Below are 72,089 nucleotides of genomic sequence, written 5' to 3' on the forward strand. Positions count from 1 at the left end.
GAGAGAAATAACAAAGGTTAAAGTAGAGTTAAATGAATGGGAGAACAAAACAACAATTGATTTTATCAATAAAACCAAAAGTTGGTTCTTTGAGAGGAGCAATAAAATTGATGGGCCACTAGCAAGACTGACAAAGAAAAAAAATAGAACATGAAAATTAAAAAATCAGAAATGACAGGGGCTTGTTACAACAGACCCTGAAGAAATAGAAGAAATCATGAGAGGATACTATGAATGCCAACAAACTAGACAAACTATATGCCAACAAACTAGACAAACTACATGCCAACAAACTAGACAACTTAGATGAAATGGATAAATTCCTGGAAACACACAAACAAGCTGCACTGACTCAGGAAGAAATAAAGGGTCTCAACAAATCAATCACAAGTAAAGAAATTCAATCAGTCATCAAAAATCTTCCTACAAAGAAAAGCCCAGGGCCAGATGGCTCCAAAAGGAAATTTTATCAAATATTCCAGAAAGAACTAACACCAATCCTGCTCAAAATTTTCCAATAAATTGAAAAAAGCAACACTACCTAACTTACTTTATGAAATCAACATCACTTTAATACCAAAACCAGCTAAAAGGAAAACTACAGGCCAATCTCCATAATGAACATAGATGCAAAAATCCTCAACAAAATACTGGCAAATAAAATCCAACAGCACATTAAAAGAATTATACAAAATGATGAAGTGCAGTTTATGCCAGGAATGCAAGGATGGCTCAACACAAGAAAATCTATTAATGAAATACAGGGCATTAACAAATGAAAGGTAAAAATCACATGATCATCTTGATTGATACTGAAAAAGCATTTGAGAAAATTCAACATCCTTTCTTGATGAAAACATTTCAAAGGATAGGAATAGAAGGAACTTCTTCAACATGATAAAGGGAATATATGCAAAACCTACAGTAACATCATCCTCAATGGGGAAAGACTTAAAGCTTTCCCTGTAAGAGTAGGAACCAGACAAGGATGCCCACTGTCACCATTGACATTCAATATTGTGCTGGAAATCCTAGCCAGAGCAATCAGACAAGAAAAATAAATAAAAGGCATCCAAATTGGAAAGGAAGTAAAACTCTCACTGTTTACAGATAACATGATACTGTATGTTGAAAATCCCAAAAAAGTATACAGCAAAGCTGCTAGGGCTAATAACTAAGTACAGCAAAATGGTGGGGTCCAAGATCAACACCCCAAAATCAGTAGTGTTTATATACAGAAGTGATGAGCAATCTGAGGAGGTATGAAGAAAAAATTCCATTTACAACAACAACCAAAAGTATCAAATATTTAGGAATAAATTGTTTTCCAATTTGGATACCTTTTATTTATTTTTCTTGTCTAGTTGCTCTGGCAAGGACTTCCAGCACAAAAGACCTATACACAGAAAACTTTAAGAAATTGCTAAAAGAAATCATTGAAGACCTAAATAAATGGAGGGGCGTACTGTGTTCATGGATTGGAAGACTAAATATAGCTAAGATGTAATTCTATCCAAATTGTTTTATAGATTCAATGCAATACCAGTTAAAATCCTAACAACTTACTTTGTAGAAATAGAAAACAAATAATCAAATTTATTTGGAAGGACAGGGTGCCCTGAATAGCTAAAAATATCTTGAGAAAGAAAAATGAAGAGGAAGGTCTCACACTACCTGACCTTAAAGCATACTACAAAGGTACAGTGATCAAAACAGCAGGGTACTTGCATTAGACATACTGACAAATGGAATCAAATTGCGTGTTCAGAAATAGACCTTCTCATCTATGGACAATTGATCTTTGTTAAGGTGGTCAAGCCAATCCACCTGGGACAGGTCCATATACAAAAGAATGACAGAGGATCCATATCTTACACCTTATTCAAAATTTGACTCAAAGTGGATCGAAGACCTAAACATTAGAGTTAATGCCATAAAATTTTTAGGAGAATATGTAAGGAAGTGTCATATAAGTCTTGTAATAGGAGGTGGTTTCCTAAACCTTACTCCCAAGGCATGAGCATTGGAAAAATAATAGATAAATGGGATATACACAAAATTAAACACTTGTGAATCAAAGAAGTTTGTCAAGAAAGTAAAAAAGCAGCCTAGGCAATGGGAGAAAATATTTAAAAACCACATATCAGATAAGGGTTTAGTATCTATAATGTATGAAGAGTTTATTTAACTCAATGACAAAAAGACAAACAAGACAATTAAAAAATTGGCAAAAGACATGAAGAGACAGTTTTCAGGAGAGGAAATACAAACAGCTAAAAGCCCGTAAAAAGATGTTCAACTCCACTGGCTATTAGGGAAATGCAAATCAAAACCACAATGAGATATCATCTCACACCCATCAGAATGGCCATTATCAATAAAACAGAAAGCAACAAGTGCTGGAGAGGATGTGGAGAAAGAGGCACACTTACCCACTGTTGGTAGGAATGTAAATGATTTAACCACACTGGAAGGCAGTTTGGCAGTTCCTCAGGAAGTTAGATATAGAATTGCCCTATGATCCAGCAATCCCATTACTAGGTATATATTCAGAGGAACTGAAGATAAAGACACAAATGAACATTTTTCACACTGATGTTTATAGTAGCATTATTTATGATTGCCAAGAGATGGAAACATCCCAACTGTCTGTCAATGGACAAATGAATAAACAAGCTGTGGTATAGGCATACAATGGAATATTACACAGCTGTAAGACAGAATAAAGTCATGCAGCATGTAACAGCATGGAAGAACCTTGAGGACATTATGCTGAGTGAAATTAGCCAGAAATAAAAGGACAAATACTGTATGGTCTCACTCATTTGAACTAACATTAATGAGTGAACTTGGAGAATTTAAGCTAAGAACACAAGTTATCGGGAGATAGAAAGAGGGTTGATTTGGGGCATTTGGTAATTAAGAAATTCAGATTGTGTAATAGAACTGATTGTAAAAATTCAGAAATGGATAGCACAATATTACCTCATGGTAGCACAATAATATATATACACTGAGTGAAGATAAATGTGAGGGAGAAAGGCTGGGGGCACATATTAAACCAGAAGGAAAGATAGTATGAAGACTGGGATAGCATGATTTAAGAATGCCTAGAGTGGACAATGATGGTGATTAAATGCATAACTATACATTTTCATGAGGGAGAACAAATGAATGTCAACATTGCAAAGGATTGAAAATGGATGGCAACATGAAAAGGTACAATCAATGCAAGCTAGGTTCTATAGTCAACAGGAACTTTGTAATATGTTTCTACTGAATATAATAAGATATTATGCTAAAACTAAATGTCAAAAAGCAGGGGGCATAGCAGAGGGGTATAGTTTCTGTGTGGAAGAAAAGGAAATGTCTTTATATAGATTATAATGGTGAAAGGATTGCTATTTACTTAGGTTAGATTACATGATGTATGAATAAAATTGTGTAAAAGTGAACTGAGAGAAAATGCAGAGAAAGAGATGTAACTATTCACTGCTAGTAGGGAAGCTGAGAGGTGCAGCCCGTCCAGAGGGCAGTGTGGTGGTTACACCATCATTCGCTGTTCTACTTCTCCATCAGTGCATCCTTTAGTCACTTGCATTCATTGGGCATCATATAGACAGCCCAAAGTCCACAGTCCATCAGCATTCTCAATTTGAGATAATTCCATTGTTCCCGAAAGACAAAAAACCCATAAGCACACCTTCACCAAATAGGAAATCAAAACCTCCTCTTAATTCTTGTCCCTCACCCCATTATTTATCTCTCTGCTGTTCCCGTGGTAGTGCTGATGGTTTCCTTTCAAACATAGCTCATAGCATGCAAGAGCAGTTTTCCCCTGTACCCTGGACCTAAACACTGATTATAAGAATCATATCTTTGAAGTAGTTCTTACAAGAACTCATTCATATCTAGTGTGAGTCAGTGGGACATATAGGTCTATACAACTACTTTCAATCTTGTTCATCTTCAATATGGTAATATTACTTCTAGACCCACTAGAGAATCACCTTTACGCCTATCTATTCCCTTACATTGGAGTCCAACCTCATTAGGTAACAGTTCACCCATCTCTAGCTTCTATGTTTCTCTGAGTCCCCTGTATTCTGTATTATAAGCCTATGATTATACCTTTATGCTGGTCATAAAAGTGAAATCATACAATATCTGTCCTTTTGTGTCTGGCTGATTTCACTCAGCATTCTGTCCACAAGGCTCATCCATCTTGTCATGTGCTTCAGGATATCATTTTCTCTTACTGCTGCATAATATTCCATTGTATCTATATGCCACATTTTGTTGATCCACTCATCTGTTGATGGGAATTTGATTTGTTTCCATCTTTTGGTGATTGTGAATAATGTTGCTATGAACATTGGTGTGCAAATGTCTGTGTCATTGCTTTCAGCTCTTCTGGGTATATACTAAGTAGTGCTGATGCTGGGTCAAGGGCAGCTCAATATTTAGTTTCGTAAGGAACTACCAAACAGTCTTGCATAGTGCTGCACCATTGTACATTCCCACCAGCAGTGTGTAAGTGTCCCAGTTTCTCCATATCCCCTCCAGCATTTATAGTTTCCTGATTGTTTAATAGCAGCCATTCTTATAGGTGTGAGGTGGTATCTCATTATAGTCTTGATCTGCATTTCCCTTACAGCCAGTGAAAATGAACATCTCTTCATGTGCTTATGAGCCATCTATATTTGCTCCTCAGAAAAATGCCTATTCATATCTTTAGCCCATTTTATAACTGGATTGTTTGTTCTTTTGTTGTTGAATTGCATGATTTCTTTGTATATGCAGGAAATCAAACCTTTGTCTGATATGTGATTTCCACATTTTTTCTCCCATAGAGTTGGCTGCCTCTTCACCTTTTTGATAAAGTCTTTTGAGGTACTGAAGCATTTGATTTTGAGGAGTTCTCATTTATCTATTTTTTTCTTTTGTTGCTTGTGCTTTGGGTATAAAGTTTAAGAAGCTACCTCCTATTACTAGGTCTTGAAGATGTTTCCCTACATTTTCTTCTAGAAGCTTTATGGTGCTAGTTCTTATATTTAGGTGTTTTAACCACTTTGAGTTAATTTTTGTGTAGGGTGGAAGATAGGGGTCCTCTTTCATTCTCTTGGCTATTGATATCCAGCTCTTCCATGCCCAATTATTGAAAAGACTATTTTGCCCCAGTTCAGAGAATTTAGGGGCCTTGTCAAAAATCAGTTGACCATAGATTTGGTGATCTATTTCTGCACTCTCAATTCAATTCCATTGGTCCATGCTTCTGTCTTTATGCCAGTACCATGCTGCTTTGACCACTGTGGCTTTATAATAGATTTTAAAGTCAGGGAGTGTTAATCCTCCCACTTCATTCTTCTTTTTAGAATTCTTTTAGCTATTTGCAGTCTCTTTCCCTTCCTGATGAATTTGGTAGTTAGCTTTTCCAATTGTTCAAAGTAGGTTGTTGGAAATTTGATTGGTACTGTGTTGAATCTGTAGGTCAATCTGGGGAAAATTGACATCTTAACTATATTTAGCCTTCCTATCCATGAGCAGGGAATGTCTTCCCACCTATTTAGATCTCCTTTGATTTCTTTTAGCAATGTTATGTAGTTTTCTGTGTACAAGTTCTTTACATCCCTAGTTAAGTTCCTTCCTAAGTATTTGACTCTTTTAGTTGCTATTTTAAATGGATTTTTTTCCTTAACTGACTCCTCAGCTAAGTCATTGCTTGTGTATAGAAATGTTAATGATTTTTGCACATTAATTTTATATCCTGCCACCTTGCTGAATTTGTTGATTAGCTCAGGTAACTTTGCTGTAGATTTCTCAGACTCTTCCAAGTATAGTATCATATCATCTGCAAATAATGAGAGTTTTACTTCTTCCTTTCCAATTTGGATGCCTTTTATTTCTTTGTCCTGCCTGATTGCTCTAGCTGGAATTTCTAGCACAGTGTTGAATAATAAGTGATGGCAGTGGGCATCCTTGTCTTGTACCTGATCTTAAGGGAAAAGCTTTCACTCTCTCTTCATTGAGTACAATGTTGGCTATCAGTTTTTCATATATTCCCTTTATCATATTGAGGTAGTTATCTTTGATTCCTATCTTTTGGAGTGTTTTTTTTTTTTTACCAGAAAAGGATGCTGAATTTTATCAAATGTTTTTTCAGCATCAATCGAGATGTTCATGTGATTTTTCCCTTTTGATTTGTTAATGTGCTGTATTACATTAATTGATTTTCTTGTGTTGAACCATCCTTGTATTCCTGGTATAAACCCCACAAGTTCATGGTGTACCATTCTTTTAATGGGTCATTGGATTCTATTTGCTAATAGTTTATTGAGAACTTTTGCATCTATGTTCATTAGGGATATTGGATTGTTGTTTTCCTTTCTTATAGCATCTTTACTTGGTTTTGGTATTAAAGTGATATTAGCTTCATAAAACGAGTTAGGTAGAGTGCAGGAGCTTTCCCTAGCTCCAGCCTGGGGTCTTCCTCGCAGCGAGACAGGGGAACTCGGTAGCCGACCGGTCCCGGGGGCTCGAAGGTCTGGAGGGCGCGCGAGACGAAGAACGAGTCGCGGGAACTGATGGGGCTGGCAAGGCGTCGCGCACCAGAACATTTATTAGAGGAAGTACAGAGCTTTATATAGTGGTGAGGCGGAAATGGGGGGGGGGCAGGGGAGGCGCGCTGCATGATTGGTGAGGAGGCTAAGGGTGGCAGCGAGGGATTGGGTGAGGTGAGAGCAGAAAGGTCCAATGGAATAGCTTGAAGATGTTGCTAGGCAGAGAGCGAGAGGACGAAGGTTGGGCCAATCGGAGAGTGAGAAGACAGTGGTGCGATGTGAGGTCAGAAGTTGCTAGGTGGAGGGCCTGAGAGATGAGGCCGATATTATATCCGGCAATTCCTCCCTTTTTTATTTTAAAGGAGGGATAAGGTTAGAGGAGAAATGGAGAAGAGAGGGCACGCTGCTAGGTATTGAGCAACCAGAGGACCAGGCGGGTAGCAGGCTCCCTTGGAGTCTCGTGAAGGGCAGTACCGACCCATACTCATGGACTTCCCCTGGGGACCTTTGCTGGCCAGGCGATTAGGTCCCAGGGTGGGCAACACTGGATAACCAGACCTGAGCTCGGTGGTGCTCCTCCAGGCAGCCTCCTTGCCATTTTTTATCTCGGGGTCGTCAGCTGCATTCTCCTCATTACACTTTTTCTTTACTTCAAATCGGCCACGAAAATGGGCAACCGCCTAACGGTACGCCAGGCGCCGCAAGTTCGAGCTCTGGCTGCCCTCTTAGACTCTCACAAATGTAAAGTTCCGGTTCGCCAGCTCCAAGCTTACTGGGACCTTCTCTTGCCCTTTAATCCGTGGCTTAATACATGCCACCTATGGGACCCCGTGACCTACGATCAACTAATCGATCGGGTCACCAACGCCATGGAGCATGAGAACAAATGTTTTCCCCCCGGACTCCTACCCACCTTAATTACTATTTGGTCTTGCCTTCAGGGCTCTCTGCCTCCAACTTGCACCTCCCTCTGAGAAGCGCTGCTCCAAGAGCAGTCGCCCCTAGATAATCCTGAATCAGACGCAGAGTCCCTGTTCAAGCAGTTAAACAATGCTCTTGAACTGGACCCCCCAAAAGTAAGCAATCTCGAGGCTGCACAAGATGGCGAACTTCCGCCTTCTTCTTCAGCCAAAAACAGGAACCTCTTCTACCCCACCCTCCCGCCATCTGGCGAGCCTCTTCCTCTTTCTTCAACAAACAAAGACAGGAAGTGCGCTCCCCCCTCCCACTCTGAAGAAAGCCCCCAGCGGCCATTTTGTGCCTCTGCCCCGCCTTTTCCGCCATTTTGTCCTCCCACTTCTTCCTCCAACCCCGCTGACGGAAATCCCCAGCAGCCATTTTGCAACCCCAGCTCGCCCGCTAGCTCTGCCCTGCCCCATCTGCCATCTTGTAATGGCACCACGCCCATTAACCCAGCCCCTTGGCCGTCCGCTACGCCGGCAGTGCTCTCGGCCGACCCCTGGCACCCCCCCCGGCAATTCTGCCTGCAATATAGGCCCCAAGCCCCTCTCTCACACTAACCCCTTTGTGCACATGCTGCTTCCTCTCCAGCAGCCAGTTTCTTGTTTCCCCTTAAACATCCAGGCCACTCCCCAACGCTCTCTCCCATGGTACCCCTTTGATGCCAGTGAATTCAAATGGCTTCACAAAGCCGTAAAGGAGGACGGCCTCACCAGCCCATATGCCACCCACCTCATAGAAGAGCTATCCCAACAGTTATGTACCCCCTTCAACTGGATCTTGCTAGCGTGAGCCATTCTCACCCCCGGTCAATACGTTGACTGGCGGGCCCATTTCCACTCGGAAATAGAAAAACAAATCATAGCCAACCACGCCGCCGGAATTACCATCCTGGCAGATGCCTACCTGGGGACAGGCCCTTACGCCCTCCCTGCTCAATACACGCAGGCCCTGGCAGGCTTCTGGCTCCAATTAAGAGAATTAGCTCTGCGAGCTTTCCGTACATGCTCTGCTGCTAAGCCTGAGAAATTTACCAAACTCACTCAAAATAGAGAGGAGGATTTCGCCTCCTTCGTCTCCCGGGTCACTGACGCCTGCGAGCGCAAACTAAGTGACGAGCAAGCTCAAAAAGCACTAGCCAAAGAGCTCATTTTTGAAGGAGCCCTCCCAGCTTTTAAACAAGCAATCATCCCTATAAAAGAAAAAGGAATAGACAGCTGGATCCTAGCGTGTACCAACATCGATGCTAGCGCTTCCTCCCTAGCCCAGGCCATCACCACCGCCATGTCTCTCACCTCAGGCTGTTTCAGGTGTGGTGAGACCGGCCATTTTACCAAAGAGTGCCCAGATGCTGACCCCCCTTCACACAGGTCCCAGTGCAAACCTACGCCCTGCCCTCGTTGCAACAAGGGCTACCACTGGGCCCGGGACTGCCGCTCCTCCTCTCGGCAGTCGCCTTTAAACTCCAGGGGGGCATGCCTCAGCCCCGCCCCCAAGAGGCGCAGGCCCAAACCAAGCAGGGCCCCAAGCCATAATGTGGGCAGTTCCCATTACACCTCACCAACCCACCTGCGTGCTTAAAATAAATCAGCAGTGGTATACAGGCACTATTGACTCTGGCGCTGAAATATCGTGCCTACCGGCGCGCCTAATGATTCAGTGGAAGGTGGAGGAGGGCCCCTCCATCATCAGAGCCACGGGCTCCGCCCCCTCTCTATGCGCCGCTCGCTCCTTAAAATGGGAAGATAATGAAGGCCGTTCAGGCACCTTTCGGCCTCTCTTCCTACCTACTATTGACCAGATCCTATGGGGCTGAGACATCCTAGCAGCCACGGGGGCAATTATCACCACGCGGCCCCCCCAATAATTTGTGCCACTGCTCGCTTAATACCTCTGGCACCCACTCCTCTCCAATGGGACACAGAGGAGCCCATCTGGGTGGAGCAGTGGCCTTTACCCTCCCATAAATTAGAAATACTTAAAACCCTCGTCTTAGAGCAGTTAAAAGCTGGTCACATTGAGCCTTCCACTAGCCCCTAATTAAAATTCAAATACAAAAGGAGAAGACTAACAGCCCTCGAGCACCCCCTAGCGACCTTGTCACAGCTACTTTCATACATCTAAATCTCCTCACATTCGATCAAGAGGGCCTATCTCCCCTACATAAACACTGGGGACCCTCTCACAGGCCCACGCCAGCCCTGCTGGTTCACTGGCGCGACCCGACCACTAACACATGGGAAGGGCCAGCCCCCCTCCTCGCCCAAGGGCGCGGGTTTGCTTGTATCTTTCCAGAAAATGAGCCGCAGCCAATCTGGATCCCCGTCAGAACCACCACGGCGACCGAGCAGGCGCCTTCGCCGCAGAATGAGAAACCTAGCCCACCAGACTGCCCGGATGTCCCTGGGAGACACACCTCAGCAGGACCAGCGAAGCAACATTGCCACACCTAAACAGCTTCTCTGCCTCTATGCGAGAGCCCGTCCTACTCTCCCCCAAGTCTCCCCCACCCTCATTCAAATCCTTATTGCCATGCTCACCCTTGCCTCCACAGGTCAAGCCATGGAGCTCTGGGCCACCATCCAAAACCCCCCTGGTGTTCTATTTCTCACTCCCGATAGCCCCTTCTTTCCCCAATTTCACCATTCATCCTGTACTCTCAACCACCCTTCTCTCTGAGTTAGCAGCAAAATTCTCCTCACTCTTTCAACTTTCAAACCTAATTTTCTATAGTATTCTACTCTTTCTTCTAATTTTACTCATCCTAATTATTGTGTGTTTAGCCCGGCATGCTTCCGCCGACCGGCAAAAAACCCAACTACTCGCTCTTGCTACCTTACAGCTAATGAGGGATACCACCTGCCTGGAGGAGCGCCGCCGAGCTCAGGTCTGGTTATCCAGTGTTGCCCACCCTGGGACCTAATCACCCAGCCAGCGAAGGTCCCCAGGGGAAGTCTGTGAGTATGGGTCAGTGCTGCCCTTCGCGAGACTCCAAGGGAGCCTGCTACCCGCCTGGTCCTCTGGTCGCTCAATACCTAGCAGCGTGCCCTCTCTTCTCCATTTCTCCTCTAACCTTATCCCTCCTTTAAAATAAAAAAGGGAGGAATTGCCGGATATAATATCGGCCTCATCTCTCAGGCCCTCCACCTAGCAACTTCTGACCTCACATCGCACCACTGTCTTCTCACTCTCCGATTGGCCCAACTTTCATCCTCTCGCTCTCTGCCTAGCAACATCTTCAAGCTATTCCATTGGACCTTTCTGCTCTCACCTCACCCAATCCCTCGCTGCCACCCTTAGCCTCCTCACCAATCATGCAGCGCGCCTCCCCTGCCCCCCCCCATTTCCGCCTCGCCACTATATAAAGTTCTGTACTTCCTCTAATAAACGTTCTGGTGCGCGATGCCTTGCCAGCCCCATCAGTTCCCGCGACTCGTTCTTCATCTCGCACGCCCTCCAGACCTTCGAGCCCCCGGGACCGGTCGGCTACCGAGTTCCCCTGTCTCGCTGCGAGGAAGACCCCAGGCTGGAGCTAGGGAAAGCTCCTGCAGTAGAGTTCTTTTTTCCTCATTTTTTTGGAAAAGTTTGAGCAGGATTGGTATTAATTCTTTATGGAATGCTTGATAAAATTTCCCTGTGAAGCCATCTGGCCCTGGGCTTTTCTTTGTAGGAAGATTTTTAAATGACTGATTGAATCTCTTTACTTGTGATTGGTTTTTTGAGGTCTTCTGTTTCTTTCTGAGTCAGTGTAGTTTGTTTGTGTATCTCTGGGAATTTGTCCATTTCCTCTAAGTTGTCTAGTTTGTTGGCATATAGTTGTTCATAGTATCTTCTTATGATTTCTTTTATTTCTTCAGGGTCTGTGATAACACAGGTTACCACACCGAAGGGTGTGTTATTTCTGATTTTGTATATTTGCATCCTCTATCTTTTGTTCTTTGTCAGTCTTGCTAGTGGTCCATCAATTTTACTGATTTTCTCCAAGAATCAACTTTGATTGTATTGATTCTTTCTATCGTTATTTTGTTCATCCATTCAGTTATCTCTGCTTTAATCTTTCTTATTTCTCTTCTTCTATTTGCTTTGGGGTTAGCTTGCTGTTCTTTCTCAAGTTCCTCCAGGTTTGCTGTTAAGTCCTTGATTTTTGCTCTTTCTTGTTTTTTAATTTAGGCATTTAAGGCAATAAATTTCCCTCTCAACACAGCCTTTGCCACATCCCATAAGTGATGTGATAATTATACCTAAGAGTCACCTTCAGTGAACTTCTTCTTTTGCTTAGATCTGCCGTCTCTCTGTAAGCCAGCTTGACAGATGAACTCACTGTCTTCCCCACTACATAGGACATGACTCTCAGGGGTGTAAATCTCTTTCGCAAGGTGGGACCTGACTCCTGGGGATGATCTGGGACCAGCATCTTAGGAATGAGAAAGCTTTCTTGACTGAAAGGGGGAACAGAAAAATGAGACAAAATAAAGTCTCAGTGGCTGAGAGATTCAAACAGACTCGAGAAGCTATCATGGAGGTTAATCTTATGCACTATATAGATATCCATTTCTAGTTTATCATGCATTGGATGGCTAGAGGGATGAACCTGAAACTGTTGAACTGTGTTACAGTCACCTTGACTTTTTAAGAAGATTGTATAATTACATAGCTTTTACAGTGTGATTGTGAAAGTCTTATGTTTTTGATACTCCTTTTATCCAGGGTATGGACAGATGAGTAAAAGAAATAAATAAGGATAACAAATAAATACATATTAGGGGGAGATAAAGGGAAAATTTTGAGTAGATTGAAGTACTGTGGGTTAATGAGAGGGAGGGGTAAGGGATGTATGGGTTCTTTTTTTTCCTTTTATTTCTTTTTCTGGAATGATACAAATGTTCTAAAAATTATCAAGGTAAAGAATACACAGCTATGGATGATATTGTGAGCTATTGATTGTATAATATGTTTGGACTGTGTATATGTGGATATTTCTCAATAAAAAATATATTTTAAAAAAGATCTCACTGTTCTCAAGCACACTTCAGAAAACTGGGCTAAACACTGTCTGCAAACCACCTTGCAATGTGATTTAACGAATCCTGTTGTCTTCATTATTCTTCCATGCTGGCTGGGAGTTGGGATGCATAAGCTTAGATAAAATAGACATCATGTCAAAAACTGTTAAAAGAAACAATGGGGACATTATATATTAAAAAAAAGTATCAACTCATCAAGAAGATGTAACAATTGTAAACATATGCACTTCACACAAAAGTCCCAAAATATGTGAAGCACACAATGACAGAATTGCAGGGAGAAATAGTTTTACAATCATAGTTGGAAACTCCAGTAAAACACTTTCAATAATGAGTGGAATATCTAGACAGAAAATCAATATAGAAATAGAGACTTCAAAAATACTATAAATTTTTTTAAAAGATTTTGATTTGTCACAACAGTTTAAAAAAATTAAAAAGCACTATAAATCAAGTAGACCTAGTAAGCATGCATAGAACATTCCACCCAACACATCAGCATAAACATTCTTCCCACATACACATGGATCATTCGTCAGTATAGACCATATTTTAGGCTGCAAAGTAAGTCTCAGTGAAATTTCATACAAAGCATTTTCTCTGACTACAATGGAATGAAACTAGAAATGAATAACAGAAGGAAAGCTAGAAAAATCACAAATACACAGAAATTAAGCAACATACCATTAAACAAACATTGGGTCTAAAAATAAATCACGAGGGAAATTGTAAAATATTAGATATAAATGAAAATGAAATACAACATGTCAAAACTTGTGTGACACATTGAAGGTAGTGTTCAGGGAAAAACTATAGCTGCAAGTGCCAACATTTTAAAAAGAAAGATCTCAAATCAGTAACCTAAACTTACACATAGGGAACTATCAAAAGAGGAACAAACTAAATGCAAAGCAAGCAGAAGGAAAGAGGTTATAAAGATTAGATTTGATGTATATGAAATAAAGAAAGAAAAACATTAAAGAGAATCAACAAAACCAGGTTCTTTGAAAAGATCAATAAAACTGGAAAAATTTTAGCTAGAACTGAGAGAGGAAAAAAGAGGATGCAAATAACTAAAATCCAAAATAAAAGGTGGGACATTGCTACTAACTTTACAGAAATCAAAAATTTTAAAAGAATGTTATGTACAATTGCAACTCCATCAAAATAGATAATCTAGATGAAATGGGCAAATTCTTAGAAACACACAAATCATATAACCTGAGACAAGAAGAAATAGAAAATCTTGACAGCCCCATAACAAATAAAGAGAGTGAATCGATTATAAAAAAAAACCTCTCAACAAAGAAAACCACAGGACCAGATGGCTTCAGTAAACCTTGTCAAAATCTCCCTCGAAACAAAAAAGGCCAATATTACCCTGACACCAAAGTCAGATAAAGATAATACATAAAAAAGAGAAATACAGACCAATATCCCTTATTAATACTGATGCAAATCAAATCGAGCAATGATGAAGTGGGCTTTATTCCGTTTTTAAGGCAGTTTCAACATTTGAACATCAATGAATTTAATCCATTATATCAATAGGCTAAAAAAGAGAAATCATGTGCCTTTGGTGTCATACCTAAGAATCCACTACCAATTCAAAGGCCATTAAGATTTTGCCTCAAGTTTCTTCTATGAGTTTTATGGTTTTAGGTCTTATACTTAGGTCATTGGTCCATTTTAAGTTAATTTTTATACATAGGTGTGCGGGGCGGGGCGTCCAACTTCATTATTATGCATGTGTAAGTTTGGGCTTCCAAGCACATTTGTAGAAAAGACAACACTTTCCTTTCCAATGGATTTGGCACACTGGTCAGAAATCAATCATCTCTAGGTGTATGGATTTATTTCTGTACTATTAATGATATTCCTTTAATATACACGTCTATCCTAATGCCAGTATTACACTGTTTGAATTACTATAGATTTGTAGTAAGTTTTGAAATTGGGATGTGCAATTCCTCAAAGTTTATTCTTCCTTTTCAAGATTTTTTGGCTATTTCAGGGCCCTTGAAATTCCATATGAGTTTGAGGACTAGCTTTTCCATTTCCAAAAAAAAAAAAAAGATGCCCGAATTTTCATAGTCTTTGCACTATAACTGTTGATGGCTTTGGATAATATTGACATCATAAGAATATTAGGGCTTACAATCTATGAATGTGGAATGTTCTATTAATTTAGGTCTTTAATTTCTATGACTAATATTTTATAGTTTTTAGTGTAAAAGGTTTTTACCTACTTGGTTAAACTTATTTCTAGGTATTTTATTATTTTTGATGCTACTGTAATTGGAATTGTTTTGTTAATTTTCTTTCCAGATTGTTTGTTATTGTATATAGAAATACATCTGGCTTTATGTGTATCAATACCTTGCAACTTTGCTTAATCTGTTTATTAGCTCTACCAGCTTTCTTGTGGATTGTTTGGATTTTTTTTTATATGTAGGATCTTGTCATCTCCAAATAGAATTGTTTTACTTCTTCATTTCCAGTGTGTGCATCTTTTATTTCTTTTTTTTGCCCAATTACTCTGGCTGGTATGTCCAGTACAATATTGGAGAGCAGGGGTAGAATCAGGCATGCCCTGATCTTGTTCCTGACATTACAGGGAAAGTTTTCAGTCACTTTTGTGTGCAGTGTTAGCTGTGGGTTTTTCATAAATGCTGGTGATGGTTAATTTTATGGGTCAATTTGGCAAGGTTATGGTGTCAGCTGTTTGGTCAGACACTGCTCTAGATGTTGTTATGGAGGTGCTTTACAGATGTGATTCGCATCTACAATCAGTTGGCTTTAAGTAAAGGAGATTATCCTCAGTGATGTGGGCAGAACTCATTCAGCCAGTTGGAAGCTTTATAACCAAAAAAGTGAGGATTCCAGAAGAAGAAATTTTACCTGGAGGCTAACTATGTACCCCTTCTTTGCCTGGGCCACCAATTCCTGTTTCTTTGTAAGTTTTGAAATCTTTTGTTGAAATCTGGACATTCTGATATTTTAGCACATTATCTCTGGAGTTTAGACTTTGTGGTGTCTGTTCCTTAAGTTTGTATCCAGATAGTGTTATGACAAATCTTTCCTCAAATGCTTGAAGAAGAAAATAAAGAAAACACCTCTTCCAGTCTTTTCAGATTGGCCTGTGCAAGCTGTCTTCATCAAGGCTTATCCATACAATGAGTTTGGAGAACAGACCAAGGCATAGAGGTCTCCCAGGTCCTTTCTGGGCATGCATCTTTTCTTGATCATTCATGTATGGCCCTAGGAATTCCTTCATTTGCATGGATTCAAATGCCCTCTCTTCCTTTGGAAAGTTTCCTCACAGTCCCAGGCACTGCACTCTATGTCCTACAACTAGCAGCCCCTTGACTCAGGCAGCAGGACTTACTTCTGTCCTACAACATTCTTTAGGAGAGCTCAGTGAATTGCCTTCTACATGCAGGGCCAGTTCTCAGATAGTGAGTCCTTCAGGCCATTTCCAGACATATTGTGCCAGACATACATGCCTTGGTATGTGTACAAGCATTAGTCTGCTCCTTCTGTAGTTGAGACCTGGAATCTGCACTGGGAACACAGGCTGGTTCTGTGCTGAGTTGCTGATGGGTGGGGGTGGGGGGAGTGTCAGCTTTTTCCTTGATTTGACATTTTTTCCTCGATTTGACATTTACCCTATTACTGCAGGGATTTAACTGTTTTCTGGAGCTTTTAGAAAAATGTTTTGCCAGTTATATTGGTTGTTTAAAATTTCTGTGGAGTGATGGAGCCCTGAAGAATGATCTCACTCTGTTCTCTTAATCTCTTAGTACATGTTTTTGCCAATTATGTATTTTGAGTACATATTACCAATTATATTCAAATCTTACTCTTAATCTTATTTTTAAATTGGAGAAGTTTTAATATTTCTTTCCTGAGATCTGCAAAACTCCTGAGGAGGAAGTATCCTCTGGAGATTTGCTGTAGCCCTATGGGTCTTTTGTTCAGTTCTTTAACTTGCTGTGGTCACTTATCTGGATATCTCTGCACTTTGTGTATCTTTTTCCTAGAACCTGCTCTTCTCATCTTTACCTGGTTACTCCCACTCACAGATAAATTTGAATGTTTGTTAAACTAATAAGCACTAAAAAGCATTACTTCTTAGAGGAAAGGAGTCAATTTATGTTTAGCATTTTAGAGTTATATTCATAATCTTCAAGTAGGTACCAGAATTTGCTACAACTCAGTGCCAAAACATACACTTAAAAATACCCTACTTAAACTTCAGTTCTAATCTCTAAGCGTGTGTTTACACAGAGGCATAACAGCATGAGAAATCAGTTAATACATCTACTCAAGTGCTACTTTTTAAACTAAGGCCAAAGGAAGTAGAAGGGGTTTTTGTTCCTAATCCTTTTTCAACACTTACGAGGATTAACTAACCTGACATTTAGATAGGAGTCAAAAAACACATGATGCATATTTGAATTGTTTCCAGTCTTTTGCTGTGACAATTACACTGTATGAACAATCATTAACATGTGTCATTTCACCTTTTGTGCAGTTTTCTTGCTATTTTCTCCTACTTGAAAGATGATGATTCATTGAAAATTTTCTGTCTTTGGTATTTAGAAAGTAAGACATTCTGCAGAGGAGATTGGGCTTCACAGAAAAATCTATGCCAGTTTGGTTTATGAATGGATCTTTAGATAGAAGTGAATTAATTTTCTCCCCCCATTTAGAATTATACATGCATATTGGACATACAAAGTCCAATATATAAGACTTTTTATAGTCTTTTTTGTAAAATTGATTGACGTATAATTCATATATCTTACAATTCATCCATTTAAAGTGTATGATTCAATGTGTGTTTCTATATTTACAGTTGTAATATACATCTTACCATAGTCAATGTTAGAACATTTTTATCACTCTTGAACAAACCCTCTACCCTTTAGATGTCACTCCCCATCTCTCCTACCTCCAAGAAACCACTATCTTATTTCCTTTTTCTGTTAATTTTTCCTATTCTGGATATATTAAAAATTAGAATTGTATAAAGTATAGGCTTTTTTGACTGACTTCTTTCACTTGGCACGATGTCTTCAGATTGAATCCATGTTACGGCATGTGTTAGTACTTGTTTTCACCTTTTGGATATTGTGAATAATGCCATGAATACTTGCACACAAATTTTTGTGAAGACATATGTTTTCCATTCTCTTGTGTATATAACTAGAGGAGGAATTTCTGGACCATATGATAACTCTATTTTTTACCACTGGAGGACCTGACAAACTGTTTTCCAAACTGGCTGCACCATTTTACATTCCCACCAGCAATGTAAGAAAGTTCTAACTTCTATGCATCCTGGCCAGTGCTTGTCATTTGTCTTTCTGATTATAGCCATCCTAGTGGGTGTACAGTGGTGTGTCACTGTAGTTCTGGTTTGCATTTCATTGATAACTAATGATGTTGAGTGTCTTTTCATGTTTATTGAGGATTTGTATCTTCTTTGGAAGAATTTCTGTCCAGTTCCTTTGCCATTTTTCAACTGGATTGTCTATTATTGGGATATTCTAGATACAAGTCCCTTATCAGACATAAGATTCAAAACTTTTTTCTCTTGTTCTGTGGATCTATTTTTCACTTTTTAGATAATGTTCTTTGAAGCACAAATTTTTAAATTTTGGTGAAGTCCAGTTTATCTACTTTTTATTTTGTTGCTTGTGCTTTATCTAAAAATGTATTGTCAAATCCAAGGTCTTGAAGATTTGCCCCTATGTTTCCTTCTAAGAGTTTGTTATAACCATCAAAATTTTTGTGTGCAGCATCCATGTTAATTTGGCTAAGCCATTTACCTCAACACTGATCTTCGGGCTAGTTAATAACCAGCTTTCTGGCCCTGGGACAATACAGTCTTCCAGAACCCCAACTTGCAACTGCAGCCACTATCCACACTGCCCACACACCTCACTCAAAACCCACAGATAATCCCAATGATAAGCAAATCATCCTCTCCACCCTCAGGTTCCAGTCCCTTTCCTTTCTCATGCATATTTCTTTTAACTAACCAATCCTCGATTCTCATTGGAAATCTACTAACCTCTACTCTCTGGATCACAATAGTGACACAACTAAATCACCTGAGCTGGCTGCACTCATGGCACCTCCTCCCTTTTTGGGACCTCTAAATAACACACTATGCTTTCTCATGTATTATGGCCTCATTTCCCATTGTATCACATCTAATTTCTACCAGATGAAAATTTAAAATCCAGCTGTGGTGATTTGGAGCTTTATGTAACCCAGAAAAACATGTTCCTAAACTTAATATATTCTTGTGGGTCTGAATCCACTGTAGGTAGAACCTTGTGATGAGGTTCCTTCAGTTAAGGTGGGGCCCACCGCAATCAGGATGGGTCTTCATCCTGTTACTGGAGCCCTTTATAAGCAGAATGAAATTCAGATTCAGAGAGAGAAACATTAATGGGATTTGGAAGAGAAAGGAAAAACCAAGAGGCTGCCATGTCCATAAGGACCCCAGGACCAAGGATCACCAGCAACCATTCTTAGAACACTACAGTCATGGGGAGAAAGCATCACCTTGATGATGCCTCAATTCCTTACCTCACAGCCATGAGCCATTAAATTGCCATTGTTAACCCTCCCCATTTCATGGTATTTTCTTGTGCAGTCAAGGAAAACTAAAAAAAAAAAAAAAAAGAGCAACTACTAATTCCAAAATTTTATAGTTTTAACCATAAAATCATAGACCTATAGTTAGGCCTAGGATCCATTTTGAGATAATTTTTGTTCATCTTTTGAGGGGATGATCCAATTTAATTTGCTGCCACAGAACTCTTATTGAAAAGACTATTATTTCCTCCATTGGATTGCCTTGTGAAAAGGTATTTGACCATAGATGTATGGTTTTATATTTCTGGGTTCTCAATGTTTTCCCATTGATTTAGAGCTTCCATTTCTTCAATAATGTTTGATAGTTTTCAGAGTAAACTTTTCAATTCCTTTGTTAAAATTACCCCTAAGTATTTTCTTCTTTTTGGTTCTTTTTGGTGTAAGTGGAACTGTTTCCTTAATTTCATTATCAGATTGTTCATCGCTGATGTATAGAAACACAACCAATTTTTTTGCAGGATATAAAATATCCTGCATTCTTCCTAAGCACTCATGATTTCTAATAGTTTTAAGTGGATTCCTAAAGCTTTTCTATATACAGATTATGCATAAATTCTATACAAAGATTATGTAATCTCTGAAGAAATAGTTTTTTTTTTACTTTGGAATTCTAATTTTAATATTGTTTCTGCAATAAATAACATTAAAAAATCTCACAGAGATTTTAACATTACAGGGTCAAATCATATCAGCAGAGATATTTTTCTACTCCTTTATCTCACTTTCAACTCATATTGTTTTGTCTCATCTCTGTATTCTTGTAAGCCACCTAAAATATTATCTGAGTCAATGTGGTATATAAATAAGTAAATAAAAGTGATCTAACTTTTGCCAGTTTTGAAGAAATAGTTTTGCTTCTTCCTTTCCAAAGGAGTTAGCTTTTATTTCCTCTTCTTGCATAATTGTCCTGGCAAGAACTTCCAGTTCGAGGTTGACTAGAAGTGGCAAGAGCAGCTATCCTTGTTTTTCCTGATTTAAGGGAAAGCATGCAGTCTTTTACCATTAGATATAATGCTAGCTGTGGGTTTTGGTAGATGTTTTTTTTATCAAGATGAGAAAGTTTCTTTCTATTCCTAGTTTGTTGGGTATTTTTATCATTAAAGGAGCAAGATTTTGTCAAATGCTTTTTCGGTATCAATTGAAATGATTATGGGCTTTTCACCTTTGTTCTATTGATATAGTGTATTGTATTGATTGTTTTTCTTTAGTTGAACCATCTTTGTATTCCTGAGACACATCTCACTTTGTCAGGGAAAATAATCCTTTCCTTTTAATATGGTGTCAAATTTCATTTGCTACCATTTTGTTGATGATTTTTGCATATATATTTTCATAAAGAATATTGGTCTGTAGTTTTCTTTACTTGTGACTTATTTATATGACTTTGGTATAAGGGTGATGCTGGCATCATAGAATGAGTTAGGAAATGTTTCTTCCTTTTCTATGTTTTGAAAAGAGTTTGTGACTGCTTGATGTTATTCTTCGAATGTCTAGGAAGAATTTTGGTAGAATTCGCCAGAGAAGGTAGTTGGCCAGTCCTGTGCTGTAATTTCTAGGGAGAATTTTGTTACTGATTCACTCTCTTTACTTCTTATAGATCTATTGAGATTTTCTGTTTCTTGTTGATTTGCTTTAAGTAAGTTGCATAATAAAAAATCTCAACAGACATTTGCAAGTTTTTTATTGTCAGTAATTGTATTTTTAATCTGCAGAATTTGGCCTTTTTTTTTTGGCAATCTATCTCTTTATTGATTTTCTCTAATTGATGTAACAATGTCATCATACCTTCCCTTACTTTTCAAATCATGGTTTGTTTTAGTTCTTTTAACATATTTATAATGACTTCTTTTAAGTCTTAGTTAAATCTGACGTTTATTCACTCTCACAGGCAATTTCTGCTGCCTATTTTTTTTTCCCAAAACTTTGGGTCATGTCTTCTTACTTATTTTTTGGTAGTCTCATAACGTTTTCATTGAGAACTGGACATTTTTCTTATTCCCATCTGTTAAACTGTAAAGCTCCACTCGTTGCTGGCTGATTAATCTATAGTTTTCAACAATTCTCTTGGGTATAAATTGCTCTATGGACTAATCCAACAAAATCTAGGCTCCTTTGAAGGGATAGTTCCTAAGATCAGTGTTTGAGATGTGTGTTTGACCCCTCTCTCTCTTTTTCTCTCCTGCAAACTAACCAGCCTACCAACTAGCCTTTATTTTCAAATAATCTACCAGTATTTTTTCAATTGTCTTTTTTTTTTTTACCATAACTTCCACTGCTTTTGAGAGTGCTTCGTTTTAAACCTCCACACCTGTTGCTAATGAAATCAAAAGATTTAGGAGCTCTCTTTTATACCTGCTTCTCTCCCCTCTCCCTACCCCCTAGCAAAAAAATCTCTGAGGCATGCTCTAAAGTCAGGGATCAGGACAATAGTAGGCTTCTTTCTGAGTGACGCCCCCACTTTAGGACCCGAGTGTTAAGTGGAATGGGGAGTAGGGGACAGTAGCCTCAGGTGTTCTCAACTTGCCTGTCCCAGTGTGGAAGTAAACAACATGAACCATCACTCTGCTAACATCTATTAGTTTGCTGGTGGAGCATCACAGCATCAAAAGGCATGGGCTCTGGGACCAGACAGCAGCCTGGGGTTGACTCTGACTGCCATTCTCTAACTTGGCTTGGATAAATGTATTCTATTTTCCATTGCTGCATCACAGATTTCCACAAAATTTAGTGGCTTAAAATAGCACACACTTATTATCTCATCACTTCTGTTATTGATAATATATCTGGGCATGGCTTAATTGGATTCTCTGCTTGGGGTCTCATAGGAATGTGCTGTCACCTGAGGTTCAGGGTCTGCTTTCAGGCTCACATGTTGGTCAGCAGCATTAGGACTGGGTGCTTTAGTGTTTTTTGGTTCACAACTAGATGCTGTCTATAGTTCTTAGAGGCTGCCTGCAGTTCCTTACCACATGGGGTTCTCTAGCATGCCCGTTGACTTATGCAAGCCAGTAAATGAGTCTGCTAGTAAGACAGTATTTTCTATAATGTGATAGAATCACAAGTGTGACAACCCATCCAATTTGCCATATTCTATGGTTTAGAAGCAGTTCACAGTTCTGCCCACACTCAAAGAGAGGGGATCACACAAAGATGTGAATACCAGGAGGCAGGGATCCTGGTAGCCACCTTAGAGCCTGTCTACCACAATATGTTGCTTAAAGTCTCTGAACCTCAGTTTATTCATCTAGGAAAAATGAGGATAATAATAGTACCTACCCTTAGGGTTATTGTGGATTAAAGCACACAAAACTTTTACTATAACTCCTGACTTGCAGTAGCTCTTCAATGAATAGGTACTGTTATTGTTATTGTTATTGTTGTTATCAGGTCTCCTCACAACACAGGAAACATCATCTCTGCCAGTTTTTCAGGATTCATTTATTGATTTGCTTGTGCTTCCCAGTGGGCTTTAACCAGGTGATCTGAGAGTGCTCCTTGACTGCTTCACAGCCCAGTGAATGTGTGGCTGTGGGAGATGGATGGAATGTGTTCTAGTTTGCAAGCCACCAGAATGTGATATACCAGAAACAGAATGGCTTTTAAAAAAGGGAATTTATTAAGTTTCAAGTTTACAGTTCAAGGACCATGAAAATGTCCAAATTAAAGCAAGTCTATAAAAATGTCCAAATTAAGGCACCAACAAGAGGTTACCTTCATTCAAGAAAGGCTGATCATGTTCAGGGTTCCTCTTTAAACTGGAAAGGCACATGGCAAACATGGCAATGCCTGCCAGCTTTCTCTCCAGGCTGCTTATTTCATGAAGCTCTCCTGGGGGTGTATTTCCTCTTCATCTCCAAAGGTCTTTGGCTGTGTAGGGTCTGTGGCTCTCTTCTCTCCTGGTTCTGAAGCTTTTTCCAAAATGTTTCTTCTTTTAAAGGATGCCAGGAAACTAATCAAGACCCACCTGGAATGGGTGGAGTCACATCTCCCTTTAATCAAAGGCTAATACCCACAATTGCGCATGTCACATCTCCATGGAGATAATCTAATCAAGTTTCCAATCTGCAGTACTGAATAGGGATTAGATGCATCTGCTGCCTTCACAAGAGGGATCAGGATTAAAACATGGCTTTGCTAGGGTACATAATTATTTCAAACTGGCACAGGGTATTTAATGAACTATTTGTATCCCCATGACTAGATAGGGATGTGGGGGAGAGGAGAAAAAACTTCCCTCCCTCCCTTTTTTATAAGAGAGAGCTCAGAATTAATGCATTCCTGCATTTGAAGAGGACAAGTCAGCTATAGTAATACGTATTTATCTAACATACTCAACTATCTGATACTCAACTATCTGACCCAATGCCAGATCATCAATAAAACTGAGCATATACTTATGGCATCAGCACAGTGGATTAAAAAAGGAAATCGATATGTTGATAAAAAGAACTGAAGTGGTCATTGTGGGAAAAATCTGAGCTTTGTTGACCATCCTTGTACAAATAATTGCAGCTAATAGTCTTTTCGTTTTCAATCATGTATGGAGATAGAGGTAGGAAAACCACAACTTTTTCATCAATTATGAGCACTAAAGACCCTAATGTGATTTGAATACAGCTGAGGAGCTACAGTTGAAAATATCTCAATAAGCAAATATGTGATAAGAGTTGCTAAAGTGTATGCATTTCATTTATGGTGAGTCCCTATAGCTTTCACTCAGCCTTTACTTGTATTTTGTACATTTTTTGGAATAGCCTTGTTGATTTTGTTTCTCAGGTTAAATACAACAACTTGAAGGCAATGAGAGGAGGAGTTTCTAGATGTGTTCCTCTGACAACAATCAGCTTTGATAGTGGAGAGCTTGTGAGTGATGAGGAGGTATCTCTCAAAAGTAGATCATTTTGGGGCCATTTATGGTAGGCGGGCAAACTACTCCACCTACTTCTATAAGGTCATAGAATAATATAAAAGAAGGGATAATTCTTATTGAGAAACTCAGTTTGATCACAGACAAGTGTGCTATTTACACGATTCTTTTCAAGACAGAAAGAAAACATTTTTATCATTTATAGGGTGCTGCTTTAGATTTTACAGGAAATAGATTTACAGATAGTATCTTATTCCTAAAAAAATCCAGGTTAATGTACGTTAGAATGATGAAGTCCATTTGGTGAGGGGAAGGGTCATATCAGGATTCCTACAGAACAAAAGATGATAGCAGCCATCTAGAAATGTGCCCTTGATTATTCTTCTTTCTAATCTCTCTGTGCTTTCTTCTCTGCTTCTGAAATCCTTGCTCCTCTGCATGCCTTAGTATCAAACCCATCACCAAGCTATCAGTTTCATTTGTGGCTGTCTTCTCCTCTGAGCAGTTCATGGAAAACTCCACTGAGGAAAAAGTATTGCCTTTTCCAGAAAACAGTCACTCTCGGGGGGGGGGGGGTGTCCTAAACAATGAAGTTTTGTGACTCTGAAGTCCTTCTTTTTTCCTCTGTATCTTTCATCACTTATCTCTTTGTATTCTTCACCTTATCAATGACACACAATCAAAATTTGCTTCTTCTTTAAGCTTCATTTTCAGCTATTAAAAATTGAAAAACTTATAAATTATGTTTCTTTTCTTCCTATTGGGATGCCACTTTTCGATATCTGGCATATTCCTTGTGGTTGGTGATAGGAAGAAATTTTCCGGTAAGTGGACTCATCTGTGGAAGGTTGTAACATTTTTCCATTTAGTTTCTGGCTGAGGCCTTTCATAATAGAATTGTTTCTTGAACTACTGCTTCAGTATTGTTTTCCCCCATTGACTAAAGATATGGCAAACACACACACATACTCACATATAAACACAATTTACTTATTCCACAAAACATATATTGGAGGTCTCTTTTCCTTTACTTCTACATTTGAACAAATTCACTTTCAAATAATCACAACATTCCTGTGGCTTTTATTTTTTCCTACACAGGAATCAAATGGATTAAATTTTTATTTTCTTTTTGAAGTTTGTACTTCAAAAGCATGACAGATCTTAACTAAGAAAGAATTTTAAGGCCAGTGAAATACAGAGCAGGCAGAGAAGACTAATAGAGAATATTCCTTTATTATTGGAAACTCGAAGCTAGTTATTTGATCTTTATAATTATATCCTGCCTGATTTCCAAAAAAGGTTTGAGATGGGACATACAATAAAGCAGGCAGGCAGGAGAGAGGGGGGAAGAGAGGACAGGAGCTCTGCAAGCCTGTGAGGAGAGCAGGCAGTAGAAATACAGCTGTGGCCATTTACTGGCATCCTTTGGGTTATAAAGACCCAACGGTTTCTGCCCTGAGTCATTCTGCCAAGGTACTTCACTTCTAGAAATCAATACAATGAACTCCAGCCTGGAAAGCCCAACCCAATGATGGTCTTATCTTGTTACCTGTAGAATAATAAGTTTTTTTGCCTTAGCGCCAAAGCCCTTGAATTTGTATTGTTGTATGTAATTTGCGTTCCATCCTTCCTTTTAGCTCATTACTTTGTTTTATCCTTTTTATAAAAGTTGCACCAATAAGACTGTTCACATAGAACTTGACTATCATAAACACCATTTGGCTGGATGGTCTTCCTGTCCATCAGGGAAAGGAAGGAAAGTTAGATGCATTAGTAGTTGTTGACACATTACATTATTCTGTTACTTGACAATAGGTCTCCCATGCCTCCTCCGACAGGGATCAGTAATTTCACTGGTACCTGTTGCAGAAGATCATCTTCTTGAAGGCCTCCCTGAGCTCTGGGCTCCGGAAGGCATATATGAAGGGATCAATGACTGCATTGCACATGATCAACATGCCATTCACCTGGAAGAGGGACATATAGCAAGCACAGTAAGGGTTACTGGGGCAGAATGTCATCAAGAGGACATGGAGGACAAAGGGGGCCCAGCAGAAGATGAAGACACCCAGCAGGATGGTCAGTGTGATGGCCCCTTTCATGTTGACTCTGGGAAGTGTTGAGATCTTCCTGGCATGGGAACGGGCCAACAAGAACATGTGCACATAGAGGCACAGAATGAAGACCAGCATCAGAGGGAAGAGCACTGTGAAGGCAATCACAGTGGGGACGTGATGGGAGAAGATGGCCATGGTGATGCCACTCCCTGTGCAGAATGTCCAGATGACCATCAGAGTGACAAGGGCACGGCGCGTGGTCACGATGCTGTGGTACTTCAGGGCATGGAAAATGGTGATATAGCGATCAGCAGCAATCACCAACAAGCTGAAAATGGAGCCCAGCAAAGAGAGGATGAACAGGGAGTCAATGATGTCATCTGCTGTGGTTTCAAAATGGCCACGAGGCTTGACATAGCCCATGTTTCTGAACATGATCAGAATATTTTCCAAGATCTTATATAGGCTGCCCAACATATCAGAAATGGCCAAGCTGCAGATGAAAAAGTACATTGGTGACTGAAGATTCTTATTCTTGATCACAGCCAGAAGGACAATCAGATTCTCTAATACCCCAACAATGGAAATTGTGAAAAATATCTCTTCTGGCAATACCACAAGAGGACAGTCTGAATTATTTCTAGCTGTATCATTGTTGTTATCATATGGATTGATAATGTGCTTCATTTTTCCTTGTGATTAAGATAGAGTATTAATTGGAGTTGACCCCACAGAAAATTCTGTTGATTTTTCAGAATGTCATCTTCTTCAGAGTTCTTGCTAGAGATCTGAGGTAAAATAATCACTTGATTACTTAAATGGAATGTGTAGAAGTATCAGTTGCAAAACACATTACCCAGAAAAACAAACCATGTAAGCTTTAAGAAAACTCTATTACTTAGAAAAACATAATAGTATAATAATTTAAATAAAACAATTTTCTGGACCATCATATTAACCACTCTGTGAATAACACCTTCAGTAGAATTTTGAGCCCAGAAATAAAAGTATTCTTTGCCTTCTCCACTTTCCCTCCACCATCCTTAAGAACACAATTGTACATGTGATAGATTAAAATGAACACCAGTAGCACCCCTTGACAGAAAATAAGTAAAAGAAATGAAAGCTCTATGTAGAAGTAGGAATACATAGACATCTTTGTTTAAGTCCTTTCTTTATTTGGGTCACCTGTCTTCCTGTGACCCTATAGCATATGGGATAAGGGCAAAAGTATTGAGGTACCATTCCCAAAGTCCACTATGCAATACATGTTATCACCTCTGTCTGTAAGTGAGAACTCCTCAAGCTGGTATTTCTGGAGATTTATAATGTTTTCAAGATGTCTCTAGTTTGTAGTTGAATTCTGGCAGCAGAAGATGCTGAAGAGTAAAGCTTTCCATCAAGCAGAAAAGGCCAAGGTAGGGTTAGAGTTGAATGGCCGTGAGGAATTCTTTTCCTGGTGAGGGTGTGTGGAATTTTTCCTGATTTAGTTTTCACATGGTGTTGATGGCTGGGCACAGGAAGATTCAGGAAATGTATCAATCTTTGCCATTATGAGCATACATTCTTTATACTCTGTAGTGTGGGAAAGCCAGTGAACATGTTGTGAGGTGAATTTTGGAGTGTCGTATTTTGATCCAAAATTCACAGGTTGCCCATCACTGTTTGAGAATAAAATATTTCCTGAGTAGGGATTAGAAAGGACTGGGATAAGAGGTCAGGAATTAATGGGGAGGTTCATGACTTAGATAGGTAGATGATTCAGAAAGGAATGAAGTGACAAGTGGCACTGATAGAGTTCTACTGGGATGACCAAACATCCCAGTTTGTTCAGGACTGTCCAGGTTTTAAAACAGAAAGTCCTATATCCCAGGGACCCCTCAGTCTTGGCAAAGTGGACAGCTGGTCACCCTAGTTCTACCTGGGGCTCAAGTTCTGGGAAGTTCATGGGTTGTCAGCACTCACCAACATGACTGCGTCTGCTTGAAAAGCATTACAGGGAAATGAGGCTATCATAAGCCAGTGCCCACCATGCTTATGGACACCTCACCTGGACAGAGACCTCATCTTATGCCTGAATCCACTAAGCTTATTATATATTTTCAATCTCAAATGTATTGGATGGTAAAATCAATAACTAAAAAAAAATTGTTGAAAGAGATTCTGGAACTTTTTAGAAAGAGGTGGTTTAGTAACCCAGCTTAAGTCAATGCTCGTCACTCTTCTGTTGTTGCCAATCTGAGAAATCCATAGGAGGACCCAGAACCTGAAAGGAAATGGAGTGGGATCCATGAGCCACCTTCAACAGGCCTTGATCAGCCATGATCAGTGGTTGGCAAGCCTGCAGCAGCACATGCCCACTGTCTTGGTTGAAGGGGAAATACTCTGGTAGGGAACATTTATTGGAGCTCACTATTCACTAGCTCATTTAATCTATACAATAACCCTCTGCAGTACCGTGATATTATCCCCATCCCATAGTTGTGAAAACCATCATAGATGGTTGGGTGATGTGCCTGATGTCACACTCAGGATAGTGGTGGATGCTGCACTCCTCTAAAAAAAGTAGCAAGAAACTGAACAGATGGCCCACCACCCAAACCAAAGGACACTGAAATCGAAATGTATTATTCTCTCATTGGTTTAATGCCCTTCTCAGAGCCAAGAGGATTCATAAACTGTATTATGATGCCCCTGTTGTCCTCACTTATGTATTGCTTGTCCAATGTACATTAAGTGGTAATTACAAGAAACAACACCTACTTCACAACAACTCTCTGTGTATTAGTCAAGGCTCTCTAGAGAAATAGAACCAATAGGTTGTATATGCATGTGTACATAGATAGGTATGTATATTAAGAGATTTATTTTAAGGAGTTGGCTCTTATGACTGTTGTTGGGCTGACAAGTCTGAATTCTGGAAATTTAGAGAGTTGCAGGAGAGCCAGGAGGAGTGGAGGGGCATAGTTTTAAGGGAGAATTCCTTCTGATTCTGGAATCCTCAGTTCTTTGTTTTCAGGCCTCCAATGGATTGGATTAGGCCTGCATACTTTGCTGAAGGTAATCTCCTTTATTTATCAACTGTTATAAATGCTAACCCCATTTAGGAAAAGCTCCATCGAAACAACTATGTCAGTATTTGACCAAATAATTGCACCATAAGGTAGCTAAGTTAATATATAAAATTAACCATTGCACTGCTTCAGGAGCGAAGATATTTCAGGTAAAATTGTTTTTTATTTTGAACCCAGATAATTATGTGCATCTGCTGTGTGCCTGGCTATAACCAATTCAAAGCCCACTGCTGGGTCTTTCCCATAGATTTTTCTGTTTCTTGGTTTCTTTCCACCAAACAACACTGTCCTGGAAGACCTCCATTTCCTTCCTGGGTTTGAAATCTGCTGGGCAATACATGTCCACTCTCCAAAACCATGCTGCTTCTCTCCATCCAAAACCCTATTGAAACCTGACTCTTTCTGAATAAAATGGGTCAGGATCTGACCCCCTGTCTTTTCCTCTGTGCTCTCTCTTAATATACAAAACATTGTACTGATTCAACCAACGTTTATGCATTTAGAGCCAAATTCTATTCTTTAGGGTAAAGAAATGGTATTTTATTCAGGAACAATGAATTTTTTTTCTTTTAATTTGGCATAGCTATAAAATACTATGGATGCTTAAATACTAATAAGGAACTATCTCACTTTAATACTCTTTCAATATAAAAAACAAAGTTAAATTATTCATCATAGTAAGAGAATCTAATGGGTGTTTTTAAAATGTTGGCAATTTCTTAAAAAGCAATGTGTTTTATAAACATAAAAATGCAAAACAGTATTAAATATTCATGGAATAGTTAGTGGAAAATTAAAACAAATTAGTTAATGCTCTTTGTCTACCACTTCTACGATCTTAATACTACTATATTTCTCTACCTTTTATGGGAAACAAGTACCAAATGGGAGATTCTATTCCAAATTAATATTGAAATACATTCTTAGAGCCAACAGTTTTCTTTGCAGACTCTTTGATTTTATGCACTTGTTTTGTGAAAATGCTTTTTCAAGCATTGAAAGTGTTTAATACCAGGTGTGATCAGACTTTTAGATCACTGCTCTGAGATTTTGGTCTCCATATTTGCCATGGATTTTGCTGTCTCTTGCACGTTATTTTGCCATGCCCTGTGGGCATGCTTAGCCACTCTTGCTCCCAGCAGCTTGGTCTTCTGGCTTAGCTCGGTCATCTCAGTACCCTCTGACATGGGTGTCTATCCTGCCTCAATTATGGTTGAGAGATACCTGCATCTCTTGGGTAGGTATGAGCTACCCTTATAACTGCTGTTGCTTCCATGTCTTGGTCTTCCTTTGAGAAGGAAAAAAGTGGAAAAAAGAGTAGTAGCATAAGCCAAAGATGAGCTAATAAAAAAGGAGAGATGACAATGAAAAATAGGAAGCAATAGTGAAATTGTAAGAGAACGAGCATGAAGGGTGTTTTGTTTTGCTAACGCTGACAAAATGCAATATACCAGAAATGGACTGGCTTTTAACACTGGGGATTCACTAACTTTCAAGTTTACAATTCTAATTCTGTGAAAATGTCCAAATTAAGGCACCAACAGGATGATACCTTCTCTGAAGACCAGTTATGGGTAAACCTCAGCTCCTTGGTCAAATTGCAAGGCTCATGGTGATGCCTGCTGGTCCTTCTCTGTTGGGTTTCAAGGCTTCCAGCTTTGGGCTTCAGTGGCTTCCTCTAAGCTCTGTGGGTCCTCTCCTAGCTTCTCTGGGCCTTTCCTCTGAGTTTCATCTCTTAGCTTCTGTACGTATTTTATTCTCGTATATAGGATTCCAATAGGAGGAACAGTTTCTAGCACATTTTTGTCTCTCACATTTTTACCATTGTCCTCCTTCTGGAATCCTCTAATCTTTCTTTTCTGCCTAAATCCTACTTTTGTTTATGCCCAGAGTCTCAATCATACTTCCCAAATGTCCTGGGTCTCTACCCATGATTTCATCATTCTTGCTCGTACCATACTCTGCTCATGTGAAGGGTCAACTGGCCTGTTTATATCTGGTCTCCCTAGGGACTGAGTAAGTAACCACCCAAGAGCCTGGCACCATGTCTTACAACCTTCCTCTTTCCACCTACTTCAGTACCTGTCGGAGGAGCCCGATGAATATGTTTTTGATTCATTAGAATGTAAGCTTCATATGTTTGGGGGGAGTTATAGGAAATGTTTAAGAAATATGAGAAAGTGGTTTCCTTTTTTCATGTCAGAGTTTAAAAGTTTTTGTTTGATACTGAGTTAAAATTTTATTTTGTGGATTACTTTAGTAAAGGAGTGTTTCTAACTAGGGATTAAAATGTCTGTTTTCTTCTTCTTTTGAAGTAATTCTAGAAAATGGACAGCCTTCGCTGTCTACTTGGAAAGGGTGAAGCATCTGAAGTTCATCTAGATAGTGAGAGCTGGAAATAATGCAACCTTTTTTGCAAGAGGGTATGGAAGAGATTTTTACTAAGAAGGAAAAGGGCAATTGAGTATTTTGAGTATTTTGTCTGTAAAAATATGTGTAAATCAGACCTCTTATATTTTGAATGTCATAAGGCAAGAAGAATGTCCAAACTCTGGGAATGTTTTTTCTCAGAAAGGAAAAGAGTTAGTGGATATAGACCAACTCTAGGAAAAGTGAAGAGGTGAAAGTCAAATCCGTTTTTTTGCTGAGATTTCCAGGGGTAACTAGTAATCTGGGGAATGGTTGCTTATGGGATGGAAACTGCTGACACTATGACCATGCTCGGCAGAGCCCCAAAATGGTGCCCTGCCAGGAGCTATGACCACATGGACGAGTAAATGTGTTAGAAGGCAGAGGGGCAGTTCCCGACAGTGACACCATGTGGCAGGGAGAAGGAAAGATAGTGGATGATGGACCAAATACCACAGTTCTTGCTAGGATTTGGGCTCTGCAAACCCCTAGGATTTTAGAAAAATTTGGGGGACAGAGGAAGTCAGAGGAAGAGAATGTCTTTTATTTGCAGATTGGTGCTTGAATATTCAATTCAAATAATAAGACTTGGGATTATTTTTACCACCATTTTGTGGAACAGCTCATACTGGCCACATGAAATCTGTATGAAAGTATGAGCTCTATGAGATATTCAGGATAAAATGCACTACATTTGTTAATGAAAAAATTAGGACATATCTATCATGATTAAAAATATAAATGTAAATTTATATCTATATATTAATATATTTAAGTATATTTATATAAATATACATATATTTAAAAATTATATAAAATATAAAAATATTATCAATATAAAGGAATTAAACTTTTTACTTACTTCAGACTTTTGGGATTCTATTTAGTGCCAATATAGCAAGTTGAGAAAGTTAGTGAATCTCCTGGAAGTAGATCATTTCCATCCTCAACTCTGGTATCAAAATCATCTGATTCAGGAAACAAAATACTGATAATTAGTTAGAATGTGTGAGAATTTATGGGTAAAAATTGGAGGAGGAGATAAATAAAATAGTCAAAGCAAATATTTTTCTTTTAACATTGGAACCTAACGTGAACAATGGAAATAGAGAAATCAAAATTGGAGAAAAAAAGATGAAAATAAATGGTTATAAATGAAGTAAGATTCTGTGGAAGATCATCAAATATGATTTATTAAATTTAAATGAGATAAATTGTTGAAGATCCAGGTAACAATTTTTTGCTATAGGTATTGCTTTAGTTTGTTTCTGCTGCTGGAAATGCAATATACCAGAAATGGTTTTGCTTTTATAAAGGGAATTTAAGTTACAAGTTTACAGATCTAAGGCTTAAAAATCTCCAAACTAAGGCATCCAGAGAAAGACACCTTGACTTTAAAAAGGCGATATGGGAAGCCTTTAGTTTTTTGAGTGGCATCGAAAGCATTTTCCTTCTGCATCTCCAAGTTTCTCTCTCTGTCAGCTCTGAAGCTTTTTCCAAAATGGTTCCCACTTAAAGGCCTCCAGTGAGTGAATGAAGACCCCCTTGAGTGGGCAGAGATGCATCTCCATTGAAACCATCTAATCAAAAGATCCCATCCACAGTTGGATGGGTCATGTCTCCACGGAAACAACCTTATCCAAAAGATCCCACCCTATAATACTAAATTGGGGTTAAAGAACATGACTTTTCTGGGGTACACAACAGTTCCAAACTCACACAGGTGTCTAGCATTATTTTTTACCCCATCATTAGAAAATGCGTTACCAGTTACACATTCTAAAGGTCTTAAAGTTACACACTCTAGCCAAACAGAATGTAACAGAAATAGCTCCATTATCTCATTGTCTACTTTAGGACTCTGAAAACCTGATGGTTCTATGGCTCTATGACCCCAGACAAATGAGCAATGATAGTACAAAGATGTGTGTACAATGATGCTCACGGCATTGTTAGTTACAATAGTGAAAAACTAAGAGCAATACAGCTAGTGACCAAGGACTGGTTAAGTAAGTTCTGACAGGCCCACATGATACAACATTATTTGCCAACTAAAATGGCTCAGTGGTGCAGAAGCCTACATGTATATATTCATGCAAAGGTATTGAAAATCCTTTAAAGACATGTCTAAGTTTTAATGGTGGTTATCATTGAGTTGTAGAACTATGAACGATTTTAAAAATAACTTTACACGTTAGAATAGTGTGATGGTTGGGTTCTGGTGTCAACTTGGCTAGGTGATGGTGCTCAGTTGTCTGGTCAGGCACGCATTGGCCTAACCATTACTGCAAGGTAAAGTCCTGGCTGGTTGATGAACAAGAAGGCTGGTTCATTAAATCATTAGCCAGCTGATTGCAGCTGCGGCCGATTACATCTATTATCAAACACGGGCACGTTTCTCACATAGGAGATAATCTAGTCCATTGGATTTGGTCCAATCAGTTGAAGACTTTTAAAGGAGAAGATAGGATTTTCACTGCTTCTTCAGCCAGCAAGGCTGTCTTGTGGACTTTGTTGAGACCTTTCATTGGCATTGCCAGCTTCACAGCCTGCCATACGGATTTTGGACTCTTGCATTCCCATGGTTGCGTGTAACACTTTTATAAACCTCATATTCACAGACATCTCTTGTTGGTTCTGTTTCTCTGGAGAACCCTGGCTTATACAAATAGTTTTAAATTCATGGAAAAGTTGCAAAGATAGTATAGAGCATTCTCATAAAGCCCATATTCAGTTTCCCTTATTATTACCATCTTGCATTAGTATGGTCAACTTGTCACAATGGATTGGCCAATACTGATGCATTATTATTAACTAAACTCTATACTTTATTCAAATATTCCTTAGTTTTTACCCTTGTCTGTCCCAGGATCCCCTCATTTAGTCACCATGTTTTCTTTTTTCTTTTTCTTTTCTTTTATTTTATTTTATATTAATTAAAAAAAATTAACAAAACATTTAGAAATCATTCCATTCTACATGTACAATCAGTAATTCTTAATATCCTCACATAGTTGCATATTCATCTTTTCTTAGTACATTTGCATCGATTTAGAAAAAGAAATAAAAAGACAACAGAATAAGAATTAAAACGATAACAGAGAGAAAAAAAAACCTATACCTCACATGCAGCTTCATTCAATGTTTTAATATAATTGCATTACAATTAGGTAGTATTGTGCTGTCCATTTCTGAGTTTTTATATCCAGTCCTGTTGCACAGTCTGTATCCCTTCAGCTCCAATTATCCCTTCTCTCTCTTTTTTTTTTAATTAACGGAAAAAAATAAATTAACCCAACATTTAGAAATCATACCATTCTACATATGCAATCAGTAATTCTTAACATCATCACATAGATGCATGATCATCGTTTCTTAGTACATTTGCATCGGTTTAGAAGAACTAGCAACACAACCGAAAAAGATATAGAATGTTAATATAGAGAAAAAAAATAAAAGTAATAATAGTAAAAACAAAACAAAACAAAACAAAACAGAACAAAAACCTATAGCTCAGATGCAGCTTCATTCAGTGTTTTAACATGATTACTTTACAATTAGGTATTATTGTGCTGTCCATTTTTGAGTTTTTGTATCTAGTCCTGTTGCACAGTCTGTATCCCTTCAGCTCCAATTGCCCATTATCTTACCCTGTTTCCACCTCCTGCTGGACTCTGTTACCAATGACATATTCCAAATTTGTTCTCGAATGTCCGTTCACATCAGTGGGACCATACAGTATTTGTCCTTTAGTTTTTGGCTAGACTCACTCAGCATAATGTTCTCTTGGTCCATCCATGTTATTACATGCTTCATAAGTTTATCCTGTCTTAAAGCTGCATAATATTCCATCGTATGTATATACCACAGTTTGTTTAGCCACTCTTCTGTTGATGGAGATTTTGGCTGTTTCCATCTCTTTGCAATTGTAAATAACGCTGCTATAAACATTGGTGTGCAAATGTCCGTTTGTGTCTTTGCCCTTAAGTCCTTTGAGTAGATTCCCAGCAATGGTATTGCTGTGTCGTATGGCAATTCCATATTCAGCTTTTTGAGGAACCGCCAAACTGCCTTCCACAGTGGTTGCACCATTTGACATTCCCACCAACAGTGGATAAGTGTGCCTCTTTCTCCGCATCCTCTCCAGCACTTGCCATTTTCTGTTTTGTTGATAATGGCCATTCTGGTGGGTGTGAGATGATATCTCATTGTGGTTTTGATTTGCATTTCTCTAATGGCCAGGGACATTGAGCATCTCTTCATGTGCCTTTTGGCCATTTGTATTTCCTCTTCTGATAGGTGTCTGTTCAAGTCTTTTTCCCATTTTGTAATTGGGTTGGCTGTCTTTTTGTTCTTGAGTTGAACAATCTCTTTATAAATTCTGGATACTAGACCTTTATCTGATATGTCGTTTCCAAATATTGTCTCCCATTGTGTACGCTGTCTTTCTACTTTCTTGATGAAGTTCTTTGATGCACAAAAGTGTTTAATTTTGAGGAGTTCCCATTTATTTATTTCCTTCTTCAGTGCTCTTGCTTTAGGTTTAAGGTCCATAAAACCGCCTCCAGTTGTAAGATTCATAAGATATCTCCCAATATTTTCCTCTAACTGTTTTATGGTCTTAGACCTAATGTTTAGATCTTTGATCCATTTTGAGTTAACTTTTGTGTAGGGTGTGAGACATGGGTCTTCTTTCATTCTTTTGCATATGGATATCCAGTTCTCTAGGCACCATTTATTGAAGAGACTGTTCTGTCCCAGGTGAGTTGGCTTGACTGCCTTATCAAAGATCAAATGTCCATAGATGAGAGGGTCTATATCTGAGCACTCTATTCGATTCCATTGGTCGATATATCTATCTTTATGCCAATACCATGCTGTTTTGACCACTGTGGCTTCATAATATGCCTTAAAGTCAGGCAGTGCAAGACCTCCAGCTTCGTTTTTTTTCCTCAAGATGTTTTTAGCAATTCGGGGCACCCTGCCCTTCCAGATAAATTTGCTTATTGGTTTTTCTATTTCTGAAAAATAAGTTGTTGGGATTTTGATTGGTATTGCATTGAATCTGTAAATCAATTTAGGTAGGATTGACATCTTAACTATATTTAGTCTTCCAATCCATGAACATGGTATGCCCTTCCATCTATTTAGGTCTTCTGTGATTTCTTTTAACAGTTTTTTGTAGTTTTCTTTATATAGGTTTTTTGTCTCTTTAGTTAAATTTATTCCTAGGTGTTTTATTCTTTTAGTTGCAATTGTAAATGGGATTCGTTTCTTGATTTCCCCCTCAGCTTGTTCATTACTAGTGTATAGAAATGCTACAGATTTTTGGATGTTGATCTTGTCACCTGCTACTTTGCTGTACTCATTTATTAGCTCTAGTAGTTTTGTTGTGGATTTTTCCGGGTTTTCGACATATAGTATCATATTGTCTGCAAACAGTGATAGTTTTCCTTCTTCCTTTCCAATTTTGATGCCTTGTATTTCTTTTTCTTTTCTAATTGCTCTGGCTAGAACCTCCAACACAATGTTGAATAATAGTGGTGATAGTGGACATCCTTGTCTTGTTCCTGATCTTAGGGGGAAAGTTTTCAATTTTTCCCCATTGAGGATGATATTAGCTGTGGGTTTTTCATATATTCCCTCTATCATTTTAAGGAAGTTCCCTTGTATTCCTATCTTTTGAAGTGTTTTCAACAGGAAAGGATGTTGAATCTTGTCAAATGCCTTCTCTGCATCAATTGAGATGATCATGTGATTTTTCTGCTTTGATTTGTTGATATGGTGTATTACATTAATTGATTTTCTTATGTTGAACCATCCTTGCATACCTGGGATGAATCCTACTTGGTCATGATGTATAATTCTTTTAATGTGTTGTTGGATACGATTTGCTAGAATTTTATTGAGGATTTTTGCATCTATATTCATTAGAGAGATTGGCCTGTAGTTTTCTTTTTTTGTAATATCTTTGCCTGGTTTTGGTATGAGGGTGATGTTGGCTTCATAGAATGAATTAGGTAGTTTTCCCTCCGCTTCGATTTTTTTGAAGAGTTTGAGGAGAGTTGGTACTAATTCTTTCTGGAATGTTTGATAGAATTCAGATGTGAAGCCGTCTGGTCCTGGACTTTTCTTTTTAGGAAACTTTTGAATGACTGATTCAATTTCTTTACTTGTGATTGGTTTGTTGAGGTCATCTATTTCTTCTTGAGTCAAAGTTGGTTGTTCATGTCTTTCCAGGAACCCATCCATTTCCTCTAAATTGTTGTATATATTAGCGTAAAGTTGTTCATAGCATCCTGTTATTACCTCCTTTATTTCTGTGAGGTCAGTAGTTATGTCTCCTCTTCCATTTCTGATCTTATTTATTTGCATCCTCTCTCTTCTTTTTGTCAATCTTGCTAAGGGCCCATCAATCTTATTGATTTTCTCATAGAACCAACTTCTGGCCTTATTGATTTTCTCTATTGTTTTCATGTTTTCAATTTCATTTATTTCTGCTCTGATCTTTGTTATTTCTTTCCTTTTACTTGCTTTGGGATTAGTTTGCTGTTCTTTCTCCAGTTCTTCCAAGTGGACAGTTAATTCCTGCATTTTTGCCTTTTCTTCTTTTCTGATATAGGCATTTAGGGCAATAAATTTCCCTCTTAGCACTGCCTTTGCTGCATCCCATAAGTTTTGATATGCTGTGTTTTCATTTTCATTCACCTCGAGGTATTTACTAATTTCTCTTGCAATTTCTTCTTTGACCCACTCGTTGTTTAGGAGTGTGTTGTTGAGCCTCCACGTATTTGTGAATTTTCTGGCACTCCACCTATTATTGATTTCCAACTTCATTCCTTTATGATCCGAGAAAGTGTTGCGTATGATTTCAATCTTTTTAAATTTGTTAAGACTTGCTTTGTGACCCAGCATATGGTCTATCTTTGAGAATGATCCATGAGCAGTTGAGGAAAAGGTGTATCCTGCTGTTGTGGGATGTAATGTCCTATAAAAGTCTGTTAAGTCTAGCTCCTTTATAGTAATATTCAGATTCTCTATTTCTTTATTGATCCTCTGTCTAGATGTTCTGTCCATTGATGAGAGTGGGGAATTGAAGTCTCCAACTATTATGGTATTTGTGTCTATTTCCCTTTTCAGTGTTTACAGTGTAATCCTCACGTATTTTGGGGCATTCTGGTTCAGTGCGTAAATATTTATGATTGTTACGTCTTCTTGTTTAATTGTTCCTTTTATTAGTAGATAGTGTCTTTCTTTGTCTCTTTTAACTGTTTTACATTTGAAGTCTAACTTGTTGGATATTAGTATAGCCACTCCTGCTATTTTCTGGTTGTTATTTGCATGAAATATCTTTTCCCAACCTTTCACTTTCAACCTATGTTTATCTTTGGGTCTAAGATGTGTTTCCTGTAGACAGCATATAGAAGGATCCTGTTTTTTAATCCATTCTGCCAGTCTATGTCTTTGATTGGGGAATTCAGTCCACTGACATTTAGTGTTATTACTGTTTGCATAATATTTTCCTCTACCATTTTGCCTTTTGTATTATATATATCATATCTGACTTTCCTTCTTTCTACACTCTTCTCCATACCTCTCTCTTCTGTCTTTTTGTATCTGGCTCTAGAGCTCCCTTTAGTATTTCTTGCAGAACTGGTCTCTTGGTCACAAATTCTCTCAGTGACTTTTTGTCTGAGAATGTTTTAATTTCTCCCTCATTTTTGAAGGATAATTTTGCTGGATATAAGAGTCTTGGTTGGCAGTTTTTCTCTTTTAGTAATTTAAATATATCATCCTACTGTCTTCTAGCCTCCATGGTTTCTGCTGAGAAATCTACACATAGTCTTATTGGGTTTCCCTTGTATGTGATGGATTGTTTTTCTCTTGCTGCTTTCAAGATCCTCTCTTTCTCTTTGACCTCTGACATTCTAACTAGTAAGTGTCTTCGAGAATGCCTATTTGGGTCTAATCTCTTTGGGGTGCACTGTACTTCTTGGATCTGTAATTTTAGGTCTTTCATAAGAGTTGGGAAATTTTCAGTGATAATTTCTTCCATTAGTTTTTCTCCTCCTTTTCCCTTCTCTTCTCCTTCTGGGACACCCACAACATGTATATTTGTGTGCTTCATATCGTCCTTGAGTTCCCTGATACCCTGTTCAAATTTTTCCATTCTTTTCCCGATAGTTTCTGTTTCTTTTTGGAATTCAGATGTTCCATCCTCCAAATCACTAATTCTATCTTCTGTCTCTTTGAATCTATCATTGTAGGTATCCATTGTTTTTCTATCTTTTCTACTTTGTCCTTCACTTCCATAAGTTCTGTGATTTGTTTTTTCAGTTTTTCTATTTCTTCTTTATGTTCAGCCCATGTCTTCTTCATGTCCTCCCTCAATTTATCGATTTCGTTTTTGAAGAGGTTTTCCATTTCTGTTCATATATTCAGCATTAGTTGTCTCAGCTCTTGTATCTCATTTGAATTATTTGTTTGTTCCTTTGACTGGGCCATATTCTCGATCTTCTGAGCGTGGACCATTATCTTCTGCTGCTGGCACCTGGGCATTTAGTCAGATTTCCCTGGGTGTCGGAACCAACAAGGTTGTAAGATTTTTCTGTGAAATCTCTGGGTTCTGTTTTTCTTATCCTGCCCAGTAGGTGGCGCTCGTGGCACACGTTTGTCTGCGGGTCCCACCAGTAAAAGGTGATGTGGGTCCTTTAACTTTGAAAAACTCTCGCCGTCCGGGAGGTTCGCTAGCCGAAGCAGCTTAGAAGAGTGCCAGCCGGCCCGGGGTTCGAACGCGGGGAGGGTCGCTGGTGGCCGCAGCCTGGGAAAGCGCCCGTCCGAATTTCCTAGTCAGCCCAGGGCGACAGACGTGGTGGGAGGGTGCCAGCAGCAGCGGCCCGCCCGGGAGAGTGCACGTTCCCGGGGAGTCACGGGTTTTGAAGGGCCCCCCCGTCACCGTTCTCTGTGGCCTGGGGATTTCCGATCCAATTCTCTCAGTTGGTCCGTGGGGCCACACGTGGTGTGGGCACCAGCCGCCGTGGTTTGAGGGGACTTCCTGTCCAATTCTCCCAGCCAGCCCGGGAAGGGGGAAGGGAGTGACTCCGGCCGCTTGCCGCCCCGCCCGGTGAAGCCCGCGCCCCTCGGCGATCTCACCAGAGCGGGTTCTCTCAACCAGCCAGCCATTCCAGGATAGGGTACGCTGTCTTTTTTATCTCTGTCGTGGCTTTGGGAGCTGTTCTGTATCGTTTCTACTCCCCTAGTAGCTGTTCTGGAGGAGAAACTAAGATCCGCGCGTCTTACTAAGCCACCATCTTCTCCGGAAGTCACCATGTTTTCTTAATGGCTCTGATGATTTCTTAGCCTATCCTCATTTTTGACAGTCTTGATGGTTTGGGGGAGTGCTGCTCAGGTGTTTGTAGAATTTCTCTCAACGTGGATTTTTTAAAAATATTTTTCTCATGATTAGACTGGGGTTATGGAATTTTATGGAGAAAGACCACAGAGGTAACTTATCATTCTCATCATTTTATGTTAATGGGCATGCCATCAATACGGCCTGTTTATGTTTAACCTTGCTAAACTGCTGAGGCCGTGTTTGTCAGGTTTCTCACTACAGCTTCACTCCCTTTTCCCTTTCCCACACTATACCATTTAGAAGAAAGTACAGCCTACACTTAAAGGAGTGGGGAATTATGCTACATCTCTCTAAGTGTGGATTATCTACATTAGTTCTTTAGAATCCTGCATGGAAGATTTGTCTATTCTTTCCCATTTACGTATGTATGTATTCAATAATTTATTATGTCAGTATGGATTCATGGATATTTTATACTTTAGGTTATTACCATACTTTTATTTTGTTCAACTTATTCCAGTTTCTGCTATCGGGATATCTTTTAATTGGCATTTGTGTTCCTTTGACATGCTACCATCATTGTGTATTTCCACACACAACCTTACTTTATGGCATTATGAGATAGTTCAGGCTCATCTTGTATATTTCCTGCTACAGCCCTAGAATCAGCCATTTCTCCTAGGAGGGCTGATTCTTTTTATTGGATAATGTTATTAGAAACCAAGTTCTGGGCACTAAGTGTTTCTTGCTATGCTTCTCAGTGCTCAAAGCAAAGAAAAACATATGCGTGTGTGTTAACCTGTGTATATAGGTATATTTATAAATATTCCTAACTGTATCTATATAAAACTAAACATTGTATCCCACTATCCTCCAATACCACATGGATCATTCTAGTCTTTTCTAATTTGTCCGTTACCTCCCATTCCAACAGTAAGAAACCTGACTCCCACCATTTGCCATTCATTTACTTAACTATTTTTTGTATGTAAGTACAGTGATTTTAAGTCATCAACCCTTGCCACAGTGGGAAACTTTATCAGCCAGAGAACAGTCTGTAAAATATAGTTTTATTTGTCTATTTGTCTTTATCTTGTGGTCTCCAGTTCTTTCCAGATTTACATATGTCAGCACCTCTTTCCCCTACTCTGTTCAGTGGGGATATTTCATATATTTGTAATACAATTAGATTCTTTTGTTACAGTTTGCATTCCATCCTGGGATCCCCAATCTCCTAAATGATTTTTTTTAAATTTGCATATGTTAAGGTTTGCTCTGTGTCTTGTCAAGTTTTATGGGTTTTGACAAATTCATATGCCACACATCCATCATTACAAAATTAAGTAGAATTGTTTGTCTGCCCTATAAATTCTTCTATGCATCACCTATTTAACCCTTTCTGCATCCCCAATCCACAGGCAACAACTAATCTTTGTAATTCTAAAGACGGGCTATACATGCAGCCTATTAATCATAATAATGGCTTATCAGAATCCAGTGCACACCCGCCCTTGGATTCTGTATAGAATCCATTGCAAAGAGGACTTCAAGTGACACTTTGTATTGGAAACCCCATCATTCTTGTCTTTCCCCAGGCTCCGGGAAAGCAGAAGTGGAGGTATAAGCTTCAGCCAATCAGTGTAGGCATCCAGTAGCAAGCCAGGCAGCAGAGACCATCCACCACAGGGTTAGAGATTTTACAGCCAGTTCCCACTCACAGGTCACTGCTGCGTACAGTGTGGTTCCCTCATTGCTATTCATGAGACTAGAAGGTAGTCAGGGACGGCAATGGCACCACATCCTAGGGTGAGGAAGTGAGATCCAGAGAAGCTGAGCTATGAACAGGGGAGGTGGGGAGCTGAGACAGAGAGGTAAACGCCTTCCCCTTCCTTTTTCTCCCCCAATCTCTTAATCTGCTACCAGTGCAAATTCTTCCCAGCCTTTCTTGCATATGTTTTGTTTTCCTGTGAGTTAATTCCATGTTTTACTCATTTTTCCAGCACCATTCTTAGCACATACATATTTCAAGTTGAGCACTTCAAGACCATTTTCTAAACGCTACTGCCATGGTTCCTCACAGCTAAAGAATAAAACAGAAACTTCTCAAGAAGACCTTCACACCCTCTGCACGTCCTGCCTCGCAGCCTCTCACTGCCTCCTGGGCCAAGCCTGCCTGGGTTCCATCTCCACATGGGCTCATACATTCTCTCTTGCTGGAGCCTCTGCCATGTGGGGGCCTCTCCCTACTTAAACACCATTCCATGCTCGGCACACACAGCCCTTTCTCTGTGCCTCCATATCCCAAAGTACCAAATGGCTCCCATCTATGTTTCTACAATATTTTTCTTATATCTGTGCTAGCATTAATTATGTGAAAAGTTACCTGATGTTCTTTCACAATCTCCCCCATAGAGGGATTCTGATTTCCTTCTAAGAACTGTTCTAGGTATCTCTGTAAATCCAGCCCCAGAGTAGACCTTCTTCTCATCCTACCTTAGTTATAACAGTTGTACAAGGAATGAAGAATGAATGTTGCTTACACTGAATAAAAAGATCTCATTAAAAGTTGATGGGGGAGGAGGGCCAAGATGGCGGCTTAGTAAGGTACGTGCGTCTTAGTTCCTCCTCCTCCAAAGCAACTACTAGGTGAACTGAAACAGTGCAGAACAGCTCCAGGGGCTACGGCAGTGAATGGACACACAGCGTACCCCAGGCTGGACTGGCTAGTCTGACTGCGAGACTCGGCTGCGGTGAGATCCCCGAGCAGCGCGCGATTTCCTGAGCAGCGGCAGCTGCGGCAGCCGGAGCTACTCCCTCCCTCCTTCCCGGGCCGGCTGAGAGTCTCAGAGAGGCAAGTTTCCCAAGCGGAGGCAGCCGGCGCCCCTCTTTTGCGGGCAGCTTCGAGTCTCAGCTTCGAGTCCACGGCTATGAGTCTCGGATCAGAGGGCTATCCAAGCCGCGGTGGCCCTCCCCCGCGGGAGGCCTCCTGGTCCGGTGGGGAATTCCCCAGGCCGCGGCAGCCGGTGACTGACGCCCCTCCCCCACGGGCAAATTCCTGGTCCGGTGGTGAATTCCCCGGGCCCGCTGCGGCCGGCGACCAGCCACAGGGTCCCCTCAAGCCGCGGCGGCTGACGCCCCCACCACGCATGGGCCCCTGAACCAACAGAGAGAATTGGATCGGAAATCCCCAGGCCGCGGAGATCGGTGACTGGGGGGGATCCATTCCAAACACGTGAGACAAACGTGTGCCACGAGCGCCACCTACTGGGCAGGATAAGAAAAACAGAACCCAGAGATTTCACAGAAAAATCTTACAACCTTGTTGGTTCCGACACCCAGGGAAATCTGACTAAATGCCCAGGTGCCAGCAGCAGAAGATAATGGTCCACGCTCAGAAGATCGAGAATATGGCCCAGTCAAAGGAACAAACCAATAGTTCAAATGAGATACAAGAGCTGAGACAACTAATGCTGAATATATGAACAGAAATGGAAAACCTCTTCAAAAACGAAATCGATAAATTGAGGGAGGACATGAAGAGGACATGGGCTGAACATAAAGAAGAAATAGAAAAACTGAAAAAACAAATCACAGAACTTATGGAAATGAAGGATAAAGTAGAAAAGATGGAAAAAACAATGGATACCTACAATGATAGATTTAAAGAGACAGAAGATAGAATTAGTGATTTGGAGGATGGAACATCTGAATTCCAAAAAGAAACAGAAACTATCGGAAAAAGAATGGAAAAATTTGAACAGGGTATCAGGGAACTCAAGGACAATATGAAGCACACAAATATACATGTTGTGGGTGTCCCAGAAGGAGAAGAGAAGGGAAAAGGAGGAGAAAAACTAATGGAAGAAATTATCACTGAAAATTTCCCAACTCTTATGAAAGACCTAAAATTACAGATCCAAGAAGTACAGCACACCCCAAAGAGATTAGACCCAAATAGGCATTCTCCAAGACACTTACTAGTTAGAATGTCAGAGGTCAAAGAGAAAGAGAGGATCTTGAAAGCAGCAAGAGAAAAACAATCCATCACATACAAGGGAAACCCAATAAGACTATATGTAGATTTCTCAGCAGAAACCATGGAAGCTAGAAGACAGTGGGATGATATATTTAAATTACTAAAAGAGAAAAACTGCCAACCAAGACTCCTATATCCAGCAAAATTATCCTTCAAAAATGAGGGAGAAATTAAAACATTCTCAGACAAAAAGTCACTGAGAGAATTTGTGACCAAGAGACCAGCTCTGCAAGAAATACTAAAGGGAGCACTAGAGCCAGATACAAAAAGACAGAAGAGAGAGGTATGGAGAAGAGTGTAGAAAGAAGGAAAATCAGATATGATATATATAATACAAAAGGCAAAATGGTAGAGGAAAATATTATGCAAACAGTAATAACACTAAATGTCAGTGGACTGAATTCCCCAATCAAAAGACATAGACTGGCAGAATGGATTAAAAAACAGGATCCTTCTATATGCTGTCTACAGGAAACACATCTTAGACCCAAAGGTAAACATAGGTTGAAAGCGAAAGGTTGGGAAAAGATATTTCATGCAAATAACAACCAGAAAATAGCAGGAGTGGCTATACTAATATCCAACAAGTTAGACTTCAAATGTAAAACAGTTAAAAGAGACAAAGAAGAACACTATCTACTAATAAAAGGAACCATTAAACAAGAAGACATAAATCATAAATATTTACGCACTGAACCAGAATGCCCCAAAATACGTGAGGAATACACTGCAAACACTGAAAAGGGAAATAGACACAAATACCATAATAGTTGGAGACTTCAATTCCCCACTCTCATCAATGGACAGAACATCTAGACAGAGGATCAATAAAGAAATAGAGAATCTGAATATTACTATAAAGGAGCTAGACTTAACAGACTTTTATAGGACATTACATCCCACAACAGCAGGATACACCTTTTTCTCAAGTGCTCATGGATCATTCTCAAAGATAGACCATATGCTGGGTCACAAAGTAAGTCTTAACAAATTTAAAAAGATTGAAATCGTACACAACACTTTCTCCGATCATAAAGGAATGAAGTTGGAAATCAATAATAGGTGGAGTGCCAGAAAATTCACAAATACGTGGAGGCTCAACAACACACTCTTAAACAACGACTGGGTCAAAGAAGAAATTGCTAGAGAAGTTAGCAAATACCTCGAGGTGAATGAAAATGAAAACACAACATATCAAAACTTATGGGACGCAGCAAAGGCAGTGCTAAGAGGGAAATTTATTGCCCTAAATGCCTATATCAGAAAAGAAGAAAAGGCAAAAATGCAGGAATTAACTGTCCACTTGGAAGAACTGGAGAAAGAACAGCAAACTAATCCCAAAGCAAGTAAAAGGAAAGAAATAACAAAGATCAGAGCAGAAATAAATGAAATTGAAAACATGAAAACAATAGAGAAAATCAATAAGGCCAGAAGTTGGTTCTATGAGAAAATCAATAAGATTGATGGGCCCTTAGCAAGATTGACAAAAAGAAGAAGAGAGAGGATGCAAATAAATAAGATCAGAAATGGAAGAGGAGACATAACTACTGACCTCACAGAAATAAAGGAGATAATAACAGGATGCTATGAACAACTTTACACTAATAAATACAACAATTTAGAGGAAATGGACAGGTTCCTGGAAAGACATGAACAACCAACTTTGACTCAAGAAGACATAGATGACCTCAACAAACCAATCACAAGTAAAGAAATTGAATCAGTCATTCAAAAGTTTCCTAAAAAGAAAAGTCCAGGACCAGACGGCTTCACATCTGAATTCTATCAAACATTCCAGAAAGAATTAGTACCAACTCTCCTCAAACTCTTCAAAAAAATCGAAGCGGAGGGAAAACTACCTAATTCATTCTATGAAGCCAACATCACCCTCATACCAAAACCAGGCAAAGATATTACAAAAAAAGAAAACTACAGGCCAATCTCTCTAATGAATATAGATGCAAAAATCCTCAATAAAATTCTAGCAAATCGTATCCAACAACACATTAAAAGAATTATACATCATGACCAAGTAGGATTCATCCCAGGTATGCAAGGATGGTTCAACATAAGAAAATCAATTAATGTAATACACCATATCAACAAATCAAAGCAGAAAAATCACATGATCATCTCAATTGATGCAGAGAAGGCATTTGACAAGATTCAACATCCTTTCCTGTTGAAAACACTTCAAAAGATAGGAATACAAGGGAACTTCCTTAAAATGATAGAGGGAATATATGAAAAACCCACAGCTAATATCATCCTCAATGGGGAAAAATTGAAAACTTTCCCCCTAAGATCAGGAACAAGACAAGGATGTCCACTATCACCACTATTATTCAACATTGTGTTGGAGGTTCTAGCCAGAGCAATTAGAAAAGAAAAAGAAATACAAGGCATCAAAATTGGAAAGGAAGAAGGAAAACTATCACTGTTTGCAGACAATATGATACTATATGTCGAAAACCCGGAAAAATCCACAACAAAACTACTAGAGCTAATAAATGAGTACAGCAAAGTAGCAGGTGACAAGATCAACATTCAAAAATCTGTAGCATTTCTATACAGTAGCAATGAACAAGCTGAGGGGGAAATCAAGAAACGAATCCCATTTGCAATTGCAACTAAAAGAATAAAACACCTAGGAATAAATTTAACTAAAGAGACAAAAAACCTATATAAAGAAAACTACAAAAAACTGCTAAAAGAAATCACAGAAGACCTAAATAGATGGAAGGGCATACCATGTTCATGGATTGGAAGACTAAATATAGTTAAGATGTCAATCCTACCTAAATTGATTTACAGATTCAATGCAATACCAATCAAAATCCCAACAACTTATTTTTCAGAAATAGAAAAACCAATAAGCAAATTTATCTGGAAGGGCAGGGTGCCCCGAATTGCTAAAAACATCTTGAGGAAAAAAAACGAAGCTGGAGGTCTTGCACTGCCTGACTTTAAGGCATATTATGAAGCCACAGTGGTCAAAACAGCATGGTATTGGCATAAAGATAGATATATCGACCAATGGAATCGAATAGAGTGCTCAGATATAGACCCTCTCATCTATGGACATTTGATCTTTGATAAGGCAGTCAAGCCAACTCACCTGGGACAGAACAGTCTCTTCAATAAATGGTGCCTAGAGAACTGGATATCCATATGCAAAAGAATGAAAGAAGACCCATGTCTCACACCCTACACAAAAGTTAACTCAAAATGGATCAAAGATCTTAACATTAGGTCTAAGACCATAAAACAGTTAGAGGAAAATGTAGGGAGATATCTTATGAATCTTAAAATTGGAGGCAGTTTTATGGACCTTAAACCTAAAACAAGAGGACTGAAGAAGGAAATAAATAAATGGGAGCTCCTCAAAATTAAACACTTTTGTGCATCAAAGAACTTCATCAAGAAAGTAGAAAGACAGCCTACACAATGGGAATCAATATTTGGAAATGACATATCAGATAAAGGTCTAGTATCCAGAATTTATAATGAGATTGTTTAACTCAAGAACAAAAAGACAGCCAACCCAATTACAAAATGGGAAAAAGACTTGAACAGACACCTATCAGAAGAGGAAATACAAATGGCCAAAAGGCACATGAAGAGATGCTCAATGTCCCTGGCCATTAGAGAAATGCAAATCAAAACCACAATGAGATATCATCTCACACCCACCAGAATGGCCATTATCAACAAAACAGAAAATGACAAGTGCTGGAGAGGATGCGGAGAAAGGCACACTTATCCACTGTTGGTGGGAATGTCAAATGGTGCAACCACTGTGGAAGGCAGTTTGGCGGTTCCTCAAAAAGCTGAATATAGAATTGCCATACGACCCAGCAATACCATTGCTGGGAATCTACTCAAAGGAATTAAGGGCAAAAACTCAAACGGACATTTGCACACCAATGTTTATAGCAGCGTTATTTACAATTGCAAAGAGATGGAAACAGCCAAAATGTCCATCAACAGACGAGTGGCTAAACAAACTGTGGTATATACATACGATGGAATATTATGCAGCTTTAAGACAGGATAAACTTATGAAGCATGTAATAACATGGATGGACCTAGAGAACATTATGCTGAGTGAGTCTAGCCAAAAACTAAAAGACAAATACTGTATGGTCCCACTGATGTGAATCGACACTCGAGAATAAACTTGGAATATGTCATTGGTAACAGAGTTCAGCAGGAGTTAGAAACAGGGTAAGATATTGGGTAATTGGAGCTGATGGGATACAGACTGTGCAACAGGACTAGATACAAAAACTCAAAAATGGACAGCACAATAATACCTAATTGTAAAGTAAGCATGTTAAAACACTGATTGAAGCTACATCCGAGCTATAGGTTTTTGTTTTGTTTTGTTTTGTTTTGTTCTTACTATTATTACTTTTAATTTTTTTCTCTATATTAACATTCTATATCTTTTTCGGTTGTGTTGCTAGTTCTTCTAAACTGATGCAAATGTACTAAGAAACGATGATCATGCATCTATGTGATGATGTTAAGAATTACTGATTGCATATGTAGAATGGTATGATTTCTAAAAAAAAAATGAACAGCCCAATACTACCTAATTGTAATGTAATTATGTTAAAACACTGAATGAAGCTGCATCTGAGCTATAGTTTGTTTTCTTTTTTTTTCTGATATATTTTTGTATTTTTTATATTTATTTTTTCTCTATATTATCATTTTATTTCTTTTTCTGTTGTCTTGCTATTTCTTTTTCTAAATTGATGCATATGTGCTAAGAAATGATGATCATACATCTATGTGATGATATTAAGAATTACTGATTGCGTATGTAGAATGGAATGATTTCTAAATGTTGTGTTAGTTAATTTTTTTTAATTAATAAAAAAATGTAAAAAAAAAGTTGATGGGTAAGTATTTTTTGGGAAATATACTTGGAAAAATGAATGTGGTAAATAATACAATGGATTTTATTTTTTTTAATGCTGAGCCACCTTACGTTGCTGAGGCAGTGAGCCGCAGCAGATCCAGATCGTTCCAGAGCTGCCTCCTCCACCCCGTGTGCCTGCCGTACCTCTCCCGCCTTCTCTAACCCTGGCTGGGGTTCCCAAAGAGCAGGGCTTGGTAGAAACAGGAATTCTCCCTGCACGCCCACAGAGTCCTGCGCTCGGTGCGCCTGTGCTCTCAACTAGGAATTAGCACTGGGGCTTGTTTCGAAGGCTTTGTGCCTCTTGAGCTCCACAAGGAGCTGACTCTGACCCTTGCAGCAAAGCCTGGCACATAAGTTGTCAAGGACTCTTTTTTGATCAGTGCATGAATGATGAACAGAGCTTACGACTGCCTCGTCTCTGCTGAAGGCAGCTCCCCTCTTCCAGTTTTGCTCATGGCTTTACTCTCAGCATCCTCCTCTTTACCCCTTTGTCATTTCCATCCCTTTTGGGTGTTGTATGTGCATATGTGTGTATATATATGTGTGTGTACATGTGCTGTGTGTGTATGTGTGTGTGTACGTATGCACATAAGTGATCATCTGTGTGTGTATGTGTGGGTATAGTGTGTGCCTTTATGTGAGTGTGTGCACATTTGTTAGGATGGGCAAGGTTATCTCAAGGCAGCTTAGGAAAATAAAAATATGAGGAATAACTATTTTTATAAGAACTAAGACCTCAGTTCTGGAGAATTCAAGTCCCTACGACACAGGCAAACAGGCAACCCAGCAAGCTTCTCATGTCTGCTTCAATGGCATTGTTTCTAAGTGATACATATTTTTGGAGGAGCATCTGACAGAGATTGTGTGTTTAATTCTTGCTTCCTCTCACATCCCCTGTTGCTAATGGGAGAGAAAGGCAGTGAGAGTGTGCAGTCCCCATAGCCGCAAATAACCCACTTGTATGTGCTGAAGTGAAGCTGCATAACCACGAATGTCTGAGGCATAGCCAGTCCTGCGTGCCAGCTCCCACCCCATGAGGCAGAGCCACAGTGCTCTGACAAACCGGAAACTAACTGGTAAAAGGGGGGTTCTCATGAGTGGGTGAAAGGAGCGTGACTGTTTTCACCCCGAATTCCTTTAGGAAAAACTGGTTGTAGTCCTTGAATAGAGGTAGATGATAATTCAAAGATGAGGACGTTAATAGATTCATTAATAGGGAAGATTACTTTCATTAGACAGAAAAGTGATAGGCTTTATTTTTACAGTTTAATTATATAAGTAAGGTACTCTCTCAGGAAGGATGAAAGACAATAATTAAAAAGATGAGTTGTTAGGAGGAATTCTTAATATAACCTTTTCTCAGATTTCTTCCTGTATTTTTCTTTTTGCTCTATTTTTTATTCAAAAAATTTAAGAAGCTGAAAAACTAGTAGAAAATGTACTTACCTTCAGCTCTGAAGCAGGAGCTTTCTGGCCAAGATGACTGAGAACAAGTGAGCTTTGAAAGAGAAGCCAATGGACCTTGGCCCCCAAAGCCCCTGGAGTACATGCATCACCAGAGAGACAGCTAGCTTGTTATCATAACCTTGAGTAAATGTCATATGAAATGAGCTGCATATTTCTGATAATGTGACGTTAAAGAGATGGAAAGAAACAGATTAAGATAACTTCCTTGGGTTCAGCTCCCAATGTTTATGACAATAACTGGCAGATTATGCAACTGAGATCTTATTTTATTTTCATTTTAGAGTTGCATTTAGTTTGGGGACTAAGGAATTAAATAAACTGGTTTTGAGGGAACAGCTTTGGAAGAATTTTTAAAAGATTTCCAGCGAACTTCTCAAGACCTCTCGTAAACATTTGGCTCATTAATCTCCTTATGAAGAAAGGGATAAACCCATTATACCTATTTCATAATATTAAACAATGAGGCAGAGGGAGTTGTGTGCTCAAGGGCACACGATGGAGTATGGCCAAGGCAAAAATACCCTGGTGCTCTGCCAGCCTCTGTTGTAAAACCTCACAGAAATTATCATCAATAGCACCGTCATACAAAGCAAAGATTTTGGGTGCAGTATGATTCATTTTCTGTTTCCTGAGGCCTGCTAGGAAGGAATACCAGAAGTTTAACATGTAACTGGGCTGGGTTTAGAAATGGACCTGGTTCTTTGGGGCTGAGTTCAAACCAGAGGCAGATTGTGAAAATATCAGCCCAGCTCCAAGCTCAAAGATGTCCACATGTGGGTGGTCTAGCAAGGACTTGGGGTAGAGGTCAGAGTTTCATACCCGGGTGGTGAAACACATTCCTGTAAGGTGCCCTCTCCTGGTCCATCCCTGAGGTCAGCATGTTCTGTAGGGCATCATGGACCCAGGACCCTTCCAGGGTTGAGGCTGGTCCAGGTTAGTTGTATGTCGTAGTAACATACCCTGGCCCCTTTCCCCTTACCAGAGTCACATATTTGAGACACTATATAAAACCAGGAAGTCACCATTACCTAGAAAAGAGACAGTTTATCCTCAATTCCACCCTTGCAGTAGCAGAATCTTTGCCAGAGATCTATAGGTCTGATTAGCTCATTGGAAAGACAGATGGCAGGCCCCAGGGAATGGGGCATCAGGCAGGCTGGCAGGTGGTGGGGGTGTTTGGAGCATGGGGTGCCCTTCTTTTTCAAGAAGGCAAACTTCAACAGGAACCCTCCATGCAGGGACTTAGGCAGCTCAGGAAGCCACTGGATGCTGCCAGCAGTAGTCTAGGAGAGATATCAGAGGGTTTCAGGGAAGAAGTTGGCCTAAGGGTTGGCTAAGCCCTGGAAAAGAACAGCTTTTGATATTTTGGTTCTTCCTCTTTCTTTGGCTCATCTCCAGTTTTGCAAGAAAAGAAGGCAGCCGTCTCTGGGTTGGAGCAGAGCAGAAATGCCATGGGACTTAGAGACAGAAGACATGGGTTCTAAACTCTGCTTGGGCTCTGCATCTCCATTTCCTTGGGTGAAGTGGACTGTTGCTAGGACTCAATGAGATCAAGTTTGTGAAACTGCCTTGGAAACTGTAAAGACATATCCTAATATCTGGAGAACTTAGCTTGGAAAATTATTGGAACAATGATCATTTTTAAAGGATACCTCAGCTGTAAGGAAGTTCATTCAGCACATGGACATTTAAAAGCTGACTTGCAAGCTGAGATGCTTGTAGATCGGCATGTACTGTGGGTGAATAACTGCAGTGTACACCCCATCACCTCCTGTTCTCTCTGCCCCTATGAGAGGTAGGACAGCAAATGTGGATTTAGGGAGCATGCAAGGAGCTCCTGTATGCACCTTTTTTCTCTTCTTACACAATCCAACAACTTAGCCCATTTCTTTTCTGCTCTTCACAACTCCACCATCCTATATGTCCCCTCTCCCTTATAGAAACAGGACAGAGCAGTGGGGGAGGAAGATGAGGTGGGGGACAGAAAGTGAAAAGAAGAGAGAGGGACAGGGATCTGTCTTTCAGGGCTGAGGGACTATTTCATTCCAACACTCGCAAGATCTTTACAGAGAGGGTACCTCCTGTGCATGAGCCCTGTCTCTGTTCCTGTGAGTTACATGTATTGACATTCAAGCTTCACAGCAATGTGTGAGGTAAGCCACTGGATCCATTGATAGAGAAGGTTCAGAGAAATTAAGTAGCTTGCTACTCGCCCAGGTAGTCTGAGGGGCAACTGGGGTGGGAAGCTGGCTGATATAACTCCAGAGCTGTGCTCTCAAGCATGAGAGGAAGAAAGCATGTGATGCTGGCTTTATTTTCCCTGAGGCCAGTTTTTATGCTCCTCATCAACTGGATGCTGAAGGGGGAGGCTCAGCTGTGGCCAGATGCCCTGAGGCCCCACAGGTCACGAGAAGCACTTAGATTTTATTCTAAGGGACATGAGAAGCCAGTAGGGTTTTAGGCCCAATTCATGTTTTTAAAGTCTAACCTACTTACATTTGGGTCATTCCACCAATATGTGAGCTTCCCTGAGGAATTATGGATATGTAGCTGACATGTGAATAACCACGGGGCTGCCTAACAGATATACCAAGAGTGAGAGGGTCCCAGACTCATGAAACTAGAAGAATTAACAGTCTTACATTTCCTATTTTGACCCCATACCCAGACTTAAAGTTTCACAAAAATTGTAATTCACTTGTATTGTACCTTTACTTGCATACAGAGCCAGCAGTAACAATTGGCATGCAGTTGGTACTCAATAAAAATTCTTGTTCCATTCCTGCCTGTTTTTGTCAGTCCTTGCTGCTTGCTAGCACTTTCATATACATTAGCACCTTTTTGCACTGGACAGCTTCTCACCTGGGTTGCTGAGTGACAGCCTGAGACAGTGCCCCCGGCGACCCCCAATGAACACACAGTGAGAAGCACCCTTTGCACGCTAAGCCACTGAGGTCTCGGTATTCATTTGTTATGGAACTCAGCCTGCCCTATTCTAGTACAGTGCCAGTTAATGTTGTCGTAAGAATCAAACAAGTCAATACTTCTAAAGCATTTAGAGTGGCACCTGGCATACAGTATGTGCTATATAAGAGCATCTTAAACCAAATACAAGGAGAAAAGGGGTGGTGAGTTGGTGGGGACATGAGGGTGAGTAAAACCAGCATGATTCGCATCATGAAGAATCTTATATGTCTGAGAAAGGAATTTGAGTTTTAATTGGAGAAATGTATTAAAAATAGGGAAATATATTGGCAATGTGGTTGCTGTTAGGGATGGAGTCATTCAGGATTCCACATGAGACAGCCAGTCAAAGTAAAAAAAAAAACAGATTAATTAGGGAAGAAGCAGAGGGAAGCCATGGACACAGAGGTCTGCGAGATTTAGGAAAGCGGCCTTAGGCCCCCTCCTAGGGGGCTACTTTTAAAGAAAAAAATCCCGCCAACAAGACTGCACTAGCAAAGGGGCTTGTTGACTTAGGGAACGGTAGATTGTTGAGGTTATTGGCGCACTATTCTTCGATGTGCACCTGCAGGTACCAGGCAGAGTGAGGCATTGTTAGGGAAGGGGGTAGCCTCAGAAATAGATTATGATGATATTTCTAGTTATGTGGGATGTCTGCATGCGCCATCTGCAGGATATAGCACCAGCCAGTATGGGTAGTTAATTCATATCTGGATTCTTGGACCTGCCAAGGAAACTGAGGGGGCACTGAGGGGACTCTGCTCTGAGACTTAACAGTTGTCCATGTGGAGTGGGCAGAGACTAAAGGCAGTGTCTAGCCCATAGCAAATGCTTAATGATTACAAGCTATTGTTGTTTTATTTTTGTGTTTCAATTGCAGAAGTTCTTCAATGGATAGGCTAGGCAGGAGAGCAGGGAGGGATTTTTCAAGGTCACTGAGTGACCATAACTACCAAGACAGTATAAGAATGAAGTTTTGTTGGATGTGGGAAAGGAGGCCTGGTAGTGGTAGCTATTTTAGGGACAGGGATTTGCACCTTAGCTACACTGTGTACAGAGCACTTATTAGGTCTGGGGAAGTAACAACCACAGAGTGGAAGAGGGTCACAGAGGCAACCTGTTCGGATCTGTTTAAAGCTGGAAGGATAGTACAATTTTCATCTCAGTACAGCCCTCCTTATTTCATACATGAAGAAGTTGATGCCAGAAAGGCCAACTTGCCAGATGTCAAGTGGCTATTTGGTTGTAGATGAACAATTAAAATCTGTATTTCTTAACACTTTGCCCAACTTTCTGTCTTTTCTTAAGGAGCTCACATTAGTGAAGACTTTCCTTAGCTGTCTTCTTTCCAATAACCCTTAATTCTTCTGCCCAATAATCATTTCATCCCAATAATCATTTATTTTCTTCTCTTCTTGAATTTATCTAGTATTTCCATATACCTCCAAGTTAGATGCTGAAACATTTAGGGACCTGGCAGGAAGTAAATGACTCATCGAATTGCATTTCTTGAAAAGAGCTTGATATAGGGACTATTCTAGATACACCATAAAGAGGGAGAGGGCAAGGCCTGTGGACAGAGATGCCCAAGGTCTGAAGATGAACACAGAGGGGGTGCTTCCTGGACTTGGAGAGGGCTTGAGCCATGGTTTTGACCTTGGGTTGAAGGACATGGCCAGGCTTTGGTGACCCATATCCTCCTCCTTCTCCATCTCTTTCATCTTCTGCTCTCTTCCTCTTTAGTTTAATCCAACCAGAAGTTGGAAGACAAGGCAGTTTCTCATCTGGTCTGTACAGGTCAGCCTCCCAGGCACAGGGCTGGAGAGAGAGGGGACAGAGAGAGGATTGAGGGCAAAGGGAAGGATTTTTGCATGAACACACCCTCCATACAAGCTTCCCAGAGAGGGTTTGCAGAGACCAGCCTGTTTTCCTCACATGGTGGGTATCAAGGGTGGACGTCCAGTCCTGCATCAACGTCTTAGCTGAGGTCCTGCATCACTGGACCCTCTTGTTGCTGTTCTTAGACTCCTCCCACTCCATTAAGCCATGGTCATTGTTTCTAGTTGGGTTTCATTAAGCAGCAGCAGATAGATTCTGTAACAAGACTATTTTGTGCAGTCCTGAACACTTAACATCATGCATCGTCTGTAGCTGGGCAGGGGGCATTTTATGCTTTTGGATGATACATGTAGATTAGGATTTTGCTCCTTCATGCTTAATGCTTCATGGACACAGCATTCCAAAATGGTCCCTTTAATGTTTAGTCTGATTGTCTAAAATGATTTTCTTAGCACTACCTGTCTTCACCTGGGAGGGAAAGCTGTGTAATCACAGTCCACATTCATGTAGTTTCTGCTTTGTTAATTTAAATGAAAAAAGAGTAAGACTCTAAATTTTTAGAAACAAAAGGAAATATTAGTAAATCCTCTGATTTTGGATTGGACATGCTGTTAATTGTTGTTAGTTTTGGACCTGCCCCTAAGAATGAAAAATTAGGTATTTGCTTTGTTTCAAAGCAAGTGCATATGCACAGGACCAATTGCTAATATGCACAGTCAAGCAAATCCTAGACTGCCAGAACTAGGAAGCACCCAGAGATCCTTTTGTCTAAATAACTTGGATATGCGGATAAAGGACCCGAGGTCTGGGGGTAAGGCAGATAGACGTGGTGGTGATGATGTGTGTGACATCTCTCACGGTCCTTGTGGTGACGGTGTGTGTGACATCTCTCTCACGGTCCTTGTGGTGATGGTGTGTGTGACATCTCTCACGGTCCTTGTGGTGACGGTGTGTGTGACATCTCTCACGGTCCTTGTGGTGACGGTGTGTGTGACATCTCTCTCACGGTCCTTGTGGTGATGGTGTGTGTGACATCTCTCTCATGGTCCTTGTGGTGACGGTGTGTGTGACATCTCTCACGGTCCTTGTGGTGACGGTGTGTGTGACATCTCTCACGGTCCTTGTGGTGACAGTGTGTGTGACATCTCTCATGGTCCTTGTGGTGACGGTGTGTGTGACATCTCTCACGGTCCTTGTGGTGATGGTGTGTCTTGTGGTGATGGTGTGTGTGACATCTCTCACGGTCCTCGTGGTGACGGTGTGTGTGACATCTCTCTCATGGTCCTTGTGGTGACGGTGTGTGTGACATCTCTCACGGTCCTTGTGGTGACGGTGTGTGTGACATCTCTCACGGTCCTTGTGGTGACGGTGTGTGTGACATCTCTCACGGTCCTTGTGGTGACGGTGTGTGTGACATCTCTCACGGTCCTTGTGGTGATGGTGTGTGTGACATCTCTCTCATGGTCCTTGGAGAAGCCTAACTTCCTGCCTGAGATGCCTGCTATGGTTCTCCAATGAGTCCCAAACTTCTCCAGCCTTCTCTGTGATGTAAACATTAAAATACTCTAGTCCCATTCTGTGATACTGCTGGAAATCCAGCTCCTTGCCCTGTTTCTCTAGGGATTTTGTTAATGGTGCTGTCCTGTTGCTGCTGACCTGGCCTCACCTTTGCTGTGGGCCACCCCCCAGAGCCTACGGCCTTGGCCTTTCCCCTCACTGCTCTGCTCCAGGCATACAGAGGTCATGCCTGGTCTCCAGCATCATCAGCACAGGCTCCTGCGTGGAACCCAAACCTGAGCCTATACTCACAGTTGGCATAGCCTTACCAATCAATCATCCAACCAGATTGCCTCATTTACCCATGAAGCAAATATTTTTAAAGATTTTTTATTGATATATATTATATATTTACATATCATGTGATCATCCAGTGTATGATCAATGGTTTGCAATATCATCATATAGCCTTTGTAGTTACTTAAGCTTATGGTGAAAAATCACATGAGAATTGTACACTGGGGATATAGGCTTTCAAAATCCTTTTAAGGGACACTTTAGCAAAAATGTTTGAAGACTACTGGTCTGTAGTATAGAAGCTATGCTATACTTCCTAATATAAACTCTCTTTGTGATGTGGCTTCTGTTTACCTTTCTAATTCCTTAGGGACTATCCCCATCCACCCTGAAAAACTTGCAGTTCTCTGAATGCACCATGCTGGTCTCTCTTTGCCTGAAATGCCATTTTCCCCTACCCGTGTGGCATCTTCTGTACTTGCTCTGAGAGTGACCAAGTATATCCTTTAAGCCTTCTGGTCTGTGTGGGTGGTGTGGACATGTGAATTCTGTGTGCAGTGCTTAGAAAAGTGTGTGTGGTATGTTTGGGGTGTGCAATCCAGGCCTGCATGAATTCTATTGGGCATCTTACAGCTTCAGTAGATGTTTATTGACTGGTCTACATTGGTTTAGTCTGGTTAGGTCAGGATATGATATGGCAATAAGTTGCATGGAGAATCTTAATAATGGTCTGGAGCTAAAATAATAAACTATATTAGCCAAAGTCAGGCCTTTGAGGGATAAAATGAGGAATAAAAGCATTCTAATAATCCTACTGAGGAAATGGTAAAGAAGACACAGGGAAATAAAGGACCTTAGAAGTGGAAATATTTGAGATCTTGTTTTCATATAATAGTAGAAAAATGTATTCAAGAAAGGGAGAGACCCATAAGTAAAAATAAAATTTACAGAGGACCTTCTAAATTTAGATAAGGTTAAAAATGAGAAGGACCAATAACTTTAACAAATCATCAAAAGTAAGAAAACGGAAAAAGAGGAAACAGCAAATTAAAGTGAATAGCATATATAAAGGATGAAGGAAGAAATCAAACTCAGTAAAGTAATTACATTCCATGATTCTTTGAATTCTCTTGGTAAAAGTAGGGACAGCCAGTTTGGGGTTAAAACAAAACAAAGATATATGCTGTATAAGAGAAATGCATCTAATAAGAATGCTAATCACATGTTGAAAATAAAAGGTTGAGTTATGAAGTATCAGGTAAATCCAAATGAAAAGAAAACTGTTATGACAACGATAATATCTGACAATGCAGAACTTGTTGAAAGTATTAAGGCGATAAAGAGGAATGTTGTTACCCAATGAGAAAAGGCACAATGACAATGATGTAATACTCAAAAATCTGTATAGGCAAAAAAACCCACTCAATGACAAAAAGATAAGCCAATTAAAAAATGAGCAAAGGACTTTTTTTTTTGAGCGAAGGACTTTAATACATCTTTATCCAAATCTGCAAATCAAAACGACAATAATCCAGGGGTGAAAGTCTCCCTGGCAATGTGGGGCATGACTCCCAGGGATGAGCCTGGTCCTGGCACTGTGGAATCTACTATGCCATCTTGACCAAATAGGGGGACAGAATTGTAACAAAATCAGCTGTCAGTGGGGCTGAGAGAGTTCAAATAGAGTCGAGAGGCTATTCTGGAGGTTACTGATAGGCAAGCTTCACCTAGATATCGCTATTTACCATGGTTTGCCAAACCCCAACCAAAATCACTCCTGTCAACCCTAAAGAACACCCAGGGCTCTGAGATTCTACAAAAGTTCCATGCACTCAAATTACTTTCCAGAAACTTCCAACCTCCAAAAAGTTTCCTAGGGACAGGGGCCAGCCTCTTCAGAACATCAGTTAGTTCCATCCCCTTACCCATATTATTGATGCCCTTTCCGACATGAAAAAGCTAGAATGGGTATACTCCAAATACCCCTGAAGACTGGGAGAAAGATCAAAGGAGAAGGAGTTATAAGAGAGACGATAGGATTTAACAAATGAGTATAACGGCTGAACCATTATATCGATATTTCTTTTAGTCTCCAGTGTTTTGGAGCAGCTAGAAGTAAAAACCTAAAATTGTGAAATTGTTCCCCATACCAAACTCTGAAATCTGTTCTGTAGGTACTTGGTACAATGTACTTTGAAATTTATTGCTTTTCTGTATATATGTTATATTTCACAATAAAAAAAGACACAATGAGATACCACTTCACACCCACTAGAATGGCTATCATTTTAAAAACTGGAAAGCAAAAAGGTTGGCAAGAATAGGGAGAAGTAGTAACCCTAGTATATTGTTGTCAGGGATGTAAAATGGTGCAGCCATTGTGGAAAACAGCTTGGTAGTTCCTCAAAAAGATAACCATAGGACTACCATATGACCCAGCAATCCCACTTCTGGGTATATACTCCAAAGAATGGAAAGCAGGAACCTGAACAGATATTTGTATATCAATGTTCATGGCATCATTATTCACAATAACCAAAAGGTGGAAAGAACTCAAGTTTCCATCAACAGATGAATGGATAAACAAAATGTAGTACATGCATGCAATGGACTACTACTCAGCCGTAAGAAGGAATGAAATTCTGAGACATGTTACAACACGGATCAAACTTGAAGACATCATGTTGAGCAAAATAAGTCAAACACAAAATGAAAAGTATTGTATGATTCTGCTTATATTACATAACTAGAATGTGCAAATACATAAAACTAGATTACAGGTTATTAGGGTGACAAGGGGAATGAGGAGTCAATGCATAGTGGGTGCAGGTTTGCTTGTTGGGGTGATGGGGAAGTTTTGGTAGCAGATGGTGATGCAGCTAACACAATACAGAGTGTGATTATTCCTCTGAGTTGTATGCTTGGGAGAAGTTGAGATGAGAAAATTTATGTGGTATATATTTTTCCACAATTACAAAAAAAGGAGAGAGAAAAAAGTACAAAATGCCAACTAACTAAATAATGAAAACTATTAGAATGACAGAGGAAACTGGAAAAATAGAAATATAGTAGAAGGTTTAATATGCTTTCTAAGCAGAATAGTCCTACTAAGCAAAAACAAGGAATTGAATGATGTCAAAACAAACCTGTTATGTGCTTTCTGTGTGTGTGTGTGTGGGGTGTTTGTGTAAACATGTATATATATATATAGGTATGTGTACAAATAAAATTTGTATCCCAAGCATAGAAAATATAAATTTTTATATATTCATGAAATTTTTTTATTCTGTTATCTATTCGTAATCCAATAAAAATGAAAATAATTATAAGATCACCAAAAAAAAAAAATCTTACTTAGAAATTAAGGAACACCCTCTAAAGGAAGTTAAAATTCAAATTAGAAACTTATCAAGAAAAAATGAAAAGAAGAATACTTAATTTTAAGATGAATGAGACACAGCTAAAGCTATATAGAAAGTAAAATATATAGCTTTAAATGATTTTATTAAAGATGAAATGTTAGAAAAGAAAGGTATATAGTATTCTTCAACTTAAGAAGTAAGAAAGAAATGCATCAAGTTAAAAAATGGAAATAAGGACAAAATGGACATAAAAAGAGAAAGGATAAACACAATTAAAAGCTCTTTGTCAGTCAGAAGGAGAGCACCTAAAGAAATGTCAACCTATATTGGGGTCCATGGTTGCAGCAAAGACACAGAGGCTCTGATGGGAAGACATTTCCCACATAGAGAAGACACAGAGCAAGATCAGCTTCACTGGTGAGCACCAGATTCCCGTAGGCAGTGGGTCTCAATCCTTGGCCTATGCAGAGGTTTCCTACGCACAGCACCCTCTCTTGCGTTCATATGCTGCCACCATGGAAGGACTCCACTCCCTTCACCTGTGACGTGGATGTCACAAAACATGCCCTGCAGTGTCAGGTTGTCTCCAGTGAATGTTTGCATATGTCAGGACAATAGGGCAAAGAAAGTACCTGCAGTCCCTTATCTACAGGGGATTGCATTTTATCCCAGGCCAAGACATCCAGTCCTGAGCACAGGATGTATTTGTGGGTCCCAGGGAAAGGTGGCAGGCTGAGCTAGGGTACTCCTCTACAGTCCACCCCCAACTTTTCCTGATAAACTTAATATCTTGACATGTCCCTCATCAATTTCAGATGGTAAGCTGCATTTCCAACTCAAGATACACAGCTCTAATAGATGTCACTTGTGTACAGCATTCTTCTAATATTTTTAGGCAACATTTGAGGAGGGCAGCGAACATGATCATGGGCAGCAAGGTGGTCAAACCTGCTTGGAGGAGGGTTCACAACCAGCTCCTCCACCCTGCCTAGTCCAAACCAGATGAGTAGGAAGAAGGGCTGTATTTCCCCAGTCTGGTGAAAGACTTGAACTGCATTTTTTATATCTTTTATGTTATCCACAACATGTCCAGATTCATTTATGTAGAAACAACGTTTCTATCCTAGCACAGCACACACAATCTTAACTTATGCCATCAGAATGCCAGCATTGCAGTTTTGGAGGACAATGGCTGCTACCCTGTTTACCTTGTGTTGGAGAAACCCCAATAAATCAAGGGTGTAATTAAATCCCCTTTCTATAATACTGGATGTATTATATATACCTGTTTCATGGACCCTGATTCTTCAGATCAGGATGCATACTGCCTGCTGCATCCAGGAGGGGGTTATCTGCTGTGCAACAGCTGCAATGTGCCAAGGAGTCCAGGTTAGGGACTTTACGGGGTGTTATGTATCTTTCTTGACTGATATTGAGACCACATAGTCTGAGTCACATACAATAAAGCATCCTGCTTCCTCTAGTGCCAGAGATAGTGTAGTCCCATTGACCCAATAGGTAAGCAATAAACAAATCTCTTCATCTTTCTTTTAGTTATCTGGATATCAGTACCTCAGCAATCCCATGACACTCAGCAGCGATCCATCTGGCCACCTCATATGGATGGTCACATTTCAGTGTAGGCGATATAGAAGGGCCTCCCTCAGCAGTGCAGTTAAATAGGGTCCTGCCATGGTAAGCTCTTCCCCAGGAGCTGTGTGGTGCTCCAGTCCTAGGTGAACACATGGTGTTCCATACCCCAGAGGTACTGCACACTAGATTTCTCAGTGCACCAGCTGCAGGTACAAATCACTGTACACTGTGTTGCCTCATCAATACTGCACTAGAGTTGTTGCCATAGTAACATTAAATTCATTAAATCCATAGTGACATTAAAAAACTACCATCCTCAGAGTCAAAACATTTTACTTGGTGTCATGGTCAGGTTCATATGTCACCTTGGCCAAGTGGTGGTACCTGTTTGTCTGGTTGGGCAAGAGCTGGCCTGTCTGTTGCGATGAGGACATTTCATAGAATTAGATCATGATCATGTCAGCTGCATCCACAGCTGATTCCATTTGTAATCAGCCAAAGGGGAGTGTCTTCTGCAATGATTGATGCTTAATCTAATCACAGGAAGCCTTTTAAGGAGGATTCATAAGAGACAAGCTCTCTTCCTGCTTCAGCTAGCGAGCCTCTCCTGTGGAGTTCATCCAGACCCTGCATCGGAATCGTCAGCTTCACAACCTGCCCTGAAGATTTTGGACTCTGTCTTCCCACGGTCATGTGAGATACCTTTATACATTTTATATTTGCAAGTATTCCCTGTTGATTCTGTTTCTCTAGAGAATCCTAACTAATACACTTGGTTACAATAGACCTTAGTAACTTCTCCCAGGTAGGATCTGGTTCCTTTTTCAATACTGAGGAAGAAGTTCTTCTAAGTTGGGTCATTCCACACTGGGATCCTTTGGGCTTCAAAATATGTCTCCCACGTCCAGTGGAGTCAACTACAGTTGTCTAAAGAGTAGTTTCTGTGCAATACTATGGATGCATCCTATAGGCCAGTGTGGTACACCACGTGAACAGGCTGGCTAGAATGATGAGAAGAAACAGCCAGTTGTCTCAGTTCATTGCTGGATATAGCCAGCAGTTGGTCTGGTTGGCAGTTCTAACAAAACCTTGTATCACATGGGCCCATGGATGATGGGATTGCCCAACATTGTCAGGTAACCTGAGGGGAGAAAGAGACATTACTAATTCTCTCTTCCCCTTACCTCCTGGGGACAAAGATCCTCGTGTCCAACAACTTGAGGTGAGGATGGCTCAGGTATGGCCACCCAGACTGTCTGTCTTAGCCCCAAATCCACAACTTCTACAGGGACCCATTGCCCCTGTCATTTAAACTAGGCTTTTTTGGCCCCAATCATCCATTCCAGGGAGGGAAGTCATATCCTGAGCAAATTTGACATAGCCTATGATGTTTCCCACGTGTACTGAAGGGCTAGGAGTCCCAGGTGCAACGTCATTGCTCTGTTACTCCTTCCTCCATTCCACAAGAGGGAGGCACTCCAGGGTAGTATCACTCCCAGGTTGGAATCAGAGGACCCCTGGGATAATATTACTGCAGCTCAGAATCCCATGGAGTGTGCTCCAGTGGGAGAAAAGTAAAAGAGCAGTTGGGTGAACAGAGATTGGAATTCCTCAGCTGTAGCCTAATCAGGGGACTACCTGGTCCTCCATCCAGTCTAAGCTCAGTATTTCCCAACATATGCTACAGGGCCATGTTTCCTTCTGCTGGAGTGCAGCGCTTAATGTACAACTAGCTTTAGTTAGATGGGGTACCACACAGTAAGCTGTTCTTCCTGATGGCCTTTTTGTAGTTTTTTGAGTCTTCTGTTCCATTGTTCTATTGCCCCATATGCTTGGGGGTGTTAGGAGGCATGAAAGGTCCATTTTATGCTATGGAATTATGTCCATTCCTAGATTGTTTGTGCTTAAAATAAGGTACTTTGATCTGATTGGAACCCAGTTGGGTAGTCAAACAGGTGTTTCTTCAAGGCTGCAAGGGTGGTTCCAACAACCACATTAAACATAGGAATTGTTGTCCCAATCCAGAGTATGTGTCTATGAATGTGAGACATCACCAGAACGTGTAACTAGGCTAGGGGACAGCATCAGCTATGTGGCCAAGCTGCCACAGCCCTGGCTGATGTGACCCACTTCACCATGTGGCATGGCTTGGACTCCTAGGCAAGAGTCACATGACTGTGGTGCATCTTTAGCTTCCACTTCCCCTAGGATGAGTCCCTGTAGTTTGCATCTGACGTGGGTTTCTGTCTTCTGTTTGGTGGTGGATCCAAAGGGCAATCATGGCCACCTGCTGGGGGCTAGGTTGTCAGCATGAGACTTTCACTCATCTTCTGCTTCATATTGCTCTTTTCCATGGGTGTCAACATGAGTGACCAGTGGATCTTCCCAACTTGTAAGCTGTTGCTGCATCCTCTGTACCTAAACAGGAGATCCTTTAATAGTCCAATCATTGACTTGTCGGTTGCCAGACCATGTGTCTAGCTTGTTTGTAATGGCCCATGACTCTGGAAATATGTAGCAGGAAGGTGCAGTTGGAATGGCCTGGAGTTCAGCCCATTGGGCAGAACACCCTCCAGTCTCATTGAGTAGGTGGCCACTCTTTGGTCAGATGTCCACAGCAGCCCAGTGGACTCCGTAGGCCTTGAGTTTTCCAGATCCATTTGTGAATCAAGCCATACCATCAGCTAGAACATCTTTGAATGGGAGACCCTTTAGCCAAGGGAGGGGCAGGAGCAGCTCCTGCTGGCCATTCAGGTCCCTCTGGCAAAGCAGCTATTTGTTCAAAGAGTTGGCCAACTCCCTAAGGCTTGGGTCTGGCTTTGTCCTGGATGTGCCATTTCCATTTAATGCTGAGCCTGTCTTACTTTATTAGTAGGATCAGTGAGGACCCATGTGAGGATGGACAATTCTGGTCTTAGGGTCACATACATCACATCAGTGGCTAAATGATTGTTCTCCACTAAGGTCAAAGAATAGGTTAAAAGTTGCCATTTGAAGGAGCAGTGCCTGTGGCTGCCTCAGGCGATCTGAATGTCCAAATCCCAAGGTGCCCACACACCCTAAGGCAGACTCCATCCATTTCACATAGGTAGGATGCCTATGTGGCAGACTATCCATTTCACATAGGTAGGAATCCCTTGAAGTTCCACAGGACTGACAAGCCTCATTGGCCCTAGTGGTAGAGTTTGTGCCACTGAATGTTGCATAGCTTTAGAGCTTGCTGTTGTTGGGGTCTCCATTCAAAAGGGACTGCTTTGTGGGTAACCTTAATTAGAGGGGCCAAAGGAATACTTAGATGTGGCACATGGTGCCTCCAGTGGCCAAACAACCTTGTCAGCTCTTGGTTCTCTCTCTGGGTAGCAGGAGCTGTCAGTAACCACAGATTTTTTTGTCTTGGATGCCCCTCTGAGCACCAGCCTAAATGGCTCCTAGAAATTGTACCAGTTGGGCAGCCTCCTGGACCTTGCCAGTGTAGATTGCTTAACCTGCAGTTGTCATAGCATTATGACTTTTTGTAGGGCCTGCTCAACCAGTTCCTTTGAAGAACCTGTAATGAGATGTCCTCAATATAGTGGAGGACAAGTGGTTCTGGGGGTTACTGGACTTGTTGCAAACCCAGCCCTATGCACTGGTAAATTTGTAGGAGAGTTAGGTTATCTCTGCATCGCACAGTAAATGCGTGTTGGAGCCCCTTCCATGTGGGTGCAAATTGACCTTGGCCTCCAACCTGCAGAGGGATGCAGTCAAAGATCTTGGCCCCATCAATGACAGCATACCTGGCCCCCGTGTGGGCTGCCTGTGTGGACTGCCCAGGTGATAGTGACAATATCAGGTACCCTGGGAGCCCAGGGAAACACCCGGGCAATTAATCTGCAGTAATTGATTGCCAGCCTTGAGGCTCCCGTGGCCAGGCATGCCTGTTAAACTGTGACAAGGTGTTTTTAACACCCCTGCCTGTAGCAAGTCCTGAGCCAACAAAGTGATGCCCTTCTCCCTGGCCTGGGAGAGGGTACTACTGCTTTAGTTGAACAATCTTCTGAGGTTGTAGCAATTCTGGTGGTGGGCGGGAGTGGACGTGCCCCACGTTATGGCTTGAATCTTCTGTAGGGAGTGTGTCCCTCAGGCACTGTGCTGTTTAGAACCACAGGCAGCCAAAATGTCAATACCTGTAAAGCCCTCAACAGTAGGACCACAGACAGGGGAACCAGAAATGACCCATTGGAACTCATCTACCAGTGCAGGTGCACATGCCAGCTGTGGGTCACCAGGCTTCCCCAAAGCTCCCTGATGCCACCAGCTTGCTGTTGCCACTAAGGGGCAGGGATTATTTCACTTGATATCTGTGTCTATGAGCTTTCTGAGGGTCTGTGTTTTGGTTTGTTAATGCTGCCAGAAATACACCAGAAGTGGAATGGCTTTTAAAAAGGGAACTTAGGGCGGTGCAACGGTGGCTAAGTGGCAGAATTCTTGCCTGCCATGCCGGAGACCTGGGTTTGATTCCTGGAGCCTGCTCATGCCAAAAAAATAAAAAAAGGGAACTTAATAAGTTACAAGCTTACATTTCTGAGGCCATAGAAATGTCCAAACTAAGGCTCCATAGAAAGCTACCTTGACTCAAGAAAAGCATGTGGCTGGTCCTCTAGCTTTTGGTTTCAAACAGCTTTGCCGGGGGTGTTTTCTCTCCACACCTCCAAGCAACTGGGTCTCCTATTTGCTCTGTCACTTCTGAACTCTCTCCAAAATGTGCCCCCTTTTAAAGGTCTCCAGTAAACTAATAAAGACTCAGGTTAACAGTGCCATGTAATCTAAAAGGTCCTAGCTACTCTTAGGTGTGTCATATTTCCTTGGAAGCAATCTAATCAAAGGGTCTCACTGTACAATATTGTATCAGAATTAGAAGAACAAGGCTTTTCTAGAGGTACATAGCAATTTCAAACCATCCTTTTGCCCCTTCCACCCCCACAGGAACATAGGCCACTGCTCCCTGGTGGGGATTGGAGACCTTGGCCCCACCTCTAGTCATTCTTTTTTTTTTTTTTTTTTTTAAAGAGAGAGTGAGGAAAGGAAGGAAAGACAGAGAAGGAAGGAAGGATGGAAGGGAAACATTTTTAAACATTTTCTTGTTTTATTATATTTTGTTTGTTTGTTTGTTTTTTACATGGGCTGGGGCCGGGAATCGAACCGGGGTCCTCCGGCACGGCAGGCAAGCACTCTTGCCCGCTGAGCCACCGCGGCCCGCCCACCTCTAGTCATTCTTAAAGGGAATAAGATCAGGGTCAGGTAAGAGGGATCAGCCTCCCTCTCCCACAACTCTAGGTTGGAATTCTCTTCCTCACTGTCCAGGTCTGGGACAGGAAGGCCTTAGCAACTGTGTTTCCCTTTTCCCCTGACTGCACTCAGGGACTCTGAGGCAGTGAGGCAGGGTTCTAAATTTTCCCATCCTGTGAGCCTTCCCCCTCCTGTTACTTTATGGCTCATACCTTGGCTTTAACCCTAAGTTAGAGAAACCCACTTCTGCCCAATAGTGTTGAGAGAGTTCTTCCTAGGAATCCCATAAATGTATGTTCTATCTGTCCCTTTCTTGGTTACCAAAGCCACATCATCTGGGAGAGAGGGGTACGGGAGCCTTCCCCTCCTTTGTATTTCCCCTGTCACTCTTTTCCCATGTTCCCCTTACAGTCCTTCAGGTGAGCAGCTGGTGCACCATAATCTATCTTTTAACCTCATTTCAACCATTCAGTTTTCAGTAGAATCATCAGTAGTTCTGCATTGAGTGAAAACATACAGCCAAGACCAGGCAGAGCTCTGGGGTCCCAGAGTCTCTTCTGAGCCATTTGTAACCCTTGAGACACCCTGGAAGTTGGCAAGTGGCCAACTTGTCCACACATAGCTGACAGCCAGGGTATAGTTCCCTCTCTTCCTGGAACCCACCTCCTTCATCTCTGCCCTTATTCACTGCACCAGTTCATCCCCCTGAACAGTGCTTACATCCCACTTTATCCCCAGGTGGCCAGCACTTCAGCCAGGGCATTACACCCTGCAGAGCCAGAACCACTATGCAATGACTGAACTGACTGTCCCTTATGTCTTGCCATGCCATGTTGTTCTTTTTTGGCAATCCTGCTAACTACACCAAACTGTCAATCAGAAGGAGAGAAAACTAAAGAGATTTCAACTTCCTCCAGTACAGGTGTCAAGGTATGGGTTACTCACACTTGTGGTCACGGTTCCCCATAGCCAGCAGGTCTCAATTCATGGCCTTCATAGGGGTGTTTTACACACAGTACCCCCCATCTTGTGCTTGTGAGCCATAGTGGAGGAACCCCAGGCCCTCTTCACTGAGAGAGATAGAATACCAGGGCACAAGCTAGGTGTTCTAAAACATGCCCACTGTGTCTCCACACATATGTTTGCAACAATAGGGGAAGGAATGTATCACAGTACCCTTATTTATTAAGGGATTTTGTTTTATTTCACCATGCTGATACACTTGGTCCTGAGCACACAATGTATTTGTGGGTCCCAGAGAAAGGCAGCAGGCCATGCTAGGAGTACCACCTACCACACTCTTTGAGGCCATGACTAAGTCTGCTGTTTGGAAAATCCCAAGTTTAGAAGGCCTCTGTGCTCATATATTGTTTGTAAACTCTACATTAAAAATTTCTAGGCCCTGGGGCTCAGTTGAAGATTCAAAATTTGGGTGACCAGGCAGTAAGAAATAGTTGATTGATTAAGGCATTAGTTTGCTAAGGAATGAAAGCCCATGAGAAAGGACATGCAAGGCCCCTGTCTGTGAAACATGCCTAGCCACCAACTAAAGGTGCATTTTCATGAGATATGAGGAAGGCACATGAGAGCTGTGTCTATTTACCATCTGATGTATCCTTTGCCCTACCAGTTGAAATATCTCATTTATCTGAACTAACTAAGTGGGCTATTACCCAATTAGTAGCACCATCATGCCATTGTTTTGACCCATGTCAGAGGTGGAGCCACCAGAGAGCTAAAAATACCCTCTTTTTAGGTCTGTGGGGAATAGGTTGTCAAAGAGTGCCATATTCTGGGCAGGCCAGGAAAGTGCAGTTGAAAAGAAGGCTTTATGGTATCTTTCCTGACCCTCTCCTAAGGGCTGTTTGGAACTGGTCTGCACCCCGAGCATGGATCCTGGGCCCTTTTCCAGCTGGGAAATACTGACATATCAACTTTCAAAGAACCTTAACACAGGTGGTATCAACAATAAAATCCTAGACAAGAGAAAGAAACTGGTCTTCAAAATAATCTCATCAAGATAATCATTTGCTCAGATATCAGCAATAAATTACAAGACATATAGAGCTCAAAGGAACAAAGTAAGTCAGAGGAGATACAGAATTTGGAAAAACGAATCTAAGATGTTCAAAAAAATCTCCTAAACCAGTTCAAGAAGATAAAGGAAAGTACAGCTAAAGAGATAAAGGCTATTAAGAAAACATTGGGTGAGCAGAAAGAAGAATTTGAAAGCATGCAAAGAAAAATAATAGAACTTATGGGAATGAAAGTCACAATAGATGAGATTAAACATATGGTAGAGACATAACAGCAGGAAATTTTAAGAGGCAGAAGAAAGGATCAGTGATCTGGAAGACAGAACATCTGAAATCAAACAGGCAAAAAAAAAAATAACAGAAAAAAATGGAAAAAAAATTGAGCAGGGTCACAGGTAATTGAATGACAGAATGAAGTGCACAAATATATGCATCATGGGTATCCCAGAAGAAGAATATAAGAGTAAAGGGACAGGAGAAATACTTGAGGAAATAACAGCTGCAAACTTCCCAACTCTTATGAAAGAAATATATTTATCCAAGAAGCACAGTGTACTCCAAGCAGAATAAATAAGAATAAAACTATTCCAAGACACATACTGAACAAGTCTGCCAAAGATGAAATAGAGAATTTTGAAAGTAAGAAGAGAAGATGAAAATAAATTAAATTTTAAAATGAGGGGAGCATTACTGATGACCCCCTAGAAATAAAAAGGACATGAGTATACTATGAACAGGTGTATGACAATGCATTAGACAATTTAGATGAAATGGACAATATCTTAGAAATATATGAACAATCTACATTGACTCTAGAAAAAATAGAAGACCTCAGCAAACAAATCACAAATAAGGAGATTGACTCAGTCATCAAAAACCACCCAAGAGGGGAGCAAGGGTAGTTCAGTGACAGAATTCTCGCCTGCCATACGGGAGACCCAGGTTTGATTCCTGGTCCATGCACTTCCCAACAAACAAAGAAGCAAAGCAAACAAACAAACAAGGATTTAACAAATGGTACTACAATAACGGGATACTCACATGGAAAAAGAATGAAATGTGACCCCACTATACAGCATACCAAAAAACCCCAAAACCCAAAACCCAAAAACCAAATTAAAAAACCACCCAAGAAATAAAGCATAGGACCAGATAGCTTAACTGGTGAATTCTACCAAAGGCTCCAAAAAGAATTAATACCAGTCCTGCTCATATTCTTACAGAATTACAGAAAATTGAAAAAGAGGGAATACTTCCTAACTCATTCTATGAAGTCAACATCACCCTAGTACCAAATCAAGACAAAGATACCACAAGAAAAGAAAATTAGAGACCAATTTCTCTTATGAATGTAGATGCAAAAATCCTCAACAAAATACTTGCAAATTGAATCTAACAGCACATTAAAAGAATTAAACACCATGATCAAGTGGGTTTTATTCCAGGTATGCAAGGTTGGCTTAATACAAGACAATCAATCAATATAATACTCCACATTAATAAATAGAAGGAGGAGAAAACCACAAGATCATATAAATTGGCAAAGAAATGGCATTTGTTAAAATGCAGCATTATTTCTTGACAAAAGACCTGGAAAGATGGGAATAGAAGAAAAGTTCCTCAACATGATAAATGGCATATATGAAAAATCCACAGCTAACATTGTGCTCAATGATGAAAGACTAAAAGTTTGCCCTTTAAGATTAAGGAAGAAGGCAAGGATGGCCATTGTCACCACTTTTACTCAACATTTTGCTAGGAGTTCTATCTGGATCAAATAGACAAGAAAAAGCAATAAATGCCATCTAAATTGGAA

At 40.4% G+C, this 72,089-nt stretch overlaps 1 protein-coding gene across 1 annotated transcript; it reads right to left on the reverse strand.

Annotated features, from left to right (window-relative positions):
* Positions 1-23,681: 23,681 nt before the first annotated feature.
* Positions 23,682-51,472, reverse strand: MC2R (melanocortin 2 receptor). The gene is made up of 3 exons (XM_077136145.1): positions 51,397-51,472; positions 32,492-32,597; positions 23,682-26,934 (listed from the first exon to the last, which is right to left on the reverse strand). Exon 3 carries the CDS (start codon positions 26,831-26,833, stop codon positions 25,940-25,942), a length of 894 nt encoding a protein of 297 aa, XP_076992260.1. The 5' UTR covers positions 26,834-26,934; positions 32,492-32,597; positions 51,397-51,472; the 3' UTR covers positions 23,682-25,939.
* Between the last annotated feature and the right edge of the window lie 20,617 nt (positions 51,473-72,089).

This window comes from Tamandua tetradactyla, chromosome 18 (assembly GCF_023851605.1).
Source record: "Tamandua tetradactyla isolate mTamTet1 chromosome 18, mTamTet1.pri, whole genome shotgun sequence".
In the NCBI taxonomy this organism is placed as follows: domain Eukaryota; kingdom Metazoa; phylum Chordata; class Mammalia; order Pilosa; family Myrmecophagidae; genus Tamandua; species Tamandua tetradactyla.

Excerpts from the sequence above, each read along its gene's own strand:
- MC2R (XM_077136145.1), bottom strand. The coding sequence starts at position 26,833 with ATGAAGCACATTATCAATCCATATGATAACAACAATGATACAGCTAGA.